Below are 72,089 nucleotides of genomic sequence, written 5' to 3' on the forward strand. Positions count from 1 at the left end.
ACTGCTTGCAAATATTGTTTATTTGTATTGTATGTGATAACAATTTACATAAATTTTAAAAAACCTAATTCATGTTTCTAAACAATCAGTTCCTAGAATGTAATAGCAAAAATATTTGCATTCACTAAATTATTCCAAAAGCTTTTTTAAAATTACCACACGGTTAATTTTAAAGTTTTAAACTGTATTCTAAAAATCAGATGATAGTATATGAGAGGTCTAAAAATGTCATTTGCTGCAAGAGCTTAAATATATTTGCCAATGTAAAACTATTTACCAAATATTTATTAAATATCTGCTATGTATAGTATTTTCCTACACCAATAAGTGTTCATTTCATTTGATTTCACTTTTGAGTCAGAAGGGAATATCTTTAAAAGTCTTTCACTGTGCACCTCCTAATTTTGCTGTTTTCTTTCTTTTTTTCTTTTTCTTTTTAATCAGAAAGACTATGTTGGCTAAAGTTAAAAATATGGGGTTCCAACCTAACTCTTTCTTCCCATCTTCTTGACCTCAGACCATAAATGAATTTATTCTTTATAATGTGGGGCTTCACAGATTCATACATAATAGTGAACACAATGAACTTCAAATGCTTCAATTTTGATATAATTAAAGCAAGCAGGCATAAAGTGGATAATTTCTTTTCATGAATTAATGCCCTTTGGAACTTTAGTAGACCCTTACCTTTGTTAAACCTGAGATAATTCTCCATGGATTACAATGAGTCTTAGTGAACTTCATTGAAATTTTCCATCTCTTGACATCTACTTAGAGAGCAGTATGTACCTAACACCTAGTCCCCAAACTGAGCTTCTCATTCTAAATAACCCACAGGTAAACTAGAGTGTAAGAAAGGACAAAATGTCCTATACCAAGAAAGTCACTTCTTCTTGCCTTCCAACTAGCCAAGTCAATCCCAGCATGTACACTTAAGCTTTTCCAGATTCCAAATTAAGGGATCTTGGTTTCTTGGTGATTTCCTAGGTAAATATAGTCATTCTGTTCTTGGTAGAATAGAAACTATCCAAGATTTGGAGCTAAGGAGGCCTGTTTTTAAATCCACACAGTGACATTTAATAGCAGATTACATGACCTCATTTTAGTTTTGATAACATCATCTATAAAATATGAATGAATAAAATGTCTGTTTTACAAGGTTGTCCTGAGTAAAGAGCTTAGCACCACAACTGGCTCGCAGTAGAGGTTTCATGAATCAGTAGCATCAGTAGCAGAGGCAGTAGTAGTAGTAGATGGCTATAGTGGTGGCAGTAAAAGTAATAGTAGTAGAAGTAGTCATAGTAGGTGGTGGAAAGACAGCAGTAGTAGCAGCTGGTACCAGTGTTCGTACCAGTAGCAGTGGAAGAGAAAAAACACAGGTGGCCATTTTCTTGTGCTAGAACACTGTAAGAGTCTCATAGACAAGACTATCTTAAAAGGGGGACTCAGAAATTTCGACAGAGTTATGATGGTCCGTGTCTTGGGAAGACATTATAATTGGGAAAATGAGATTGAATATGGATTGAAGTTGTCAGGGATTTGAGAAAGAAATGTGGAAGAATTATTGGTTATAGAAAAATAAAAGAGTCATTGGTTAGAAAAATGTCATCTGGGCACGTTGTACTGTAAGTGAGATGTTTGCTTAGAGTTATCTTAGATTGTGGACATCAGCAATAAGTCCTAGGTGTTGGTAGATCTGATCTGCTGGGACTCATGCCTGTCTTGGTGACATTTGATATCTCTAAGGTAGATGAGTAGAAGGACACAGTAGACCTGTATCAAGCAGTAATAAATATTCAAAGAACACTTCAGGTGAGACAAAATGAGGAACTCTGACCAGCCTTGACTGACACTGAGAATCACATATTTATAACTGAAGTACAACATCTAGAAGTATACCTACCTCCATCCTTAAAAGATTCCATCAGATAAAAATGCCTGATCCAGCCACTCTGCCTTGGCTCATTAAGAAAGATAGGACGGGGCTTCCCTGGTGGCGCAGTGGTTGAGAGTCCGCCTGCCGATTCAGGGGACACGGGTTCATGCCCTGGTCCGGGAGGATCCCACATGCCGTGGAGCAGCTGGGCCCGTGAGCCATGGCCGCTGAGCCTGCGCGTCCGGAGCCTGTGCTCCGTGACGGGAGAGGCCGCAACAGTGAGAGACCCGCGTACCACCAAAAAAAAAAAAGGATAGGACGTTAGAAAACTTAATTGAATATGATTGAGTTTAATGACATGCTTAAAGACATGCTTGTATAAAACGTATTCCTATAAACTGATTGCAATTGTTGTCCATGATTTCAAGGAGTTTGGTTGGAAAATTCAGAAGGACTTGATTGTTGGTTGGTTTAACTTACTACAAATAAGTATCTCTCTTTAGATATAACATCTCACTCCCTTTTCTTATTACAAAATTATCTGTTTGAACATCAAGTAATCAATTAAATTGGAAGCTTTGCATCTTAATCATATCTGCATATAGTATTGGATAATTCATTTTCAAGCTGTTTTACTATGTTTTTTAATTACTATTCTCTTTGTTCTAATTTGAGAAGGAAACAGGAAGGATATAGTTTTGTAAATTTGTGGTCCTTACTTTTTCAGTTACCCCATCCCACTTACGCGTTTTCAATCTTTCCTCTACTCTCATTGTTTCCATTAACACATGTAAACACACATACATGCAGACCCCTCTACATTTACCTCTCCTCATCTCTGCCTCTACCTGTTCCTGATATCCTCACTTTCCATTTCTTCTTATGCTCTCGTATGTTGAAATTACAACCATGTCTTCACTTCCATTTTGTTTATAAATCCACCTCAGTCTTATCTTGACTTTAGTGTTTCTCTGTATCTACTTTTATTGCAGCTACCATAGATCATTTAATCATTCATTCCATACATTGATGATAATTTGTGGTAGGTACAATGGATGTAAAAATGAACTGATATTGTCTTTGATCTCAGTGAATTTGTAGTGCAGTAAGTAAAATTATTCAATACTTTCTCTTAGGGTTGATCTTGTCCACCACCCATACCAAAAGTCAAGTTCTGTCCTTGACTTTTTAAATTATAATTCCTTGAACAGACATATATTGAGGATGAGGATCTACTATGATTCTAAGCATGTTAAGTAATGAATGGGTGGTATCTGTGTCTCTGTACTATTAATCTTTTAATCCTCATACTCCTTCTCTTAGTCTAGTCTGGCTTCCTACTTGCTGTTCTCTGGCTTCTGTGTTTTTCTGAGCAGATTGCTCAGAGCATGACTGGGCTGCCTGATACTTCTTTTATAATTTCTGTGAAACATATTTCTTAGACTTGTCAAGGGTGCTAGGGCTTCTGTTGACAAGTAAACAAACATTGTGCAACAAATTAAAAAGCAGGTAGAAGGGGTTGTCATGCTATGTATTAGCTTCAGAGCTAATAAACAATCCCAAGCTCAAGCAGACATTTTTGTTATAAATAATGTGTCTAATCCCAACATGCTACCAATTTGGATGCACTAGAAGAGAAGAAACAGAAGAATTAAAAAATATGGCTGGGTTTATAAAATAATTTAAAGCAAATTAGACAGATTGGAGAATGTTTAATAATTGGATTTCCTATTCCTAGAGCATCAGATTTTAAACCTAAGACAGTAAAACTGTTCTTGACTTATAATCATGTTATAAATCCCTTAAAGATTGGTTCCAGTTACTACTCTGTACTTCTTGAAGACTTGCTATGTCCACATTAATCAATTGACTTCAATGGAAATGTAAGGAGATAGTTAATAACAGTAAATTTTTTTCCTCATAGTTTGATATTATTCTGGAACAAATTAACTGCATATTTTTGATAGGTTAGTGTAATTTTTGTGCAAAAATTTTAGACCAAAATTACCTAGCTCAAATCTTTCTATCCCCACCCTAGAATATCAATCCTAGGACCCAGGGCTTCCAGAAGCCATTAGGTTACACCTTTCCACTACAATTGAATTAGTAAATAAAGAATTCCAGTGTGATGAAACTTTTGACAAGCTACCAAGATGCAATGCTTAGATATTGAGGTTACTGGTTAAGATTTTGAGTTTATAGCTTAACATTGTTATTAAGTACTGATGATAGTACGGTAAAATGTGTTTTATGATTATTGAATAGTAATTCTAGGATTATCTCTCAGCCCTATAAACTTTACTTTTCTTGTCTAAAAACTAAAAGGAGAGACTATCTGTCAATATATTTATTTCTATTTATTTTAAAATATCCTATATGTCATAAATTAATAATATGGAAAAAACAATAAAAGTAAATGACTAAAGAAGTGAAAAAAAAGAAAAACAAATTATAAACCATTTTTCAAAATTATTAAAGGATCAGGAATATAATTAATCAATCTAATTTCTACAAAATTGCTATAAAAAACACTTAATTTTTATATATAATTGACAAGAAACAACACTATCATCCAGGAACTGGCACTGATCTTCACCACACTTTGAAAAGCTCACATTATTATGGTCATTTTTAACGTTCTCTCAGAGTTAACATTTCATGATATAATATTAGTGAGCAAACAAATGGAATTAAAAGACCAACAAGCGATTTTTTAAATTTTAAAGCAATGTTTTTTGTTTTAAAATATTTCTCCTGGAGAGTTGATTTTAGATATTAAATGGAGGAAAAGACATGCTTTGTGGAAAGAGGAGGGAAAGAAACTGTGGCAGGGACTACTATCAGTTTACCCAATATCCACGCTTCTTACCTTCTTTTGTAGCACAAACATGTTTTTATTCAAGGTGGTGGTGAGCTCCCTTGAAGTTAGAATAGCAAAGTAAAAGTCACTAGGTAAGGCTTCTGAAATCTTTAAAGAGATTTCAAAGAAGCTTACTCAACTAGAAGTGTCTTTTTTTCCACCCCTCTTCCCCTAATTTATTCCTGAAAAGTGAACAAGATGGCCTGAGTTGCAGCAGCCATCTTGTAATCACAAGGCACCCTCAAAGGTGAAATACATAAAGAATGGCAAGGCAAAAAGAGGAAATCTGGGACATTAATGGTTTCAGAAGAGCCTACTTTTAGATTGTTTTCCCACGAGAGAATGAACCCCTAAATTGTTGAAGCACTGTTGTTGGCTGTTACAAGTAATTAAATGCAATTCTAAATGGCTAAAGGAACTAACATTTATTTCCCAACTTTTACCCTTACTCCAAGAATTGTTCAAACCCATAGAATTTCTATAATCTCTGAACTAATCTCTGAACTGTACATGAAAATAAAATTGAGGCTGGTCATCTTGGAGGGAATTGTTCTGACTGGGGGTGCATTTTAGACATAAAATGACAGTATTTGCTGAAGAATGGAATAATCAAGAATGCTGAGACATTTATATATTTGAGCAATTGGGTGGATGAGGGTACCACTGACTGAGATGGGGAAGTCCGTGAGATCACTTATTTGGGATTGGCTAATAAGAGTTTGATTTTGGCCATGTTATGTTTGAGATACATATTACAACATCCAAGAGGAGATGCCAAGTGAGCAGTTGATACATGAAACTGGAGTTCTGGGGAAGGCCAGGACAATGAGATTTGGGAGATATTGTTACATAGATGATATCAAAGTCATGTGACTGTAAGACATCACACAGAAACAGTGTATAAATACACAAAGAAGAAAACTAAGGAGTGCTCAGTAAGATCAAAGGAAAACTATGAAATGCCATGTCATACATGCCAACAGAAAAAGGAGGAAGAGGTTGGCTAATCAAATGAAATCACTGAAAGATCAAGAAAGGTAAGAGCAAAGAAGTGACCACTAGATGAAGCAATCTAATTGCCATTTCTAACTTTGTTTTGTTTTGTTTTCATAAGGTGGTGGCCAGGTTTCTTTCCTCTTTTTTTTAAATTAATATATAATTGACATATAACACAATAAAAGTTTAAGGTGTTGATTCGATACACATATATTGCAATATGACCACCAGCTAACATTTCCATCACATCACGTAATTATCTTTTCCTTTTGTGGTGAGGACATTTAAGTCTGGTCTCTTAGCAACTTTCGGTATATAATGCAGTATACTGTTAACTATAGTCACAATGCTGTGTATTAGATCCCCAAAACTTATTCATCTTCTAACTACAAGTTTGTACCCTTTGACTAACATCTCCCCATATCTCCCAGCCCCCAGACCCTGATAACCACCATTTCCAAATATAAGTGATAATTTTGTCAGCAAGGTCTTAGAGCAGTGATGACAGAAACCTGAAAGGAGCAGATGAAGGAAATAACATTATGTAAGAAATTTACCCTTTCAAAATTTTGCCAGAAGAGGCATAGACAAAGGAGGCAGTGTCTGGAGTAGAATGTGGACTTCCCATTGCAATTAGAAAAATCCCAAATTTCTCATGTTGTCCTATGAGCCCTGACATGGCCCACTCTCCCTACCTTTTTGAATCATCTCCTAACAACGGCCTCTGCCCCATTCACTACTTTTCAGCCAAAAAAGGCCTTCTCTCTGCCCTTCAAAATCTTCAGAAAGCATTTTTTTTTTTCTATCATAGGGTCCATGCACTTACTTTTCTTCTGTTTCTTTTGCCTGGAATGCTTTCCAACTGATTCCACATGACTGGCTCACTTTGTCATTATTATCTCAACTCAAATATCATCTCCAGGGAGGCACTACATAACCATAACACTTAAAAAGGCACAGACATTATCCCATCACCCCGCCTTTCTTCTCCACAACATACACCACAATATAAAATTCATGTATTGCTACCCACAATGGATCGTGAGCTTCATAAGGTCTGGAGCACTGGCTGTGTTGTTTGCGCAATGTTGTTCACTGTGTGTCTTCAATACCTGGTACATAGCAGGAGCTTAATTAATAATGTTGAGTAAATGGATGAATGGTAGCAAATACTAACCAACTGGTAAATTTAGCTAAGCTTTCTCAACTGTGAAGAAAACAGAAAAACATTCAGAAACTTTCAAGAACTCAGGGAAAGCAGCACGTATGAGTAGTTCTTTGGAACATGGAAGCAAACAAAGGAAACCGACAATGAAAGAAAACCAAATAAAAGATGACTCTAATAAGGAACTCTGAAATGGAGAAGCCATAGTAAAATGGATTCATGGTGTACTTTAGATGAGTGCAAAACTAAACAATTATGGAAATTATGGTTACACAAGAGAATGTAAAATTTAAAACACATCAATGTCAGAAAGAATAGGAGGTGTGGGGAAGGAAAATTGGGAGAAGCTTAAATGGGGTATTTTCTCATCTTTTTAGCAGGGTAGTCAACTGATTCTGTCTTTTGTTGAAATGAGTAGCTTAAAAAGAGCCACCAGGGCTTCCCTGGTGGCGCAGTGGTTGAGAGTCCGCCTGCCGATGCAGGGGACACGGGTTCGTGCCCCGGTCCGGGAAGATCCCACATGCCGCGGAGCGACTGGGCCCGTGAGCCATGGCCGCTGAGCCTGCGCGTCCGGAGCCTGTGCTCCACAACGGGAGAGTCCGCAACAGTGAGAGGCCCGTGTACCGCAAAACAAAAAAGAGCCAACAGCTTTTAAATTTTTCATAATCTTTTAATTAACTTTAGAAGCATCTTCTAAGATTTGTTAACTTTTGTTGGAAGAAAAAAATCATTTGAAGTTTAACAATTCCTTTACTAACTTTTCTTTGGTTAAATTCAAGAATAATTTAATATATTTTGATTAAAACAGAATGTATCTTGTGATTCTATTTTCCTTAAAATATACATTATATTTTATGCAGCCTATTCTTTCTTTTTTTTTTCACAACTCACACACACACTGTATTTTATTTTTACAAGAGATAAATCAACTGACACCAAGCATTGTAAATGGATGACCACAACAAAAGCAACAATGATTGCAATTACCAAACATGAAACACACTCACACTATGTCATAATATTGACATTCAGTCCAGGAATCCTCCACTGTAACAGCTCCTTTACTTTGCAGTGAAAATTAATTTGTATACTTTTTGCCTCTGAGTCCTTGTGAGATTTTATTTTTATTCAAACAGAAATTCACAAAAATTTTAACCATCCTCATCAGTTCACTCAGTCCCATGTAATTAATCTTTTCTCATCTTGATCTTTTGTTAACACTTTTATGAATTCATCATTTTCCATTAGAGTTCTGAAAATGCTTATTCATTCAGTTCAGCAGTATAGTCAGTTACCAGAAACGTGTACTTGTCAGAATCTTTTCCATGAACTCCTTGAAAATGAAACCTTTTTATAGGAACATTTTTGTGAAAGCATCAGAGTACACCCAGAACTGTCTGTAAATGACAAAAGACTTAAAAATGACCGCAGTTAAAGATTTGATGAAAGTTCATAATAATGCAATTGACAAGGAAATTTAGTTATTTCTGAGATATACATTTTAAAATAATAACTAGAATTATGACTTATGACATTATACCAGAACATATAAGATTTTTAGAAATTTCATGTAATGTCTGATACATTTATATTAACATATTTCCATACAAATAACCCAAAGTTTAGTATTAGTTGGTTTTTTTTGTTTGTTTTTTGATACTGCAGGTTCTTATCAGTCATCAATTTTATACACATCAGTGTATACATGTCAATCCCAATTGCCCAATTCAGCACACCACCATCCCCACCCCACCATGGTATTCCCCCCTTGGTGTCCGTACGTTTGTTCTCTACATCTGTGTCTCAACTTCTGCCCTGCAAAAAGGTTCATCTGTACAATTTTTCTAGGTTCCACATACATGTGTTAAAATACAATATTTGTTTTTCTCTTTCTGACTTACTTCACTCTGTATGACAGTCTCTAGATCCATACATGTCTCAACAAATGATTCAATTTCGTCCCTTCTTATGGCTGAGTAATATTCCATTGTATATATGCACCACATTTTCTTTATCCATTCATCTGTCGATGGGCATTTAGGTTGCTTCCATGACCTGGCTATTGTAAATAGTGCTGCAAAGAACATTGGGGTGCATGTGTCTTTTTGAATTATTGTTTTCTCTGGGTGTATGCCCAGTAGTGGGATTGCTGGATCATATGGTAATTCTATTTTAAGTTTTTTAAGGAACTTCCATACTGTTCTCCAAAGTGGCTGTATCAATTTACTTTCCCACCAACAGTGCAAGAGGGTTCCCTTTTCTCCACACCCTCTCCAGCATTTGTTGTTTGTAGATTTTCTGATGATGCCCATTCTAACTGGTGTGAAGTGATACCTCATTGTAGTTGTGATTTGCCTTCCTCTAATAATTAGTGATGTTAAGCAGCTTTTCATGTGCTTCTTGGCCATCTGTATGTCTTCTTTGGAGAAATGTCTATTTAGCTCTTCTGCCCATTATTAGATTGGGTTGTTTGTTTCTTTAATATTGAGCTGCATGAGCAGTTTATATATTTTGGAGATTAATCCTTTGTCCGTTGATTCGGTTGCAAATATTTTCTCCCATTCTGAGGGTTGTCTTTTCGTCTTGTTTAAGGTTTCCTTTGTTGTGTAAAAGCTTTGAAGTTTCATTAGGTCCTATTTGTTTATTTTTGTTTTTATTTCCATTACTCTAGCAGGTGGGTCAAAAAAGATCTTGCTGTGATTTATGTCAAAGAGTGTTCTTCCTATGTTTTCCTAAAGAGTTTTATAGTGTCCGGTCTTACATTTAGGTCTCGAATCCATTTTGAGTTTATTTTTGTGTATGGTGTTAGGGAGTGTTCTAATTTCATTCTTTTACATGTAGCTGTCCAGTTTTCCCAGCACCACTTATTGAAGAGACTGTCTTTTCTCCATTGTATATCTTTGCCTCCTTTGTCATAGAATAGTTGACCATAGGTGCATGGGTTTACCTCTGGGTTTTCTATCTTGTTCCATTGATCTATGTTTCTGTTTTTGTGCCAGTACCATGTTGCCTTGATTACTGTATATTTGTAGTATATTCTGAAGTCAGGGAGTCTGATTCCTCCAGCTCCGTTTTTTTCCCTCAAGACTGCTTTTGCTATTCGGGGTCTTTTGTGTCTCCATACAAATTTTGAGATGATTTGATCTAGTTCCGTAAAAAATGCTATTGGTAATTTGATAGGGATTGCATTGAATCTGTAGATTGCTTTGTGTAGTATAGTCATTTTCACAATATTGATTCTTCCAATCCAAGAACATGGTATATCTCTCCATCTGTTGGTATCAACTTTAATTTCTTTCATCAGTGTCTTATAGTTTTCTGCATACAGGTCATTTGTTTCCTTTGGTAGGTTAATTCCTAGGTATTTTATACTTTTTGTTGCAATGGTAAATGGGAGTGTTTCCATAATTTCACTTTCAGATTTTTCATCATTAGTATATAGGAATGCAATTGATCTTTGTGCATTAATTTTGTATCCTGCAACGTTACCAAATTCATTGATTAGCTCTAGTAGTTTTCTGGTGGCATTTTTAGGATTCTCTATGTATAGTATCATGTCATCTGAAAACAGTGACAGTTTTACTTCTTCTTTTCCAATTTATATTCCTTTTATTCCTTTTTCTTCTCTGATTGCCATGGCTAGGACTTCCAAAACTATGTTGAATAATAGTGGTGAGAGTGGACATCCTTGTCTTGTTCCTGATCTTAGAGGAAATGCTTTCAGTTTTTCACCATTGAGAATGATGTTTGCTGTGGGTTTGTCATATATGGCCTTTATTATGTTGGGGTAGGTTCCCTCTATGCCCACTTTCTGGAGAGTTTTTATCATAAATCGGTGTTGAATTTTGTCAAAAGCCTTTTCTGCATCTATTGAGATGATCATATGGTTTTTATTCTTCAATTTGTTAATATGGTGTATCACATTGATTGATTTGTGTATATTGAAGAATCCTTGCATCTCTGGGATAAATTCCACTTGATCATGGTGTATGATACTTTTAATGTGTTGTTGGATTCTGTTTGCTAGTATTTTGTTGAGGATTTTTGCATCTATATTCATCAGTGATATTGGTCTGTAATTTTTTTCCTTGTAGTATCTTTTCTGATTTTGGTATCAGTGTGATAGTTGCCTCATAGAATGAGTTTGGGAGTGTTCCTCCCTCTGTGATTTTTTGGAAGACTTTGAGAAGTATGGGTGTTAGCTCTTCTCTAAATGTTTGAAAGAAGTCACCTGTGAAGACATCTGGTCCTCGACTTTTGTTTGTTGGAAGAATTTTAATCACAGTTTCAATTTCATTACTTGTGATTGGTCTGTTCATATTTTCTATTTCTTCCAAGTTCAGTCATGGAAGGTTATACCTTTCTAAGAAGTTGTCCATTTCTTCCAGGTTGTCCATTTTATTGGCATAGAGTTGCTTGTAGTAGTCTCTTAGGATGCTTTGTATTTCTGCGGTGTCTGTTGTAACTTCTCCTTTTTCACTTCTAACTTTATTGATTTGAGTCCTCTCCCTCTTTTTCTTGATGAGTCTGGTTAAGGATTTATCAATTTTGTTTATCTTCTCAAAGAACCAGCTTTTAGTTTTATTGATCTTTGCTATTGTTTTCTTTGTTTCTATTTCATTTATGCTGCTCTGATCTTTATCATTTCTTTCCTTCTGCTAACTTTGGGATTTGTTTGTTTTTCTTTCTCTAGTTCCTTTAGGTGTAAGGTTAGATTGTTTACTTGAGATTTTTCTTGTTTCTTGAGATAGGCTTATATAGCTATAAACTTCCGTCTTAGAACTGCTTTTTCTGAATCCCATAGGTTTTGGATTATCGTGTTTACATTGTCATTTGTCTCTAGGTATTTTTTGATTTCCTCTTTGATTTCTTCAGTGATCTCTTGGTTATATAGTAATGTATTGTTTAGCTTCATGTGTTTGTGCTTTTTATGCTTTTTTTCCCTGTAATTGATTTCTAATCTCATAGCGTTGTGGTCAGAAAATATGCTTGATACGATTTCAATTTTCTTAAATTTCCTGAGGCTTGATTTGTGACCCAAGATGTGAGTTATCCTGGAGAATATTCCGTGTGCACTTGAGAAGAAAGTGTAATCTGCTTTTTTTGGATGGAATGTCCTATAAATATCAATTAAATCTTGCTGGTCTATTGTGTCATTTAAAGCTTCTGTTCCTTATTTATTTTCATTTTGGATGATCTGTCCATTGGTGTAAGTGTGGTGTTAAAGTCCCCCACTATTATTGTGTTACTGTCGATTTCCTCTTTTATAGCTGTTAGCAGTTGCCGTATGTATTGAGGTGCTCCTATGTTGGGAGCATATATATTTATAATTGTTATATCTTCTTCTTGGATTGATCCTTTGATCATTATGTAGTGTTCTTCCTTGTCTCTTGTAACGTTCTTTATTTTAAAGCCTATTTTATCTGATATAAGTATAAGTACTCCAGCTTTCTTTTGATTTCCATTTGCATAGAATATCTTTTTCCATCCCCTCACTTTCAGTCTGTATGTGTCCCTAGGTCTGAAGGGGGTCTCTTGTAGACAGCATGTATATGGATCTTGTTTTTGTATCCATTAAGCAAACCTATATCTTTTGGTTGGAGCATTTAGTCCATTCACATTTAAGGTGATTATCGATATGCATGTTCCTATGACCATTTTCTTAATTGTTTTCAGTTTGTTTTTGTAGATCCTTTTATTCTCTTGTGTTTCCCACTTAGAGAAGTTCTTTTAGCATTTGTTGTAGAGCTGGTTTGGTGGGGCTGAAATCTCTTAGCCTTTGCTTGTCTGTAAAGCTTTTGATTTCTTCATCGAATCTGAATGAGATCCTTGCTGGGTAATCTTGGTTGTAGTCTCTTCCCTTTCATCTCTTTAAGTATATCATGCCACTCCTTTCTGGCTTGTAGAGTTTCGGCTGAGAAATCAGCTGCTAACCTTATGGGAGTACCCTTGTATGTTATTTGTTGTTTTTCCCTTGCTGCTTTCAATCATTTTTCTTAGTCTTTAATTTTTGTAAATTTAATTAGTATGTGTCTCGACGTGTTTCTCCTTGTGTTTATCCTATATGGGACTCCCTGCCCTTCCTGGACTTGGGTGACTATTTCTTTTCCCATGTTAGGGAAGTTTTTAACTATAATCTCTTCAAATATTTTCTCTGGTTCTTTCTCTCTCTTCTCCTTCTGGGACCCCTATAAGGTGAATGTTGTTGTGTTTAATGTTGTCCCAGGGGTCTCCTAGGCTGTCTTCATTTCTTTTCATTCTTTTTTCTTTATTCTGTTCTGCAGCAGTGAATTCCATCATTCTGTCTTCCAGGTCACTTATCCGTTCTTCTGCCTCAGTTATTCTACTATTGATTCCTTCTAGTGTAGTTTTCATGTCAGTTATTGTACTGTTCATCTCTGTTTGTTTCTTCTTTAATTCTTCTAGGTCTTTGTTAAACATTTCTTGCATCTTCTCGATCTTTGCCTCTATTGTTTTTCCAAGGTCCTGGATCATCTTCACTACCATTATTCTGAATTCTTTTTCTGGAAGGTTGCCTATCTCCACTTCCTTTAGTTGTTTTTCTGAGGTTTTATCTTGTTCCTTCATCTGGTACATAGCCCTCTACCTTTTCATCTTGTCTGTCTTTCTGTGTGGATGTGTTGTTTGTTCCACAGGCTGCAGGATTGTAGTTCTTCTTGCTTCTGCGTCTGCCCTCTGGTGGATGAGGCTATCTAAGAGGCTTGATGGGAGGGACGAGTGGGAAGTATAGCTGACTGTTGCTCTGGTGGGAAGAGTTTAGTAAAACTTTAATCCACTTGACTGTTGATGGGTGGGGCTGTGTTCCTTACCTATTGGTTGTTTGGCCTGAGGCAACCCAACACTGGAGCCTACCTGGGCTCTTTGGTGGAGCTAATGACAGACTCTGGGAGGGCTCATACCAAGGAGTACTTTCCAGAACTTCTGCTGCCAGTGTCCTTGTCCCCACGGTGAGCCACAGCCACCCCCCGCCTCTGCAGGAGACCCTCCAGCACTAGCAGGTAGGTCTGGTTCAGTCTCCCCTGGGGTCACTGCTCCTTCCCCTGGGTCCCAATGCACACACCACTTTGTGTGTGCCCTCCAAGAGTGGAGTCTCTGTTTCCCCCAGTCCTATTGAAGTCCTGCAATCAATTCCCACTAGGCTTCAAAGTCTGATTCTCTAGGAATTCCTCCTCCCTTTGCCAGACCCCCAGATTGGGAAGCCTGACATGGGGCTCAGAACCTTCACTCCAGTGGGTGGACTTCTGTGGTATAAGTGTTCTTCAGTCTGTTAGTCACCCACCCAGCAGTCATGGGATTTGATTTTACTGTGGTTGTGCCCCTCTTACCATTGTGGCTTCTCCTTTGTCTTTGGATGTGGGGTATCTTTTTTGGTGAGTTCCAGTGTTTTCCTGTCGATGATTGTCCAGCAGCTAGTTGTGATTTTGGTGTTCTCACAAGAGGAAGTGAGAGCACGTCCTTCTACTCCACTATCTTGATTCCCCCCCACCCCGACCTATTATTTCTTATACTGTGTGTGTGTGTGTGTAGATATAGGTATAGATATGCAGGTGCAGAAGTTGATAGATAGATAGATGTTAGATAGATAGATAGATAGATAGATAGATAGATAGATAAATAGATATAGTGAGTGAAAGAGTGTGGGGGAGAGAGTTTCTGGATGAAATCACGTATCTTCCATTTTTATTTCTAGTTGGTTATATATGGAATGGTTTTTTAAAAACCTTCTTCTCATTTTATGTATTTCTTAAATATTTATCCCAAGCATACATAATTTTTATAAAATAATTAAGCCATTAATCTAAAAAAGTCATATTTATGAGCACAATTTTTACGAAAATATTCAAGAGATAGCTGGAGATATTAATTGTTCAGATTTGGTAGACAATGAGATCAAATATGTCTTTTAAAAGCCAAATGCTTTATAGTTAGGTAAAGAATTCCTCAAGCATTTTCATTATTACTAATGGTATTTAACTGATTTGATGACATTCTAAAAATATTACATAATTATTTGGAAATATGCAAAAGTGTTTACATAATAAGTTTTACCATTGATATTTTGGGCTCTATGGAATAGTAACATGACAGTAATAAATAACACTCTAATCTGTTTTATTTCTTCCAAAATGAAGTGAAATGATTGTCTGTCCTATCAATTTTTTCCTTTTGAATCTCTAGCAAAAGAAGAGAATTTATCATCTATTGAAAGATCATCGAAAAAGAAAATTGAAAGAGATAGAAATATAATTTTAGTTTTTTCTCATTTGTTTGACTTTTATTATAAAATACATGACTAACACTTGAGACGTGGCATGTCGTTTTCAACAACGGTACAAATTCTATTGATTAAAAAATATACTAACTAAAAAAAAAAAGAAGAAGAAGAATGTTGTTGTAATGAGACAGAGAGAGTAAAAGAGAGATTGCACTTTTTCTACTCTTTATCCTGTGGATAAGGGAACATTTTGTTCCTGACACACATTTTTAAATCCCCTTGGCAATCATTCTCTCATGGGTAATCTACCAACATTCCAACATTTTATGGTCTTCAATACTCTCCAAAAGAAACAGATTCCTTTAAACCATTATGTTCTTCAAAAGAGGTTGCCTTTCCACAGTCCCCTGCTTGGCTTTGGATGCAGTTAAAACAAGATAAATGGGGAGAGAATTTAGGACGGCTGATCAGATGCACCTGTTAAAGCCAAACCAGAAGGTCCCCTGCCGGCTCTCTAGTCCACGTGGTTCATCATCAGATTATTTTACTGTCCTGCCTAAAATCTTCCTATTGCTTCTCCTGACTTTTAGAATAGAGTCAAATTTTACCAGAGCCCACAGAGCCCTACACCATATTGCCCCTGACTACTTTTCCTACATCGTCTTTACAGCCTGTTTCACTAGAACCCAGCTACTTAATTTTCTTCCACTTCCACAGGTGATCAATCTTGTTCCTGCCCCTAGCTTTTCACACTTGGGGTCCCTCTGCTTGGAGCAGGTTCCCTCAAATTTCCACATGCCTAACTGCTTTGCATATATCAGGTTTTGGAATAGATACGCCTTCTCAAGGATGCCTCTTCTATATCTATACCTAAAATACTGCATTCTCCATTATTCCCATATTCCACTACCCACCTTTATTTTCTTTATAACTCTGAAAAGCATTTGAAATGTTATCATTTTAAACATTTGTCTACATGTTTCCATGCTGCCTTCCTCCAGTAGAAAAGAAGCTCCATGAGAATAGGGACTTTGCTTGTGTTGTTTACTTATCACCTGGTATGTGCCCAGCAAATAAATAAATGAATGAAAAGAAACAGAAAAAGCAAACAACCTCTCTGTCAATCTTAACCTGAACATACTCTCTGAAAGTCTGAGGAGTTGTTATCACCCTGAGGTGTTATGTGTGTGAATTTATATAAAACAGGCTTTTAGTTAATTTTATGAAACATATCTGTGTTAAGATAAGGCTTTTCTATCTACTGTTACTTATATCTAATGCCCTTTGATTACCATAAAAAGTTCTTTATTTACTATATACATGTCACTTGTTTACCGATCATATTTAACTGTATACTCGATGTACCATTTTTACAATTACTTAATATGTCAATGATATTAAAGAAAATATAAATATTGTCCCAAGGTACACTGGCTATTAAGAAAGAATATAATTAAAAGCAAAGGTTGAAATGGAGTGTATAAGAGGAAAGGGACACACATAGTAATATTTCTATTTTGTCTCACTATGCTTATACTTTCAGATAAATAAACATATATGTATATACATACATATATGCAGACCTATGAACATTATATAAAAGCATTAAATGGAGTCAAGTGATTTAAGAAAAACATTAATATTTTTGGTATCTAGTCAGGGTTTTAAAATGTTTTATCTTTATATATCTAGATAATTTTAAATGATGCCAAAAGCAGTTTTGTAGGAGAAAAAAATAAATCAGCTCCTTTTCTGACTTGGAGATGTTCTGTATATTAATTACAGAAATCATCATTAAATATCTTTTAATGTTGAGTTAGTACAATGTGATTGGTGACACTCTATGTTGTCAGTAATTCAGATATGAAATGGAAGAGATAAACATTTAATTTGACCCTATTTGCAGCCATCAACAGAGCACAAGATTGCTCCTTATTTTTTCCCTCCAACCTCTAATACCTTGAGGAACTCAGAAGATTAGACCAAAGAAAGACACTAGGGAGCCAACCTGAGGTCAAAGATAGTCTCTGTAGGAGTGAGCTAAGAATAGCACATGGTGGCCTTTCAAAGTTGGTCTTTTTGGTTTTCTTATCCTTTTTAATAAGAATGAAAGAGTTTAATTTATCATTTATAGTTCTCTGTCTCTCTCTCTGTGGCTATGCTTCTAATGGCACCCTCACCAGCACCCAATCCAGCCAGCCTTTGCAAAAATGGGACATATGGTCCAGATGGAGGCATAGCTCCTTCCTTTCACTCAGAATTTGCTCTCCTCTGGGACTCCTGATTCCTGTCTTGACTTTGCCTCTGCTTCTCCAGGTTGCCACCTAAGAAGGACTGCTCACCTGACTCTTGAGGTCTGCATTGCCCCCAGACACATCTTTGCATCAGGACTGTCTCCATGCCCTGCAGTCTAAGGTCAGGTTCAGCTGACAAGTCCAGCAAGAGTTCACTGCTCTTTAGAGAGGAAATATCAGTCCTAGTCAAACCCTTCACTAAGGTAATGAAATCAGAAAATTTTAAACTAAGCAATTATTGCTACTATTTAGGAAAACAATAGCAGTTAGCCCAATTCATCCTTCAGATCATTGTAGGCTAACTTAGGTAAGTGTCAGTAAAAATGAAGAAGGTGAAATCTGAGCTGAGCTTAAGGAGGAGTAGGCTGAAGTCAAGCATAAAGGAAGAATAATGCATGTCAGATGGAGGCGAATAAATCAGCCAAGTTACAGCATGAGCAAAACACATTCATCGGACAATCTCGGGAGAGCTGCTGCTTTCAAGGTTACACAGGTAGCCTTAGCCAACTTATGAGGCATTTGATGCCAGTTTTTTGATCCTCTTGTGAGTTGGTTTCTGCTTTTTCAAATGATTGTCTGAAGACCACCTGCATCATAATTACCAACTTGCTTCACTGAAAATAGTTGGGACCCGTGTAAGCCTGCTATATAAGAATCCTTCAGCTAAAGCTAGGGAATTTGGCTTTGTATCAAGTTCACCAGGTCATTCTTGTTTGAGAACAAGTACCATAGAGTTATCATTTTTAAACTTTTTGTTGTTAACAGTCAACTATCATATGTTGACAAAAGCCTTGTTTGCATGGTGTGTGTGTGTGTGTGTGTGTGTGTGTGTGTGTGTGTGTGTGTGTCTATATGTGTGTAGCGGGCTCTTGGAATACCTGTGCTCTCAGTGCTCAAGAGAAAATCATTGCTGTAATTAACAGGGCAACTCTCCTCAGAGAGGACAGTTATAATGACAGTGGAGGTTTTAGAAGATTAACCAATCATTAGGGTGTGAAATGAATTTGCTTCATACGAGACACACTTTAGATTCAAAGACATAAATTGGTTGAAAGAAAAGGATGAAAAAGATATGCCATGCATATGGTAATAAAGTTAAAGATATTAAAACAAAATTTATTACTAGAGACAATGATGAGTCAATCAAACAAGAACTGCTATATCTAAATACATCTAATATAGCAATTATCAATATAAAGACATATATGCTCCTAACATCAGAGTCCCAAAACAAATAAAGCAAAATCTGACAGAATTGAAGGGAGAAATAGAAAAATTCAACAATAATAACTGGAGACTTCCATGTAATTTCAATAATGTACAGAACAACTAGGTAGAAAATTAGCAAAGGAACAGAAGACTTGAGCAACACTGTATACTGACTATATTAAACAGACATCTATAGTACACTTCACCCAACAGGAACAGGCTATACATTCTTCTCAAGTGCACATTGAATATTCTGAGTATAGACCATATATCCAGCCATTAAGCAAGGCTAAATAAATTCAAAGGAATTTAAATCATATAAAATATGTTTTGTGATTACGTGGAGTAAAATTAGATGTTAATAAATAGGAATTTTGGAAGATCACAAGTATATGGAAATTAAGCAATGCCCTTCTAAAGATTGGGTAAAATAAGAAATCACAAGAGAAATTTAAAAATAAATCAGCATTTCCCAGGCCGTCCAGTGGTTAAGACTCCATGTTCCCAATGCAGGGGGCATGGGTTCAATCCCTGGTCAGGGAACTAAGATCCTGCATGCTGTAGCCAAAAAAAAAAAAAAAAGACTATGAAATCAATAAAAATTAAGATACAGCATACCCTACAGTTATAGGATAAGGTTCAAGTAATGCTTAGAGATAAATTTATAGCTCTAAACACCTATATTTTTAAAAGAATAAAATTAATAACTAAAATTTCATCCTTAAGGAATTCAAAATAATGCAAACTAAACCAAAGTTGAGGGAAGAAAAAAAATAAAGATTAAAGAAGAAATAAGAAATAGAAAAAAATGAGAAAAATCAATAAAACTAAAATAGGTTCTTTTAAAAGTCGATAAAATTGGCAAGCATTTAGTTTGACTCATAAAGTAAAAAAAAAAAAGAGAGAGAGAGAGAGAAGCTTCAAATTACTACTATGAAGAATGAAAATGGGGACATAAATACCAACGTCACAGAAGAAAAAAAACTAGCAGGCAGGATGGAAGCAAAAGGTTCCATGGTAACCAGGGAATAAAAAAGTAACTATAGACTACTCATTTGAGATATTTATTGGTGAAAGAAATTAGTTAATTAGGCAAGAGCTTAGGGAGTGAAGAGTAAAGAAGGGTTTCTGGGAAGAGGGTATATTTTCAAATGTTGTGATTGTTAATTTTATGTGTCAATTTGGCTAAGGGATGCCCAGATTACTGGCAAAACATTATTTCTAGGTATGTCTGCGAGAGTGTGTCAGGAAGAGATTAGCATTTGAATCAGTAGACTGACTAGAGAAGCGTGCTCCCACCAGTGCTGGTGGACATCATCCAATCTGTTGAGGGCCCGAATGGAACAAAAAGGTGGAAAAGAAATGAAAACTCACTTTCTCTGCTTGAGCTGAGACATACATCTTCTCCTATTCTCGGACACCACTGTTCCTGGTTCTCAGGCCTTTGGACTCACAACAGGACTTATGCCACTGGGCCCTCTTTCTCAGAACTTTGGACTTACACTTAGACCATTGGCTTCCCTGGATCGTCAGGCCCTTGGACTAGGACTGAATTACACCACTGGCTTTTCTGGTTCTTCAGCTTGCAGTGGCAGATTGTGGGACTTCTCAACCCCCATAATCACATGAGCCTATTCCTATAACAAATCTCTTATCTGTATCTATGTCTATAGCTATATCCTATTGGTTCTGTTTCTTTGGAGAATCCTGTTAAATACAAATCTTATATTTGGAAGAGATAAATTAGAACAGTTAAGCAAAATATAAGTGACAATTTACTGGTTCATTAAATTAGAAAGGATAATGGTGGGGTTGAAATCAAGCATCACTGGTTTTAAGAATTTAAAAGTTCCTCTGTCTCTCTTTCTTTTACTCTCACTCTCTCACCCTCTTCCTTCTTTCTATTTTTCCATACTGTACTTTGTGGAAGGAAATCACTACGCTATATCACTTAAGAGGTGAGTGCCCTCCACCTCCTTGAGGGCAGAATATCTACATAAATTATTTGTATATCTACTAACCCATGTATATACACATAGCAATAAACATTTCTATATGTAACCATATTCTTCTATATTAAGCTAAACATGAGTTCATACCAATGTTTATTCTGCTTATGTTTTATAATACTACAGAATACCTTGAGATTCAGTTGGACACAGAGGATGGAGAAAGGAAAATGCAGATTCTCATGCTCCAGAGCAGTACTAACCAATGGAAAGTTAATGTGAGCCACAAATGCAAGCCACATATATAGTTCTGAATTTTGTTTGGAATTGACATGTACACACTGCTATATTTAAGGTAGATAACCAACAAGGACCTACTGTATAACACAGGGAACTCTGCTTAGTACTCTGTAATAACCTAAATGGGAAAAGAATTTGAAAAAAATAGATACATGTGTATGTATAACTGAATCACTTTGCTGTACACCTGAAACAAACACAACATTGTTAATCAACTATACTTCAATATAAAATTTAAAAATTTTTAAATAAATAAAAAAGTAAAAGGAAATAATTGAAATGAATTTTATAATATTTTAATTTAATCCAGTATATCAAAAATACTATCTCTTCTATATGTGATGCTAGACATGGTTCAAGTGCTCAGTAGCTGCCCGCAGGTAGTAGCTACTGTATAGGACAACATGGCTCCAGGGAAAAATAACAATCGAGATCATTTTCCAACAATGCAGAAAGTGAATTGTATCATTGAGAGCATAAAAATGTTTCAGGGCTTTCTTTCACTTTAATTTAAATTTCTTCCCTAGAATCCTACTCTCAGGTCATATGAAATTGTGATCTTAGGATTTGAGATCTTTTATACTGAACTGAAGAGGGGTCCTTTGTTTGTACTTTGTACTCTTAAGGTTAAAGTAATAGGCATTTCATTTGCTTTTTTTGTAGGTTTTTCTTTACTAGTTTATTCTGTTTTACAAGTACTGAAGATGATTGTGAAAAAGATGGTGATGGTGGTATAGTTTTGTAATTGCCTCAAATCTCCCCTCACAAAATGTAAAACAATTAGGATAATAAAACAGAAAATACACAGACAATATCTACAGAAAAACTAAGAATTCCCAGTAACTTCAATATGCAAGTGGGTGAGGACAAAAGAAAGATAACAAGAAGACCATTTCCTATATTAACTATGTAGAAGGAAGTGAAGGAGGACTAGACATTCTGGGGGCTCTAAGTGGTGGAGAACTCCAAAATCAGCAGACCAATTTGAGGCTTGTGGCTGAAACAAATGTGGACTTTTGCAGGCTCAAATTCACAGGTAAGAACAAGGCACCCATGGAAGTTCAGATGGTGTTAAATTTGTTGGTTGGCCCCTTATGAACTCTGAAACGTAACCAATTGAAACTCCATTCTAGAAAAACAATCTTGCATTGGGGAGAAACTGCTAAAGATATAATCCAAACTGAGCAAGAAAAAAACACCAGGAAGCAAGGAAAGAAAAAGCCCAGATAAAGGTGAGAGATATAACAATGGAAAAGGAAGCTCTAAGTCTTGAAACTGTGCTGTCCTCATCCACCATCCCTTCCTAAGAGTTCAGTTTAAAAAACCAATTAAATATAAGTAGTAGGAATGAACTTAGTTGAATCACTTAAAAAGTTATTGTAGAAAAAGAAACTAATGAATCAATAAAATAAGTGTACATTAGAAAGGTATGCCCATGCAACAAATACATAGTTTAACCAAAAATGTCAAATCAAGCTAAAAGAAGTTAAGAAATGCTAGAAGCAATAAAAGATCGACACAAACCAGAATTATAAAAACTCATAAGTGAGAATGTAAGATGAAAAGGAAGAAAATAAAAGAATTAAAAGAAAAAAATAACTATAGATTTGAACACCAAGTTAGAAAGAACACTAAAGCATATTAAAATAACAACTAATGTAAAAGATAAAAAGAATATAGAAATAAAATTTAAAAACAAGTAATGAAAGAGATGGAAAGGATTTGAGAGAAAGTGCTAGATAGAGGACAGGTAAAGAAGATCTAATATAAGTACACCAGGAGTCACTGAAAGCGAAAATCAAACCAATAGTACAGAATAAATACTAAGCATTACAATTTCAGAAAAAAATTCCTAAACTTTATAAAAGAGCTTGAAACTATATTTAAAAGGTTATGCCACCTACTGGGGGGAATTGACCCAGAACAGCCAATGTTGCAATATATTTTAATAAAACTATTGACCTGAAAACTAAAGGAAAGAATATTTGGAGAATCCAGGCACAAAGACCAAGTCACTTATAATGAAAAAATAAATAGATTGCAGGCCTTTCCAGATCAGTGTTTTATACTAGAATGCAATGGAGTAACATGTGTAAGATTTTAAGAAAAACATTATTAATAAAGAATTTTTTCAGATCAAATTGATCTTGTATAAATAGACAAACCATGAGGAAAATGAAATAGCATAGGAAATATTATTGCTGAATCTACTTGAGAATAAGCTTCAAATAATCTATTTGAGAATAATAATCTACTTGAGAATAAGCTTTAAAACACAAAAATGACCAGAAATGCACTGGCATAAAGAACTGGTTATGGCCATAGAATCTACATTTACCTGTAGAACAAAGACTAGATAATGATTTTCAGGGAGATGGAATAGTATATGATAGTTACATTCTCTGACAAGGTAGTAACAGTGCAACTACAACAATGTTGTAATAATTGGGACTGTATATAAAATGTAGAACAAGCTCAGTGATTTCAAGTATGTTGCTTGAGATTAGACCACTGGAGATGGAGAAGAGTAGAAGATAGTACTAGTTCATTTTTCTCCTGCATGGGGGGAAAAGATTAATGGTCTCTAAAAAGAGGGTGGGTATGAAGAGTACTGTATAAAAGAATTAATATACAGGGAGTTATTAAGACAAGAAAACAAACCTTTCTAAATATATGATAAAACAAAAAGTAAGAACAAATATATGAAATTGCATTTAAAAGTATATTTATATAGGGCTTCCCTGGTGGCGCAGTGGTTGAGAGTCCACCTGCCAATGCAGGGGACACCGGTTCATGCCCCAGTCCGGGAAGATCCCACATGCCATGGAGCGGCTAGGCCCGTGAGCCATGGCCGCTGGGCCTGCGCGTCCGGAGCCTGTGCTCCGCAACAGGAGAGTCCATAACAGTGAGAGGCCTGCGTACAGCAAAAAAAAAAAAGTATATTTATATAAACATGTAAATGTATATATATATGAATATATAATCATATAAATATAGTATATTTATATTCATCATATAAAATAATGAAATACAACATTGCAGAACTAAAGCCAAACACATTAATTTTGTCAGCAAACATAAATTGGCAAAGCATAGCTATCAAAAGAAAAGGATGTTCAAATTTGTCAACAAAGCAAAATCCAAAAATATGCTATTTACTAGAGATATACCTACAACCAAGAAATTCATAATGATTAAAATGACAGGATGAACAGATATATACCACCATAAAAATATAAAGAAAGCAAAGTTGGAAATTTTTAAATCTGGTGAGATAGCAATCAGAACATTAAAAAAGGCAAAGAAGGATATTTTCTAGTGCTAGTAGCTACGATTTACAACAGAGATTTAATTACTGATATTTATGCATCCAATAGTAAAGAAATTTCATAAGGAAAAAAACCACATGAGTTTGCTGGATAGACAAAAACACAGCTATAATAGGAGATTTTAATATACACCTTTAGGATTGTCATGCCTTCTTTGAGAATTGATCCCTGTATCATAATGTATCCTACTTATCCTTGATAATCTTTATTGTTCTAAAGTCTACTTTGTATGAAATTAATACAACTACTCAAACTTTCCTTTTGTTAGTGCTCTCACATTAGCCTAAACTCAGTTTTCAGCAGTTCATTAAAAAATTCTACCTTAATCTTTCTACCAAATTAGATGGCATTCTATCTGAGGCAAGCAAATGCATGGATCTTGTTTCTCGTTACAGGTGTCTCTACAAATTTCAGGTAAGCTGTCTAACCTGCAACTTTATTTCTCTGGTGGGTGCAAGAAAAGTCATTAATTTGTAGTTTGCCTAGGTTTTCATTTTGTTAGGATAGAAGCGATGCTCTTTCCAGCTCTGTATATCTCTGAGGTGAAAGTGGAAGCACTCTACTAGGTTTTTTATTTGACTTTAGTGAGATTAGACATCTGATTCGTATGTCTGACAATATACACGCAACTCTACTTACTCAACAAAGGAGACTTTGGAAGGAGTTGATAAATAATATCCCTTCATCAGGCAAAACCAGGATGCTGAGAGGCTCACCTGGATGCTTATCAAGCACCCCTGTGCCTTAACCTATGTTTGGACTATTTTAAAAGCTGAAAAATCCATTCTTGGTGTTTTCTGGCACAGTATCTTTCCCCCCAACTGGAAATGTGGTTGTCTCTATTATCTGCTCCTTCGTGACCTGGATGGTACATGAGTTGTTAGAAAGGAAGCTACTTGGTCTTTTTTGTATTTTCCCATCTCCCTTTCTCTGTCATTTGCACATTGAAATTCTGGAAACTTTCTTTCTGTTCACAGATTTTCATGGAAACTGAACATTTGAAGGGACTCAGAGATAATGTATTTCAACTCTTCATTTAGGGATAGGAAAAGGAAGCCTAGGGAATCAAAATGACTCTAGTTTTACAGAAAGAAGGATTGTTGTCATATTACCAGTGATCCAGTTCTCTTTAAAGAGTTCAAATAATCAGATAGCAGACAGCCCACAAACTGCTATTTAGTATTTATATTTTAAAACATGGTCAGTGAATAAGCATGAAGAAGAAGAAAAAGTATGAAGCATAAGACATGTTAACACCTAGTCTAGCCTGTTGGTTACATGGTTAAAGTACTTCCAAAAATTATCTAAGAGTTTATAAATTTCATCCAATTTTAACATAACTTTTCTTCTATTCGAAAAATATTCTCTTATATTTAAGCATCCTTTCTATTCACAAGCATTTAAAATAGATTTTTATGTGTTGTTTTCACAGTATAACATGCTGCGACATCCATAGCTTATTTTTTAAAAATCTAAAAATACTCCTTTTTGAATTTGTCAATATGCTCTCGAGGTGGTTACAACCATGATTTTATAAGTTAATGGCTATGTGAGCATTTCTATAATTTTGCCTGGCTTCTCCAGATATCTTTATTTTCTCTTCAATATATTATCTCCTGGGCTTTACATACAGTGTGGCAATTAACATTTTTTAATAAAATAAGTAAAAATGATTCAGCCTCCCAGCATTCCTACTTCTATTTTTGGTTGTATCAGAGTACATATTTCATAAAGTTTTTTTTGTGTGTGTTCATTTTTTTGTTTTTGCGGCACGTGGGCCTCTCACCGCTGTGGCCTCTCTCTGCGGAGCACAGGCTCCGGACGCGCAGGCTCAGCGGCCATGGCTCACGGGCCTAGCCGCTCCACGGCATGTGGGATCTTCCCGGACCGGGGCACGAACCCGCGTCCCCTGCACCGGCAGACAGACCCTCAACAACTGCGCCACCAGGGAAGCCCCTTCATAAAGTTTTTACAGAGCTAACCCCAAAATAAAGAAAATATGAAGTTTACTACGTAAGTAATCATTTTCAGTCACTTTCATAGCTACTTTATGAATAGTTAATATGGATTTCCTTTGTTTTATTGCTAGATTTTGTAACACCTCGGCTGGAAACTATCAAAGTAATAAAAAAGGAAAATAAGCATTAGATAATTAGGTTTACATGGGATTAAATTTTGGTGGCACAATTTAATGAGGGACCTCAAATTCATGATGAACGTTTAGTTGGCCCCTCTTCTTTCAGCCAAGCATCTTACGTGATTAGTTTAATAACACTCAGTGTTTAAATGTTACAGGATGTGAATAAATTTGATGATTTGAGAGTGTAAGACATAAAATAGATTTTGATTTACTTGCAGCCCATTATTTTGATTAAATTTTCCATGAAACTACACAGTTTTAAGTTCTGGGGAGCTTGGGTAAATTTTTGCATGAGTAACATACAAAAATATTTAGATAAATATTGCAAAATTCAGCTAGCTCTGTGGTTCCTTGACTACACTGTGTCAAAAATTTAGATCTTTTGAAATTGTTAGCTGGTTCAGTGAAATTTCCATTCCAATATTTGGCATCCTGTGAATTCAAGTTTGACTGGCTTTGTCTTATTTTATATTTTGTCACTGGTTAGTTTCCATAGATCAAAAGGAGACTGAATTAGGAATAATTTAAAGTGTAAGGACAGTCAGCAGAAAACACATGAAAAATCATGATTCTATTATTTCAGATAACTGGGGCAAAGTATGAAAAAACAAAATTCCTGAATTTTGCTTTAGCCGTTAATTTTACTTTCTTGTTTTGCACTTGGCTTTGCCAAACTATCTTAACCCAAATTACTATCAGAGTGAACAATTAACTTCAGATGACTTGCATGTTGTTTTTAAATTATTTTTTTATCAGGTCAAAAACACAAAGACATATAAAGAAAAAGTAACAACCATGTGACCACCAGTCAACTTTATCAGATCTGAGTCTTTTGTCATGTTTGCTTTAGAGTTTGCAAGCAATTAAACATTAGAGATAATACAAAGTTATCATTCCAGAAACCAGTGGACCCCAGACAGTACACATCTAAGGACTAGCTCAAAGACAAGAGACCACTACCATCTCCCTCTCTACCACTAAGGTTCCCTTGTTCACTTATACCCAAAACTATCTAAAGGAAGTTGTAGAGGAATGACGATGATGTTAAGAGACAAAATATTACCAAAGTGACTATTGAAAATATCAGCTCAGATTAGGTTTAAAAACCAGAATGTATGAGTTCCTTCTTTCTCCAGCTAAAAAATTTGTATTTGTGAAGCAGAGATCAGCTTTATCCAAATAATGTAACACATTTTCCTCTACATGTCTGAATTGCAGTAAAAAACCATGCACATACATATAAAATCTATATATATATACACATATATTTATATATACACATATATATGCATAGATATAAATTAAGTCAACTACTTTGCATTAAGTAACAGAATATTTAACTTGTCAGAGTCACACAATTTTCCATTTATGGAATAGGTATGTTTTTAATTATTAATGTGAATATACCACAATAAAGCAATTTTTTAATAATATGAAATTGCAATGCACTAAACACCTAACCAAATAATAATGGAAGAGGGTAATGTCCATTTGAAATGGAATACTACTCAAGTAGTAAAATGATTATGAAATAAAAGTCTTATTATGTCTTTGAAGAATTCCCATTTTAAAATATAGCCTAAGGGTGTTTCTTTTCTTTGTTCGATTTTCACTGACTGAAATAATTTAACAGGAAGACAGGCATGCATGACTGTTATTCTGCTTCTTTGGAAATTCAGTGACTAATATGCTCCGGAAGAGTTAATGCTTTGCAATGGAAAATGGCATTGAGGAAACAAATTAATTACATTCTTGAATGGATGTGGATTTTTGCACCAAAAAATTTAGATAAATGTGGATTACATTCACTTACTTATATAAACTATTATCAATAGTATAGTATTAATGCACAAACTGATTTTCCAGCAAATTGTCATGAATATGTGTTTGAATTCAGTTTTGTGTCATATTTATTCCCTAAAATAATTTCTATATCTCATCACCTTGATCTGCTGCTTAGTGCTACAAAAACCTAAGCTGTGGCCTCCAACAATATGTGTACAAGGATACTTAATATAACATTACTTGCAAGGGCAAAAAACTGGAAACAATGTGAATACCCTTCAGTATGGAAATAGTTGAATAAATTATTATATATCTCTACTAAGTATGAAACTAGACATTAGAAGAATAATTTAGAACTCATACACTCTAACTCATGGAATATCCAAAAATATTGTTAAATCAAAAGCATAAGTTGCAACAAAATGTGCATAATATATATGAGTTATCTCAGGATTTTTTTAAAACATGATTTGAATGTTTTCCTTCCTTTACTTGATTTGAAATCATTCAAACAGTATTGAAAGTATCTGATCATTAACAAGCTGATAGAATTTCCCTACAGAACCACCTCGACCTAGTATGTGTTGAACGTTCATTGGGTGGGTGAGCTTTTCTTTCTCTATATTTTCTGCAGTAATTAATCTGTTTAGATTTTCTGTCTTTCCCAAGGCCAATTTTGATAAGTTGTACTTTTCTGGGAATTTCTCCATTTCATCTAGAGTTTCAAATTTACTTGCAAAGTTGTGCAAATTAGTCTCATCATTTTAAAAATTTTCTTTTTTTTGATAGTTATTTTCCACTTGTCATTTCTAATTTTGTGTATTTGTGTCTTAGTTTTATGTTGGTAGGATAGCTAGTGGTTTGTTTCTTTCATTGGTAGCCTCCAAAATGAATTTTCTTTCAGCAAAGTATTTCCATAAACAAAATGGATGTTTTTCAAATAATTTCCATTTAGATTTATTTATTAGATCTACTATTTTTCTATTTCCAAATTCATTAATTTCTATGTTTATACTTACTAATTTCTTCTCGTTTTTAATTGTTCTCTTCCTACTTTAATTTGTAAGTCATTAATTTTATTATAGTATATAATAGTTACTTGAATATATTGCTGATTCTAGAACTGAGGCAGTGAAGCTATGAGATGAGCCTGGAATATCTCATAGTGCCACAAAGGAATGAAGTATTCAAAAGAAAAAATGATGGGGTGGTGTCAAATAGATACAAGAGCCAATCTGAATGAGATTCTAGTGGCCAAAGAATTTGAGCAATAAAATAAATAACAATAGCATTGTTTTATAACCCAAAGTATAAAATAAATATATATGAGTACATACTGGTATAAATAAATAATTTTAATAAATGAGGAGAAAGGGATAGTTTTTTTTTACAAAAGAATTCCAAATACTGTATATAGATATTACTCTCTCTAGGAGTGGAGCTTAATAACGACCCCCTGGAATGTGAAATGGACCTAGTCATGCACTTCCACAGGATACAGGCAGGAAAAAATAGTAGCCATGCAGTGGAGAAATCTGACAAACACAACCTTAACCGAGTGGTCAAGGTTAATATTATCAATATCATGTTGATACCATATACTCCTAAATATATATATGTGATGAGATGGGTGCTTCTTTTCTGTGGTATTCTTCCAAAATCCACAAACCCAGTCCTCATGAGAAGAACATTAGACAAACCCTAATGAGAAACATTATATAAAATACCTGACTAGTACTGTTCAAAAATGTCAGATCATAAAAAATAAAGGAAGACTGAGAAGTTGTCACAGACTGAAGGAGACTAAGGAGACATCACAGCTAAAGGAAATGTATTATCCTGGATTGGATTCTGGAAATTACTGGAAAAATGATTAACTAATTGGTTAATAGTAATGTACCAATGTTGATTCCTTAATTTGGACCAAAAGTACTATGATACATAAGATGAATACGATAGACTCAGTGGCTTATAAACAATAGAAATTTAGTTCTCTCAGTTCTGGAGACTAGGAAGTTCAAGATCGAGGTGTCAGCAGATTCTGTGCCTGGTGAGAGCTCCCTTCCTGGCTCACAGACTGTAGTCTTCTCACTGTGTGCTCGCATGGCAAAAGGGTGAAGGAGTTCTCTGGGTTTTTTTAATAAGGGCACTAACCCCATTCATGAGGGTTCCACCCTCATGACCTAATAACCTCCCAAAGACCTGCCTCCTAATTCCATCATATTAGGAGTTAGGATTTCAACATAATGAATTATGAGGGGATACATTCAGTCTATCACCGATATTAACACTAGGGGAAACAAAGTAAAAAGTATATGAAAACTGTCTATGTTATCTCTGTAACTTTTCTTTATATCTAAAATTATTTCTAAGTAAAAATTTTATATCTAGAATGGGTTGCAATGGCTTAAGTAAAATATAGCTTTGTGAATTCAGCCAATGGAAATTCAGATATTAATCCATAGTTTCTTCATTAAGTTATTTATTCATAAATATGTATTGATAATTTAGTGTATGAATAGCATTGTGCTAGGTTATGGATTGTAAAATGACCAAGTTAAAATCCTCAAGGCAACTCATCATCCTTAATAGATATGCTCAGATTCTGTCAAATAAACTTTTGAGGTTTAATTAGGGACAGGGGATTATTTTTGAAAATGTAAGGGAAAAACTGACTCTAAGAGACAGATGCAATACCTGAGTCTTCAGAGAAATCCAACTATTTTTATGTCTTTTAATATGATCTTTTTATTGATGAATTCAAACTACTCTAGCCTTTTAAAATTATTTGATCAGGCAAATATTACTGTCAGAAACTAGCTCAAATCAAAATTATCATGTAACCAGTTAAACTCATTGCATTTGAATATTAATTTCTGCCAATCCATAATCTAATCGTTTCAAAATAATCTGTTTTTTACCAAGTCTAATGATTTCTCAAGGAATGAAACACTTGGGAAAACATTACAACGTGTTTTGCTGGGTACAAACTAGCCCTTTAAATCTGTATTTTTCAAAACATTTATAGTGGCCTATGGGTGAGCCATGATATTTTTAAGTATTTCATAATGAAATAGATAGAATATAATAGAGTACAATACAATATAATACAAAATGGGAATAACCAAATGGCATTTAATACAATAAAGATTGTTTTGTAAAATTTGTTTTAACTTAGATGTATGTGTGGGGTGTGTGTGTGTGTGTGTGTGTGTGTGTGTGTGTTATGTCCGGATGTAAAATATATTTCTTATATATGGATCAAGAAAAAACAGTTCAAATCTTCTGCTCTTATGCTTTTTTCAGTGTTGTTCCAGGACCAGAGACATAGCATATAGGTCTTATAAGAGGAGTCTTAACAATAAGCAACATGAAGGTAAAGAAAATAAAAAACATCTTCCTTGGGGAATCGGAAAAGGCTTTTTGAAGGAGGTGAGATTTGAACAGAATTCTGAAGAACTCATAATTACATACAAGAATCCCAATAGGTCGACATACTAGGAAAATGATACTTACTATAGGGTGGCTGGAAAGATGAAGACAAATGCTTCATGTGAATCAGAATCATCTAGACGCTTGTCAAAATGCAGATTTGGGGGCCTTGCACCCAGATATTCTGATTCAATAGATCTGGAGTGTGACCAAGAAATCTGCATTTTTAATAAGCACCTGCTCCATAAAAACACTCCCTGGGATTCTGATTCATGGGCTCCAAACACCCTGCTAGCTTAGCGAAACGAAATTTACAAGAGGTCATTTAGGACAGTTTGACTGAAATAAAGTGAGGGTCCATAAAGGAAAATTTTAGAAGAACAAGCTAGAAAGCCAGATTGAGCCGTGTTGTAAAGGGCTGGGTATTTCGATTTAAAGAGTGTGCACCTTACCTGAAAGCCATAGAGAATAATTTTTATGGAACTGAGAGACACCACCTACAATGATTAATTTGATGTTGGTATTAAAAGAAAGACAAATTGAAAGTGGAAAATTGGTCATAAGCATGTTGAATATCTAAGTATGAGTTAAAAGACCTGGCTTATTGCAGAGGAAGAGCAAATTTTGCACACTGAGAGTGTCTTGATTTTTACATAAACTATCAAGTTAAGTAAAGTAATAAATTTTCAGATGATAGACTTAATCAGAATGTTTAACCACATATATCAGGTACATCCATGACCGCTAAAAGAACGGCTAATATTTTGTTCCGATCGGAATTCAGCATATTATGCTGTCCCTGAGATTTAATAACAATGTTGTCCCCTGCGAAACCTCATTCTGTCCCTTAAAAATAATAATCCATTTTATTCCTAACAAAGTAGGAAAACATTCGGCAATTTTTGATGCATTAAGTTTCAGCAGAATTGACATTAATTTTCAAAATAAACCACCTTTGTATTAGAGAATAATCATTCATTCATTATATCCATAATGTTTTCATTTAGCCTTAAGTGTGTATAAATACAATCTCCAATTTCTGCTTATTTTATCTAAACTATGTGTTTCTGGTAACAAATCTTGCTTGTTCAAAAATGAAAATAAATTAGCATTAATTTTCATATCCTTGAATCCTGATATCTATCTATAAAGTCACTGTAATAATCTATTTACTATGGTCTCTGCTCATTTGGAAGAATATAAACGTGTTTCTTCTGCAATGTGAACAACTCAAAAAAAAAAAAACAACAATGGAAATGAAGCCCAGGTGAACTTCAGAATGTGCTAGATTTTTTTTTTTAATTTTACTTTTTCACAAAGAAAACTGCATGGGGATGCCTGGAGGCCAGGGTTGTCTTTATAAGGAAATTGAACTTTAAGGAAAAACAGATTTGACCTCAAGCTACACATGCATAGATGGAACTTGGCAAACTTTCCCGTGGTCTAATGATTCTGGGAGTAAACAGGGTGCATGCATCCCCACCAAATGGCATCGTGCAGTCAGAATACAATAGGACTCCTTCCTCTACAAGCCTCAAGCTGAGTAAAACAACACATTTTCAGATTATAGACTTAATCAAAACACTTAACCACAGATGGCAGGCACATCTATGACCACTAACACAATTGCTAATATTTTGTTCTAAGAGCCTACACTGGGTTCTGTTTCTCTAAAGCACACTTATTTTAATCATTAGAACTAAATTTGATTGTTAGAATTTCAAAGCCACAATTCAGATTAGAGTTTACAAAAGCAGCTCTCTAATTATTCAGGCACAATAACCACTGATGTCTCGTGTTGGAAGTGACTTTACAGCTAAATTGAGAGTCTTAATATTAGGAGTGTTTTCTAAAATCAACTTATATACCATACAGTCTTTGCTTTTGAATTTTTAAATGCTTATAGGATATACACTATACTAAGGGCCAAATTTACTTCTATTAATAAACTGTGTCTATGGGGTTGCTTAAGCTAAATGTCTATGGCAGCATTTATTAAATTTATGTTTATTAAATGCCTGGCATTGTACTAAGTGCTCTCTGTATGATCACACAAACATACCTAGAAGAGGAGTGCTATTGTTACATATGAATGAAAGCAAACTTAACCTGCCCATGGTAACACAGCTAGTAAACTGCAGATTTGAGATTGAAAACCAAGCAGTCTGGCTCCAAAGCCCATGATCTTAACTGAAATAAATATTATAAATATTTATTGATGAATATCTAAAGAAATCATAGCTTTAAAGGATCCATCCCTATGTGTTCTGATTACCTTTCGCTACTGAGCCAAAATAGAAGGTAGAAATGAGAAGCTATTTTCCTCTGCAAGTTCCCATTTGAAAGTAATAAAGGAAATGTTTTTCGGATGACTTCTGCTCTATTATTGCACATTATCAACTGGATCACATTTCCTATTGCTTTGCAATTTATTTGCTATATTTAGCTGCAATTGGTCATTAGTCTACTTTGCTGGGTAAGTTGAATTCTCTAAGTAGGGTTTCAAAAAGTACTAAAGAGGGCTTCCCTGGTGGCGCAGTGGTTGAGAGTCCGCCTGCCGAGGCAGGGCAGGGGACGCGGGTTCGTGCCCCAGTGCGGCTGCGCCCGTGAGCCATGGCCACTGAGCCTGCACGTCCGGAGCCTGTGCTCCGCAACGGGAGAGGCCACGACGGTGAGAGACCCACGTACCGAGAAAAAAGAAAAAAAAAACATTCAGCAGTATATTTCCTAAATTGGTGTCTGCAGCTGTGCTTCTGATTTGCTATAGGTTTTAATGCAGGGTACCTATACCCTTCTCTTTTAAATTCATTTTCTTATAAAATAGTTTATAGTTTTTGGAGTAAAAAGCATCTCCTTTTACTTGAGTAATTACTATTTTGGGCGGTTCATCATCCCTTCCTTTATCTTTGCCTTTGCATTCATTTCTGCCATTTTCTGCTTGGCTCACCAATGTTTTCGTGAAAAAATGGTGAAGAAACTGGTTTACTTTGTGGAATATTTTTGCCAAAAAAGCTGGTTTGCCAAGGGAAAATAAAAATCCAGTCAGGGGGCCAAAGCTTAACAAGCCTAAAACAGAGGCATCAATCTTCTTGCAAAAGCATCTATTGCTCCTAGCAATGGGTCCATTTTCTTTTCAGACACAGACTTCACTTTCTTTTCAGATGTAGCTTTAGTTTTGCTGTCATGAAACAAAAATGATGGTTCTTGCTGTAATTTGTTTGAACCAAATAGGGAAAGAGACTGTGTTTCAACCAACATTTTGTTAGTTCCATTTTGATCATTATTACTGCCCCTGTTCCCATGTTTAATGTCTGCTAAATATTTCTTACAGTCTTTAAGGATAGGTGCTAGATCAGAGTGGGTTTGTGTCACATGCTTCACTATCCAATCATGAAGAAAAAGTTTAACACAGCCGACTTCTTGTTACTAGCATTCCATTGGTATGCTTTATCCCAATAAAGACAGGAAAAGGGCCATTAGTTTTGGGATTTGAACTCTTTTTCTCACCTTTTGAAGTAATAGAATCAAAGGCTACCTTGGTCCATGTCCCAGTCTTTGGACTATTGAGGGAAGGGGCACTAATTACTGCTCTTTCCATTTGACAGTCCTTGTGAAGGTTGAACTCCAGTGCCTTTACCAAATCCAGAAAACTGTCCTCCTCCAGAAAGTACAACCAAACCGTTGAAACATTTAAAAGCCCCTTCACTATCAGATTGAAATTTAACCTTCCTACACTTTGCTTTTTTTTCATGACTCTATTCCTCAAGACTTCCTCACTGACCACAGAGGATGCTGCCACATCTTCTGCTTTGTCATCTTGATCCCAATTTCTGTTTATTCCTTCTCTGTGATTCTTTTGGCACGTCCAAGGTCACAATAGAGGAGCTTGTGTCTGAGGTAGATGCTGGTCTCCTGGAAGAGCGCTTCGTTGCTCCCAGTGAATTTCTAGGGCTCATGCTAATCCGAAAACTTCATGGTTATTAAGCCCAGAGTCTCAAACACTGCTTTTCCCAGGGGCCTCATCACTATGTTCCAGAGTGAAGAGGAGACCATCTCCCACTTCACTAAAGACCACTGTAGTAACAGTGCCAAGCTCTGGGCTGCCATCTTGTAACTACAAGGGCATTTTATATTTTTTAGTTACTAAATCTGGCAACCCTATACTGAGCTGTGAGATATTTCAGGGAAAGGATGAAAGACATAGTCAAGACTTAGCAGATCGACATTACTAGAAGGAGCTAAGAGGAGGGTCTTGTTTGTAGGGAGATATAATCAAGATCCCTGCACGCTAGTGGTACCCAGGGTTCGGTTCCCCTTGAAACCCCTAGATAAGGGAAAATCACCTGGAAAAAAAGGTACTTTTGTACACTGAACTACGTATCCTGAAAGCAACTATTTTGAAACAGTGTTCCTGGAAGTGGCAATGTTAAGTGTTTTCCCCTGAACAGAAATAAACACTCTTGGGAAAGTTTAAGTTACATTTCAAAAAATATGAGTTTGTGACTATAAATTTTAACTGTGACAGTTGCCTCTTTGAGATGTGTTGCCAGTGCCAAGATATATTATCAGGGTTGCATATAGCAAGAGAATGAGAGCAGGGGCACCCCTCACACAGTAAAGGATAGTGCCTTTGTTTCTGTGACAGTGACCACTGCAGTTCCCTGGATACTAACCAACCTCTTCCCCAGAAGAGCCAGGGATAGCAAGACTTGTGTTCATAATTTTTTTCTTTAAAAAAAAAAGAATTATCTTATCAAAATAATATCCCTATTTTTAACGAGAAAAAGTAAATAGTCCTAAAATCTTATTTAAAAGAAAAAATAGCAATACCTTGCTTTACAGTTCCTCATCCAGACCCCCACTACCTAAAATTTAACTGAGACCTTTTCTTTGCCATTTGCTCCTATTCTGACTACAAGTTTCTACCTTTTCTGTTCTTCTACACTCGTTCAAGTGGGGTTTGTGGAAGATCTTCAGATAAATATGTGTGTCTTCAATACGAAGTCTGGAAGTCTGATTTTCTTTATAATTCTTCACGGTGGCTAACACAGTGATCTATCCAAAAGGACAAATCAGTAAACAAAACTGAATGTTACTGAGCACATAGAAGGAAACAGCTGCTCTGAAAAACAGAAACTGGCAAATTCCCATTGGTAAATCTGTTTTTAGTGATGACCAAATACCTGTGGTCTGGATCTGCTGCACATCAGTGTTCTTGTAGTTCTTCAACCATGTGTAAATAGTCTCCAAAATTATTGGGAGATCCACAAGAGCATCAGAGCACATGCATGAAATCGGTGGCCACTGCCAATTTTTCAATGCCATGTCTCTCTCTTTTACTAAGCAATAGAGTCACAAGGTCTTTCCTCTGTGTGCTCATGGAGAGAGCGATTTCTGATGTTTTTTCCTCTTCTTATGAAAACTTCTTATGAGGACACAATTCCTGTGGAATTAGGGCCACATTTAACCTCATTTAAATGACCTCATTTAATCGTAAATACCTCCATATAAAGCCCTATCTCAAATTGAGGGTTAAAGACTTCAACATATGAATGGGGGTGGGCACAATTCAGTTCATAACAAACAAAAATCATCTAAATAAATATTCAGTGGTTACATGTTATGTATATTATAAAGTATATTTAACACTCAAGGGGAAAGTCTGGGAAAGTTGAAAGCGGGAGTTAAACAAAGACACAAATTTTCAGTTTTCCCTCAATTTCACTTGAAAATAAAAGCATGACTTTAAATATGTCATTGCAAGGCAGGAGAACCAGCTCTATAAATCTGGATATTACATTTCAGTTAGTAAATACCTCTTCTAAAAGGAGGTATCCTTATCAGTTGCTATCTAGTTTATAGAAATTTACTAAAAATAGGTCAGACAATTATTTGAACCTGGAGATTATATAATCTCAGCACCCTCTCCCCACAGATTAATTGCAACTCTGAATGTACAAAACTTGAATAAAATGTTAACAGTAAGCCTACTTCCCTTAGGAATTTATTATATTACTGGAAATTATGCAAATAGCTTTCCCCAAATTTTTTTCAGAAAATATTTATTGACAAACCTCGTGGAATTATCTCAACTATTTCCATGGCTGTTAATTTCTCTTAAAGTCTGCGTCAGTTTATTACTGTACTTCCTATTTGTGCAGGTTGTCATACTGATGAAAAGAATAAAAATAGCTATTGCACTTATTTGTTTGGTTTTTGTTGCTGTTGTTGTTTTTGTCTGCAGCATGTGGGATCTTAGTTCCCTGACCAGGGATCAAACCTGTGTCCTCTACAGTGGGAGCACAGAGTCTTAACCACTAGACCACCAGGGAAGTCCTTTTCTGCACTTATCTGTAACGGTGGAAGTTTTGTTGCATGGAAAGGACCAGATTTATCATTAAGTTTCAGGATACTTTTAAACAGAATTCAGTCTAGAAATAATATGGGGGAAAAGTGTTTCTTTTGAAATTATGACAAAAAGCTCATAAAATAATTATATCATCGTATTACGTAAGTATGAAACATGTGACCATATGGAATCATTCATAAGCAGAGAAAGTGGGTCCAGAGGGTGGCTGAGGGATTTGAAGGGTGTATGGCAGGAACAGGGTCCAGTGGGGCCTGCTGCTGATTTGCTAAGCAGAGAAGGGATCAGTCTCCAGTAACAGACTCATGTTATTCAAATTGCCCAGGAGAGATCCAAGGAGAGGACTGGGGTTGGCTGCATGAACACAGCCTGAAGGGGGCTAATGCACCACAGCTAGCTGGGAGGGAGTCCGGGAAAATGTCTGGAACTGCCTAAGAGGCAAGAGACCATTGTTTCAGGGTGCACGAGGAGAGGGGATTCAGAGCACTGCCTAAATGAGCTCCAGAGAAGGGCGCGAGCCGCGACTATCAGCACGGACCTCAGAGACGGGCATGAAACGCTAAGGCTGCTGCTGCAGCCACCAAGAAGCCTGTGTGCAAGCACAGGTCACTATCCACACCTCCCCTCCTGGGACCCTGTGCAGCCCGCCACTGACAGGGTCCCGTGATCCAGGGACAACGTCCCCGGGAGAACGCACGGCATGCCTCAGGCTGATGCAATGTCACACTGGTCTCTGCTGCCGCAGGCTGGCCCGACATTCCATACCCCTCCCTCCCCCCGGCTGGAGTGAACCAGAGCCTCCTAATCAGCTGCTACCTTAACCGCCTCCTGTCCGAGCAAAGAACAGATGCCCTCAGGCGACCTACATGCAGAGGCGGGGCCAAATCCAAAGCTGAACCCCAGCAGCTGTGCGAACAAAGAAGAGAAAGGGAAATCTCTCCATGTAGCTCCAGGAGCAGCAGATTAAATCCCCACAATCAACTTCATGTACGCTGCATCTCTGGAATACCTGAACAGACGATGAATCATCCCAAAATTGACGCGGTGGACTTTGGAAGCAACTGTAGACTTGGGGTTTGCTTTCTGCATCTAATTTGTTTCTGGTTTTATGTTTATCTTAGTTTAGTATTTAGAGCTTATTATCATTGGTAGATTTGTTTATTGATTTGGTTGCTCTCTTCCCTTTTTGTTTTTTTAGTGTATATATATATATATATTTTTTCCTTTTTCTCCTTTCGTGTGTATGTGTATGCTCCTTTGTGTGATTTTGTCTGTATAGCTTTGCTTTTACCATTTGTCCTAGGGTTCTGTCTGTCCATTTTTTGTTTTTGTTTGTTTGTTTTAGTATAATTTTTAGCGCTTGTTATCATTGGTGGATTTGTTTTTTGGGTGGTTGCTCTCTCTTTCTTTTTATTTTTTTAATTTTTAATAATTCTTTTATTTTTTATTTTAATAACTTTATTTTATTTCATTTTTTTTCTTTCTTTTTTCCCCCTTTTCTTCTGAGCCGGGTGGCTGACAAAGTCTTGGTACTCCAGCAGGTGTCTGGCCTGAGCCTCTTAGGTGGGAGAGCTGAGTTCAGGAAATTGGACCATCAGAGACCTCCTGGCCCCACGTAATATCAAACGGCAAAAGCTCACCCAGAGATCGCCATCACACGCTAAGACCCAGCTCCACTCAACAACCAGCAAACTACAGTGCTGGACACCCTAGACAAAAAAACTAGCAAGACAAGAACACAACCCCACCCATTAGCAGAGAGGCTGCCTAAAATCATAATAAGTTCACAGACACCAGAAAACACACCACTGGACACAGTGCTGCCCACCAGAAAGACAAGATCCAGCCTCATCCACCAGAACACTGGCACCAGTCCCCTCCAACAGGAAGCCTACGCAACCCACTGAACCAAACTTAGACACTGGGGGAAGACACCAAAAACAATGGGAACTACCAACCTGCACCCTGCAGAAAGAAGACCCCAAACACAGTAAGTTAAGCAAAATGAGAAGATAGAGAAATACACAACAGATAAAGGAGCAAGGTAAAAACCCACCAGACCAAACAAATGAAGAGGAAAAAGGCAGTCTACCTGAAAAAGAATTCAGAATAATCATAGTAAAGATGATCCAAAATCTTGGAAAGAGAATGGAGAAAATACAAGAAACGTTGAACAAGGACCTAGAAGAACTAAAAAGCAAACAAACAATGATGAACAACACAATAAATGAAATTAAAAATTCTCTAGAAGTAATCAGTAGCAGAATAAATGACGCAGAAGAACAGATAAGTGACCTGGAAGATAAAAGAGTGGAAATAACTACTGCAGAGTGGAACAAAGAAAAAAGGATGAAAAGAATTGAAGAGTCTCAGAGACCTCTGGGACAACATTAAATGCACCAACATTCAAATTATAGGGGTCCCAGAAGAAGAAGAGAAAAAGAAAGGGACTGAGAAAATATTTGAAGAGCTTATAGTTGAAAACTTCCCTAATATGGGAAAGGAAATAGTCAATCAAGTCCAGGAAGCACAGAGTCCCCTATAGGATAAATCCAATGAGAAACACGCCAAGACACATATTAATCAAACTATCAAAAGTTAAATACAAAGAAAAAATATTAAAAGCAGCAAGGGAAAAACAACAAATAACATACAAGGGAATCCCCATAAGTTTAACAGCTGATCTTTCAGCAGAAACTCTGCAAGCCAGAAGGGAGTGACAGGACATAATTAAAGTGATGAAAGAGAAACACCTACAACCAAGATTACTCTACCCAGCAAGGAGCTCATTCAGATTCAATGGAGAAATTAAAACCTTTACAGAGAAGCAAAAGCTAAGAGGATTCAGCACAACCAAACCAGCTTTACAACAAATCCTAAAGAAACTTCTCTAGGCAGGAAACACAATAGAAGGAAAACACTTACAATAACAAACCCAAAATAATTTTTAATATGGTAATAGGAACACACATATTGATAACTACCTTAAATGTGAATGGATTAAATGCTCCCACCAAAAGACATAGACTGGCTGAATGGATACAAAAACAAGAAGCATATATATGCTGTCTACAAAAGACCCACTTCAGACCTAGGGACACATACAGACTGAAAGTGAGGGGATGGAAAAGATATTCTATGCAAATGGAAATCAAAAGAAAGCTGGAGTAGCAATTCTCATATCAGACAAAATGGACTTTAAAATAAAGACTATTGCAAGAGACAAAGAAGGACACTACGTAATGATCAAGGATTCAATCCAAGAATAAGATATAACAATTGTAAATATTTATGCACCAACATAAGAGAACCTCAATACATAAGGCAAATGCTAACAGCCATAAAAGGGGAAATCAACAGTAATACAATCATAGTAGGGGACTTTAACACCCCGCTTTCACCAGTGGACAGATCATCCAAAATGAAAATAAATAAGGAAACACAAGCTTTAAATGATACATTAAACACGATGGACTTAACTGATATTTATAGGACATTCCATCCAAAAACAACAGAATACACTTTCTTCTCAAGTGCTCATGGAACATTTTCCAGGATAGAGAATACTGGGCATATACCCTGAGAAAACCATAATTCAAAAATAGACATGTACCACAATGTTCATTGCCTCACTATTTACAATAGCCAGGACATGGAAGCAACCTAAGTGTCCATCGACAGATGAATGGATAAAGAAGATGTGGCACATATACACAATGGACTATTACTCAGCCTTAAAATGAAACAAAATTGAGTTATTTGTAGTGAGGTGGATGGAATGTCATACAGAGTGAAGTAAGTCAGAAAGAGAAAAACAAATATCGCATGCTAATACATATATATGGAATCTAAAAAAAAAAATAAAGAAAATGGTTCTGAAGAACCTAGGGGCAGGACAGGAATAAAGATGCAGACGTAGAGAATGGACTTGAGGATATGGGGAGGGGGAAGGGTAAGCTATGACAAAGCGAGAGAGTGGCATGGACATATATACACTACCAAACGTAAAATAGCAGCTAGTGGGAAGCAGCCACATAGAACAGTGAGATCAGCTCGGTGCTTTGTGACCACCTAGAGGGGTGGGATAGGGAGGGTGGGAGGGAGACACAAGAGGGAGGGGATATGGGAATATATATATATGTATAGCTGATTCATTTTGTTATACAGCAGAAGCTAACACACCATTGTAAAGCAATTATACTCCAATACAGATGTTAAAAAAACAAAAAACTGCCCAGGAGAGAGATCCAGTTTATTCACAGTTTTGCAAGAGTCTGAACCTCAGCGTGTGATTTTTAACATAAGATAACGTTTTGATGAATATAGTAATTTGTGAAAGTTTGAACTATTTACTTTGAAAAATAAGAGACTGAACATAAGCATGGTCTATGAATCATTTTTCACAGATTTCACAGAGCAGGAAGAAGCTGACATTTATTATCTTTGCCCCCAGGTATCCCAGTCTATGGATACTTCAGAGTGAGAGTTGATTGTCCACTGAGACACATGCAAACGGGCTGTTTATGATCAACTTCCATTCTGATTGGCCAGTGTTCTATTTTGATGCGCTACTGTCTGTGCCATAAAAGGTGCCTAAATATTCTGAATATCTCCCTGATGATAATTTTATAGCAAGTATTCAGCTTAAATTTTCAAATGATATTATTTCATTGATACATGTGTGTGTGCATACACTTGATTTCACTTTATAGTAAAATATAAAAATTCTGAATATCATTTGACAGATTTTACAACTCCAAAGTAGACAAAATAAGCCAATAGGAAGCCAACTGACCCTGTTCTTGGATGTCGTATGCCCTACAAAGAGCGCCATCTCTTCATGCCACTAAACAGCCCTGCCTAATCCGAGCAGCATCATTATATACGAAGCAGGGACTGCAATAATGAAGGAGAGACTTAACCCAAGTCTCAGTTCTGAGAACTTGCACACATCACCTCTGTAAGTGAAAGCCTCCTTACCTCTAAAATAGAATCAAACAGTATGACCTCATCTTTTCCAAAAGGCTGCTGTGAGAGGCAGGTGAGAAGGTAACACAAATGTGAGGTCTTATTTTTCATTTTGTTTCCACTAGCTTTTAAAATCCAATCCATGAAATTTTCTTACTTTTAGGGACAACAGTGCTTAAACAAATTATCTTTGGTTCACTTGGATTCACTGTTTACACTAAAGAGAAAGTACCTACAGCAGAATTCTTAAGAAGTTGGCCCTGATAACTGGCTGTTTCCTCATTTCTCTCCTGTTAAGCTGAACTTCTTGGACCATCTTCTATACTGAAGAAACCTAGCGTCATTATCCCACCTCCACGTGTTCAATTCTCTTTCAAATACACTTTCCCCAGTATATGACATGAAGTGACTGGAGGCATATCGCATTTTTATTTCATACAACAAAGCAAACATTGGATTTTTTAAACTGTCACATTGGCTACACATGGGAGGTAAACATAAAGTGAATTTTGTTATAGCCCCTCTGTCAGAGAATTATTTTTACACTTAATAGAAAGGGGAATTTTATGAGAGGTTTAAAATCTGTTGTACAGTGTGAGCTAGAAACACAAAGGCCACATAGCTAACTGCAAATGTGAGACATGGCTGAGGGTGGAAGAGTGAGTAGTGGGGACAAAGGGTAAGCGTTCTGTGTGGGAAGCAACCTCTTCTCCTGTATTTAACCTAAGTTGTAACTCTGATTTTTTAAATTTACAAACAGTTTGCCAATCTTATAAAGACCCAAAGGCATACTCAGTCATGATAAAAATAGAAAATCATATCTGGCCACCTCCGTTGTAAAGTGGGCATGGTCGCCAAGAAAGGGGAATCCATGCCAGCACCTGTGGGTCAGGTGACTTCAGAGAGCCTGACCATATGGATGAGTAGCTCTTGTGTCTGCTAGACGACTGAGGAAGACAAAGTATTCAGGACTAGCATTATTTTTGCTTAAAGATTCCAAGAGGGAGAGAGAGACTATACTGAAAATAATGGCATTCTAAAAGTCACAGGTGGTTTCAGAAATTCATGGCAGTCCCTCTATCCAGAGCCTTTACCAAAATGTCAAGGCCGTGAGGACTTGGGGAATTTGGTTGCTGGTTGAGCAGCTGTTTCCCAGAGACAATTCTATACCAAGAAAGGAGAAGTACATGTTTGAGGAGCGCTAGTCATCTCTGCCACAGCTAAACCTTTGGCTTTAAAACGTTTGGGTAAATAATTTGCATACAATTTTCAAACTGAGCTGTGTATGAGATCTTGAACATTATTATTTCCTTGAGTGATTTTTATGATAAATCTAAAGTTGAGATTTCATTTTAAATGGATGAAGGGTAGATCCCAGCTTCCAATATAATCTTTGATTACATTGTTAATCAAAGTGAAATTATTAATTTAGGGAGTATTGCATTACGAACGGTTTTTGAGGAAGAGCTGTCTTTGTAAGCCAGCTGAGATTGCTTGGTCTTTGGTCTCGGCCGTGTCCCAAGTTCTGACTCTCCTTTTGTGGTCAATGAGTTCTTATGACAATCACCAATCTCACTTGTCCAATAATTTTCCTCTGTTGAAAGACTTTCCTTTTGCTACCTAGTGAGCAAGATTACTACTGCCTAAGAAAACAAGACTCCCCGTAGATTAAAAATCATAAAATGTATACAAATTGGGGGGATTTGAGGTGGGGCAGAATCCAGATGTTTTAGAATGGTATGACGGATTTTGCATGGTTGGTTTTAGTTACTATTACCACTAATAGCCCTATCATCAAACCACTTAAGCCTAAAAACATCATACAGTAAAATCACTCAGCTTTCACTTAAATGACAAATGGAAGAGTTTATATATACACTGAAAACCCATAAGTGACAAGGAAAGAATAAGTCAAAGAAGGACATATACTCATTTTCCTATGTGTCCCTTTTTTGGCTAAATAGAATTCTAAACATGAAGATAATTTATATATGGATTAGGAAAATAAAGCTTGTAACTTACTCTCATGTTCGGTGAAGTTTTGAATTTTAAAAAGGGGATGAGATGTTAGTAATCCAGGTAACAGAGGCCAGAGGATGAACATCTGAATGAGAGCAGGGGCTGGCACGTCTATGTAAAGAAACACATATAGAATATCTCTTATGTTCATGAGTCTATGATTATTACTGTTATGAAAGAAAAAGACACAACATTTTGCTTACAATGTGAATTCAGCTTGTGTGTCCTACTCTGAATGCAGAGGCATAAGCTATCAAACAGCAATAGATTTGCTGAGCCAAAAAATGAGTTAAAAAGTTATTTTAAAATATTTAACCTCGGTTCAGGATTTCAGATTATACTTTGGTAAAAACGATTATTTTAATAAGAACCTTTTGCTTCTACTATCAATAAGTATTTTGTAATACATCGATATATATAAAGGTTAACTTTAAATTTATTGTATATTTTTTAATTCAGTCTAGGAATATATTTTGGCATCTATAAAAAAGTTTTGAATTCAAATTTAAATATTTTTATTGTCAGAAAGGTCAGTAAATTCACTGAATAAAAAAGCCTACTATAACTTTATTAAACCTTCAGTGTTTGGTAAATTCCACATAAATCAGACTAAAAGCAGTGATCGCATTTCAGCATTCTACCTAATGACAGTACAAAATACACCACAGATCAAGATCTTTAGGTAAAGGATGTTTTCTGATGAGAAAAAAAGTGGAAATTCAAAAGGATAAGCAAATTAGCTTGAAAAATATTTTTACACACAATTGTAATAAAACTTTAGAATAAAAATCAAGTTTTTTTTTAGAAAATACCGTTATGAAAATAAAATTTTCTTACATATTCCCTATGGATATTTTTAAATTATTTTAAATGTAAGAATTTGTGTCTGGTTAACAGCTTAGAAGTATATGTTTGTTTACAACTGTATAGTCATATTCAGCAGAAAATGGCAACTAAATATGAAGAGTCATAAAAAGAAAGCTATATTTTTCCATCAGCTTCTTTTAGTTTTTGGATTTATTCTGGTGCATGGTCAAATGTCCTAAATCATTGCTGGGGTATTAGGTCCCCAGAGCTGCTATAACAAAATACCACAAACTGGGTGGATTAAACAGACATTTACAGCCACAAAGCCTGGAGGCTAGAAGTCCAAGATGAAGGTGTAGGCAGGGTTGGTTTCTTCTGAGGGCTGTGAGGGAAGGACCTATTCCATGCCTCTCTCCTTGGCTTGTAGATGGCCATTTTCATGTTCCTATGGCTTTTCCCCTGTATGTGAGTCCATCTCCAAATTTCTCTTTATAAGGAAAACAGTTATATTGGATTAGGGCCCATAATCACCTCATTTTAACTTGGTAAAAACCCTATCTCTAAATAAGGTCACATTCTGAGGTACTAGGGTTAGGACTTCAGCATATGAATGGGGGAGCACAATTCAGCCCATCACAACTGTAAATCTCAGTAATCATGAGTGCAGGTATCGGAGGATATATGATTGAGGCAGGTATATATATATATATATATATATATATATATATATATATATATCATCTTTCCAACTCTTGTGGTAGCAGAGGGTCTTTCCATCCAGGGGAGAGCGCTGGCAGCCTTCTCAGTTTTCACTAGCACAAAGTAGTCACAACTCCTGCTTTGCTGGCTTCCCAAAGTGAACGTGTTGTTTGACAATAAGTGATATATGATGTCTGCAATCCAGAATGAGTGCTTTGTGAACATTCATTTAAGGATTCTAATGCTACTCTTGAATCAAATGAGTCATTAAAGGTCTACCTGAGAGCTCTCCATACCAAATAAATACCTTAACATTTGTTACACTAACTCCTTGCAGGGGGTTGATCACAGACTTACAATGTAGTTTTAGCCCTTGGAGTTTATCAAGGTGAATGTTGGAAATAAACTTTTGAATTCTGATTCTACATTTACTGTAAAACTACTGTTGTCCATTTTTTTTGTTTGTTAATTAGGAACAGAATTGTCTTTCTCAATAGCCAGCCTGTTCTCCCTTCTCTGATTATGAAAATATGTAATTTAAAATGCTATCATTTTGGCCTTTGTGACTGTTATCAGAATTGGTGCTGTCAGAGGAATTATGGAGCATAATTGTTTTTCTCCTCTTAGATGCATTATTATCTTTTAAAAATATTCCACATTTAATCTGTCTCTGTGTGTGTGTGTGTGTGTGTGTGTGTGTGTGCACATTTACCCATGCATGTGTGAGTGTGTCTCTTCTTTGGCAAGTTTTTCCTTAAAAATTTTGTAAATACATGAGGGGAAAGTGAGTCAATAACTTAAAATTTAATATCACAAGAAAAAACCAAACTACCTTCTTGTTTCTTATACTGTCTATTAATCTACATGACCACCTGTGATGACACAGTTACTCTCAGTAACTAAGGAGAATTAAGCCAATTTTATCTGTCCGAAAGCAGAATGGTTCTTAGAGTCTATAAATGTCAGTTATTCCAACTGCATCACGTGATTAATATGCAAACACTGAATGGTTTAAGCAGATGTCACAACTGAAATATTTCAGGAATCTTAGCTCCTGCTACTGAACCATTAAATATCACCTGTTGCCTTAGTACCATATGATTCATCAAGGACTTAAATAAAATTAAGTCTCTAATAGTACTTTCAGTAGATTTAAAGTTGAGGTTACACTTCTCCAATGCCTGGACATTTGTGTTAATTTATAAATTATTCATAGCTATAAGAGCATTCTATATCAATTCTACAAACAAATTCAGGGGCAGCAAATTTAAATCATATTTCTTCTTTAATATGTTTTATAAAGTTAATTTTGTTTGCTTTGACCTGTGATATCACCAAAATCTGGTGAACAATTGAGACTAAACAACATCCTAGGCGTGTACATTTATAAGTTGGGTAACACTTGAACAAATTCTTTAATTTCTCTATCAAGATCTCTCATATCAGATCATTACACGTTCGCATCAGGGTTGTTTCATTATTGAGTTGTATATCCCATCTCAATAATTGTTACATGACTCTTAGAGATATTAAATTGCCAATTGGATAATGACCATGGGATTCTTATTTCTCCACTTCTAAGAAACTGTTTGGTATCTAGGGTATTTTTTTATTATATAGCTGGTAGGATCAATCAAAGTATTATTTTAATTCACAGATTTTCTAGATCAAGTGCCGCTTTCTATCTTGTCTGTAAGAGTTTTGTGTAACAGACTATTAATTCAGAGTCCTTGCTTACCTGAAAAGTTCCTTCATTTCACAAGAAAACCCCATTATCCAACAACTCCTCCCACTAATTGGTCTTAATACCATTCTATCTTCTGGGCCTGTGTTTCGATAATTCAGCAGCATTTTTTGCTCATGATGAGGAGTATGTTTTTATTTTTCATTATAATGTGGTTCCAGACCACTGCCTGTCTTGTCCTCAGAATCGCCTGTTCACTTTCCAGGGGGCAGCCTATGAGTATTTAATCCAAGTAGAGGGATCAGATGGGATTGTGATGCCTAGAAATGAGGCAGACAAATGTATGCAGGGAGGAGACACCCATACTTTCAACAAAATATATTAATGAATTCTTTGTGGATTCCGCAATGTTCTTTTCTAAAAATAGATGGAATATTCTAAGTTTCAATACAAAGTCTGAAAGTCTAAATTAGAGTGTGAAACTTTCCACTCTTCAAGTTATAGAATAACGTATTTTCCCAAGCCATTCATAACAGTTTGTACCAAAATGAAATGTGTTGCTTACATCAGAGCCTTCTAGAACAAAATATCTATTCCAAATTGTAGAGGAAAAAGTAACCAAGATCCATGAACTAAATATCTGAATTTTTAGAAGTTAATATATCATCTTATCTGCAGTTCAGAAGTTTCAATTTGTCAAAATTGGAGGAAGCTTATTGGGTTGCTGAATGGCAATACCACACCTTATTCCATACACACAATAGTTTCTTTATATGCATATATTATCATATTTTCATATACTTACTATAAATAATGTCATAAATTATGTATACCATTTTATATGTATACATTTCCATAGAACAAATACCTTTACACTTGTAATCAAAGGGATAAAATTATCCATGTTTATTTTTAAAGTATGTTTCAGTATTTGTGGGACTTAATACTAGAGATTTTGTCTAAATAGATAGCTGGATGATAATTCAATGTTACTTTTCAACTACGGTTTTTAACTAAATTGCAAAGTTCATCTTCTCTATATCTATAGTAGCTATGAAAAACCTCTCATTTCTCTTCTCTTATTCCAGGAGAAACCTGGTACTAATGTGTTAAGAAAAAGAAGTAAACAACCTTAAGATATTATAAGTGGTAGTAACCAGAGAACATTGTCAGAGCTTTAGAAATTCAACTTCATAATCCCATAACATACATTGTAGATATATTTGGTGATGAGACCATCTGCAGCTCTTGGTGCTAACAGGAAACGTCTTTACATGACAGATTTAGGGTATTTTTTAAAGTACTTTAATCTTATTTTATCCACCCAGAATGTCAGTTCTGCTCTCCAAAGAAATTTAACAGTTACTCTATGTAATGTTTGCATTAAAAGGTGCTAAAAAACAATCATAAGTAGATGTTGAATAGTTTCCAGGCAGCTAAACACAGAGTGTGAAGATGTACAGAAAATATTAAGTTGTTAATTTACCTCATGAATATTATTATTAAAATACAAATTTTTTATTCTTCAAGTAACATAAATTTATAGGATTGATAACATGCTATAGTAATTTGCAGTCAAGTTTCCATTTGTCAAATAGCCTACATTTATAAAATTTTTAAACTTATTACCTGTTAGAAATTATACTAAGATGCCATCATGGGTCCTATAACTCAATAAGTTAGAATGGCTATCATGAGATGATATCTCAGTGTGGTTTTGATTTGCAGTTCCCTAATGATTAGTGATTTTGAGTACTTTTTGTACCTGTTGGCTATCTGGATGTCTTCTTTGGAAAAATGTCTATTTAGATCTTCTGTCCTTTTTAAAATTAGATTGTTTTCTTGTTATTGTGTTTTGTGAATTCATTATATGTTTTGGATATTAATCCCTTATTAGATATATGATTTGCAACTATTATCTCCCATTTGGTAGGTTGCTTTTTCATTTTGTTAATGTTTTCCTTTGCTGTTCAGAAGCTTTTTAGTTTGACGCAGTCCTACTTATTTTTGCTTTTGTTGTTTTGCAAAAAATCGTAACTAAGATTTATATCAAAAAGCCTACCACCTGTTTTCTTCCAGGAGTTTTATGTTTCAGGTCTTACATTCAAGTCTTTAATCCATTTTGAGTTGATTTTTGTGTATAGTGTAAGATAGTGATCCAGTTTCATTCTTTTACACGTGACTTTCTAGTTTGCCCAACACCATTCGTTGTACAGTTTTGACTTCTTTATCATAAATTAATTGACCATATATGTGTGGGTTTACTGCTGTCCTCTTTTTTTGGTTCCAATGATATATGTGTCTGTTTTATGCCAATACCATACTCCTTGGACTGCGATAGCTTTGTTGTATAGTTTGAAATCAGGAAGCATGATACCTCCAACTTTGTCCTTCTTCCTCAAGATTGTTTTGGCTATTCAGGGTCTTTTGTGGTTCCATAAAAATTTTAGGATTATTTGTTCTATTTCTATGAAAAATGCCATTGGAATTTTGATAACAATTGTATTGAATCTTAAGATTATTTTGGGCAGTATGGACATTTTAACAATGTTAATTCTTCCAATCCATGAGCATGGGACATGTTTCCATTCATTTGTATCATCTTTAATTTCTTTCATCAATGTCATATAGTTTTCAGTGTACAGGTCATTATTAGTGTATAGAAATGCAAAGAAAACTTAATATGTTGATTTTGTATCCTGCAACCTTACCAAATTCATGTATTAGTTCTAACAGTTTTTGGTGGATTCTTTAGGGTTTTCTATAATATAGTATCATGTTATCTGCAAATAGTGATGGTTTTACTACTTTTCTTATTTTGATGCTCTTCATTTCTTTTTCTTTCCTAATTTCTCTGAGTAGTACTTCCAGTACTACGTCAAATAAAATTGGCAAGACTGGGTATCCTTGTCTTGTTTCTGATCTTAGAGGAAAATTATCAGCTTTTCACAATTGACTATGATGTTAGCTGTGGACTCCAATCAATTTCTTTTGCATAGAAATTAAACACTACTGATTTTACTAGATACCTACCATGTTTTTTTGAAGGGTGACTTGTTATGCTGTATAGTTTATGCCCAGCCAAAAAGTTTGAGTGACAACCAAAATCCTTATTGCTCCACTCACCAAACATTGCTCTTTGGCTTTAGTTCTTATCAACTCAGAGGGTGAGTCTTTTTTCTAGCTTGTCAATTCAGACTGTACCTTTTCTAAATAACTGTATGTGATGATGGGGTAGCCCCATCTTTGGGGTCATTTTATTTTCAGTTAAAACTATCCAAAGTTTCCTTTAAGGCTAGGAAGTTCATATAATATCAATCTGAGAGGTTTGTCATTTAAAAGCCTTCTAGTGGGGACTTCCCTGGTGGCACAGTGGTTAAGGATCCTGCCCACTAGCTAACTGTTTTGCATTTCATAGTGTATATATGTTGATGCAGCAGCATAGCACAGGGAGATCAGCTCGGTGCTTTGCGACAACCTAGAGGGGTGGGATAGGGAGGATGGGAGGGAGGCCCAAGAGGGAGGAGGTATGGGGATATACATATGCATATGGCTGATTCACTTTTTTGTACAACAGAAGCTAACACATTATTGTGAAGCAATTATACCCCAGTAAAGACCTATTTTAAAAAAAAAATAGAATCTGCCTATCAATGCAGGGGACACAGGTTCAAGCCCTGGCCCGGGAAGATCCCATATGTCACGGAGCAGCTAAGTCCTTGTGCCACAACTACTGAGCCCACGTGCCACAACTACTGAAGCCCACGTGCACAAGCACTGGAGATTATACAGACAAGAAAAGATGGGGAATCTCTAAGTTGGAGCACATTTCCCCACTTCCACAGATCATCAGTGGGGGTGGGGCTGGAGGACAGACTAGGAGCCAATGCATTACCAGTACTTTTCCTCTAACCTCACTTCTTAGCTGTCAGGTGTTAGGTGTGGAGGTAAGAGTGGGTTGTGTGACATGGAAAAGAATATCCCCAAAGCCAACTCTGCAGTTTCAGAACAAAGGTAACTTAGGGGGAAAAAATATACTTAAGAAGTCAGTACATTTTCTAAACTATATTCTCACCAAAGTGTTGGCACACCCAGAAGCAAAAGTTGTGTCACAATTTGCCAACACAATAGTCTCAAGCAATTAAAGAAAAATCACGCAAACAAAGAAACAAAACGGAGAAAAACAAAAACTCAGATTGTAGCTGCAAATAACAAAGTCAAGGAAGTTACAACTACACTATTCTGGAACAAATAATAGGTGGAGAAATAACCATTTATTCCAAGATGTGTAGATAGAAAAATATTGCAACTTGAAACTTTGTCAAACAGACTTCAGGTATATATTACAAAAGGTATAGAGGATGTCAGAAATGAGAAACAATTTTAGGAAATTGAAATATATCACAAAGAATTAAATAACATGTGTCTGTACTTTCAAGGAATGTTGAGAACACTAACTCTATGAAACATGCTGAAACATGAGTTAATAAGGCATTAGGGTGATATTTTATTTTTAAAATCAAATAGGCACAAAAAAAACTACAGAGAAAAATAATACAAATGAAGGATTTGTAATGTAGTTAAAACCATTAATACACAGAAGACTCTAATGATGGTATGGAAAAGTAACTTCAGAAAAATTACACAAAATGAAGAAATGGACAAAGAGATAAAAATAATTATAGATAGATATGAAGATAGATATTGGGGACCCAAAATATGGTGTTTTTTGAAAAATGACTAGGATAAATGGAACAGGGAAAAAACCCTCACAGATATAATAGAGGGCTTCCACATAAATATGACAAGCTAGCCACATGTTTCTATCCTCCCTTACATAAATCTGCACTCAAAACACCTTACAGTAATGAAAAGTGGTAATGAAAGTCCATACAGACAAAAGAATTTGAAAGGGGACACCAGTGAGATAAGACTCCAACCAGGTTTGCGAAGAAGGAAAGCCGATGAATTACAATGTTTTGGCCATGGAAAGCAATATCGAAGAGACGTTCAGAACTGGGGCAAACCGTGAAGTTGGAAAGTGAGGTCCTTGTTTCAGGCATCCCAAGACCACCCACAATTTTGATGATTCACTAGAAGGAATCACAGGATTCAGTATATAGTTGTACTCACAGCGAATATTTATTACAGTGATACAAGAAGGATCAGTAGGAAAGACATAGGTGGAGCCTAGAGGAATCAATGCGAGGACTTCCTACACTCCATCCTCTGTCATACAGAGCACACATTCCTGCCATTGAGGAAAATGCAGCAACATGTGTGGTGTTGCTGCCCAGGGAAGCCTGTTTGAGACTAAAAGTTTAGGGTTTTTACTGGTGGCTGATCATGTAAGCACCTTTTGCCTAGCACCTACCAAAATCTACACTCCCAGCAGGAAAGCAGGTATTCACCATAAATCACAGTGTTGTATAAACAGACGAGGCACAGCAACTAACCTTACCACTTAGGGACAAAGGGAACGTTTTGAAAAGCCAAGGTACCAGAAGCCAGCCAACGGCCAACCTTGCAAGCAGGCCCTTCTAAAGACAGGAGCTTCAGCCTGCTGTGCAATGTCTCCCCAGGCCCATCTCAACTTTTACAAAATGACTTCCTCTTCCTCCACTCCTTTGCCAGAGAAGAGAGACTTATTCCCTGGAGAAATTGAACCAGGCTGTTTTAAACTGGGGATGCAGACCTCATGTAGCACAAAAAATGAGGCACAGGATGAAATGCAAGGAGAGAGTAGGTAAAAGTCTGTGCATTGAGCTATGGAGTTCTTGGGCCACCACTGCTAGAAGGTTGGAAGATTCTAGTCTAGAGAATGATTCCCCAAGAAAATTATCCTGTACTTCAGGTAAAGATTTTCCAATGAAAGAATTTTAGAGATATTTAAATGCATTTCTCTCAATTAACTGACTAAGTTACTTTAGTAGACACCTGAGCTGGTTTGCTAAGGATCTCCTGTCTACAAACTGCCTCTTCCCCCATCATTATGTTTAGAAGGAAATGCTTCTTTCAGTACAGTGTGACCTTGTCCCTTGGACCAATTTGATTTATGTTTTGTGCTCCACTCAAGTTGAATCCTTTTCTAGGATATTTTAATTCAGCCCTAGGGTGATATCTTGAGGTCATTCTCTTCCTGGTGTCTTAAAGGATGAAGTATAAAGATGGAAAGCCATTGGCAACCACATGTTCTGCCATGTGGAGAAGTGTGTTCTTCAATGGAAGAGAATAAAGTTCAACAACAGACAGGAATGGTGGCATCTGAGTACCTGGCATGGAATGTGCCTCACGCCCAACTGCATCCTTGCCCTTCCCAGGGTTTGGTAGTCAACATTTTCCTGAATTCTATAAGCCAACCCATTTGTCTTTTTTCATATGCCATTTGGGGTTGGCTTTCAGTCGTTTGCCAATAAGTGTTATTACTAAATATATTACGGTAATAAATCATTCCTGTTAGGTGAATTTTTAAGTTTATTTTTAGTTTTATGCATTCTTCTGGAACCCAAATGACATTTTATCAATATTTCCTCTGATTCAATTATTTCATCTGTAAGATAAAATGTTGGACACTGGTTTTTCAACCCTGGCTGGGCATTGAGAGTCACCTGGAGGGTTTGTGTGTGTATGTGTTTAATGTCCAGACCCCACTCTGCAACTTTCCTTTTCTTCTTCAAATACTAAAATTTATTAGTCTATGATTCAACTTGAACATTTATACAATACATTAGGCTAACCTGAGAGATATTTTTGGTGTTGAAAGGTTTAAGAAAAAATTGACATTATATAATAGAATATAAATCTAATCTAATTTTTCAGTATTCCAAAAGAAGCTAGTCAGTTAAATGTCAGATTCACTGTGGTTGTTATCTTTTACTATAATAGCAGGAAAGGAACAAAAATATCTGAGGAAAGAGAAAAATTACATAGTATGTAAATAATACCAGTGCAGAATATTTTTTCTAAAGAAGTAGTATTTAAGGAAAATCTCACTGTACAAAGGGAAGAATCTCTTAAAGAAAATAATATTAAATCTGGTCATCTGCAAAGAATTCAAGAATTGCTTTCAAATGTCTATTTCATCATAGAAAACAGCTATAAAACAAAGATGAACAGCTCTTGTAGTGGAGCCTTGCAGACCTCCAGCCTCGTATAAATACCCTGCAAAGTCCCACACACCCGAGGTCACAGCCTCTTTCCTCCTTCCCACAGAAAGAAACAGAAGAAACACGTCTCTTTCTCATTTTCATTCAAGTCTTAATCATAATCCAAAGCTCTTATCTGCCATTAGTTTTTTCATTATTTTTCACTAATTGAGTCAACTAAATATTAAAGCATCTATTCTAGACAAAATACAAGGCCAACTCAAAGGAAAAAATAAAATTAAAATACAAATTCTACTATACTCTGAATTTGTGGGGATAAAGCAGGTCTACATATAAAATATATGGGCACCACAAATATATAAATACCAGATGAGCTCTAAAGAGAATAAGATCAAACACGAGAGCCATTGTACCGTAAAGGGTGAAAGTCTAGATTTTGAATCCAGCATTTTCATTTTCCTGCTTTGTAACTTTAATAGGTATTTAGTCTCAGCTTCCTTATCTTCAAAATGGGGATGACGATATCCCCATTTTGAATTTTTGAAATTCAAAAAGTAGTTGTAAGAATTAAATTGATTAACATATGCACCATGACTATCACAGTACCTAGAATAGGGTAGTCATAAACCAAAAGAATTGTCTTAGTCAAGGCTCTTTTGAGGGCAAGTTTCAGAGGAAAAAAAAAGGGTACTACCTTAAATGGGATTATCTCAAGGAAATCAAAAGAAGAAATTTCTTAGGAAGGAAGAAAGGACAAAAATCAAGACCTAGCCTCTGGAAGTCTCAGTAGCCATTCTCCCAGCTGTCTCTCTCCTCCTCTTTTCTTTTCTCCTCACATAGCCATAACACATACAAACCCACACTTTACAACCTGGAAAAATCTCCTAACCAACTGTCAGGCACCAGTTTAAATTTGATTTGTTCTACAAATTGTTCACAAATGCCCCAGAGCAGAATTAACTACTCTCCTTTCTATATTCCCATACACATTGTATTCTCATACATACATACATACATACATATGTAATACTCTGTGCAGGTCTGATCTCTTTAAAGGTGATCAGAGTGAAAACCTCAGAACACATGACTACAGAAACCACTCAGAACCAGTTTGATCTTTCCTAAAAATGGTTTCACCTAGCTGCCTCTTCCATTTCTTAAGTTCATAGCTCTTCCTTTTTGGCTTCTTGGATCAGGAATTCTGGAAGAGCATGGATGGGATGTTCTGAGTCAGTCTCTCTCTGAGTTGGTCAAATGTTGGCTGCAGCTGGAGCAGGTGACTGGCTGGGATCTATTTTTCTAAATGCAGTCTAAGAGCTTCTCCGTAAGGTCTCTCCGTGTGGGGTAGCTTGGGCTTCCCTGATGAATGGCTTCCCTGGGGCAACTGAGCGGCTTACAAGGCAGTTTAAGCCTCCAGTACTATTGTTGCATAACAAACTACCCCAAAACTTAGTGACAACAAAAAAATCATTAATTTATTCATGAATGGCTTCAAATCTCATGAATCTGAAATGTGAGCAGGACTAAGCACAGTATCACCTAAAGTCATTCAACTGGGGACTAGATAGTTAACTCTCAAGATGGCTTATTCACATGACTGACACACTGGTCTAGACTATTGGTGGATAACTCACCTACGAGTACGGAACGAAGCCCCATGTTGGCTTTTTCATAGGTTTCTTGGGCTTCCTCAGAGTGTGGTGTCTGGACTCCAAGAGCAAGTGTCCCACAAGAACAAGGGCATTTGTGGCATTTTTAAATCCAGCCTTAGAAACACATAATGTTAATAATGCCACATTCTACTAATTATAAGCAAGTCCCAAACATGCCAAAATTCAAAAGAAAGGAATTAGGTTCTACCTCTTGATGAGATCATGTTAAGGTTCGAAAAGAACATGTGGAATAAGGAATTTTGTTGAGGACATTTTTGGGAAACAATCTTCCACAGCATATCCCTAAGAATATGGAAAATCTTATCTGAAAGCTTTGGGGCTGTGTGTGTTTAAAAATTCAGAATTTTCTACCTTTTAGAAAGGTAACATGGTATCTGAATGCTTCCTATATAAAATCCCCAGCGTTAGGGAATCAAATGTAATCAAGAAGAGTAATATTTTCCCACTGCAACAGTCATTCTAAGTAAAGTAAATAAACCTTGGAATGACATTATGTCAGCTCAGATCCTGTTTTGCCACCAAATATTTGCCACATATTTACAAAAAAAGAAAAACTTATTTTCAGAGCTTTTTGGGGTTTTTGACTTGTAAATAAATGATTATACAACAAAAGTTATAATTTTTAAGAAAAGATTAATGTCTCAGTGATACCTCATGGATACATATCTTTAAACACTGTATTTCTCTTTTTTTAATTATTTATTTTTTTAAGTCATACATCCTTCAAGTAGTACTAGTTTGTAATTTTTATATCTTGCTGTGATACATGGAAAGCAGAATATTAATTTAACATCTCAAGATTTCAAGATTTGGGGGAAAAAGGTTTCCAAAATCATGTTGACAACATCCAGCTATGAAAACTGTCTTCTATCCAGAAGTAATAAAGAATATGAAGAAAAAACAATGGTGTTAGAGAAAGGTGGGGCTTTTCAACCACCAGCTGAATGTTTATTTGGCAACACAAATGTGGTTTGGAGGAAGCTCAGAGCCATTTGTTGTCCGCAGTGCTGAGAGACTATTGCTCCTGAGTTATTTAACACATTTAAATGTTTACTATGAACAGTTATCAAGGACAATCTAATAATAAATAATTATTGGATAACATTTCAGCTTTCCTCCATTGCCCCAGAGGCTCGTTCTACGATGGTGATCTTCAGCCTTGACTTAAACTAGGCATTGATTTTAATGCCCAAACTTCCAGCATCTGGCCAAAATGTGTATTGTGTTACCTCTTTGAACAGTTTAATCTGTAAAACCATTACTCCTTCATTAAAAAAAAAATTATCTTGACTACAAAAGCAAAATAAGAATGAATGAAATATTACTTGATCTTTAATAATTTTTATTTTTCAAAAGCAAGATGTATAGTACTCACTTTATAGTGTTGTATGTTTTTTAAATCAACTGTCCTTTAGATAATTAAGAAGGTAGCAGAATCATTGAATTTTAAAGCCTGGAACATTTTTATATAGTTAATCCAAACTGACTTTATACATGAGGCAACCAAAGCATAAAGCAGCTAGCAGATTTGCCCAAGGAAGTTTCTTTCATTGTTATAGAAATTTTCTCCACTTTCTTTTTCTCAATAAACCCATTTAAAGTAAACCAAATGAATCTTTTCACAATAAAAGATAGCCGAAGCTTTGTTCCTGACTTCCACATATTTCCAGAAACCAAAAAAAGGGGGATTCCTTCCAAAACTTTTCTTCAGTAAAACCTTTCTTAACATCTCTTTTTAATAAAATAATTATTAATGATATGCATAGTTTTCCTGAAAAAGTAAGTGATTTCTCAAGTGATACTTTCACTCTGTTTAGTAACAAAGTATAATTAAGAAAAAAGCACCTGGGGACTTCCCTGGTGGTCCAGTGGTTAAGAATCCGCCTGCCAATGCAGGGGACACAGGTTCGAGCCCTGGTCAGGGAAGATCCCACATGCCACAGGGCAACTAAGCCCGTGAGCCACAATTACTGAGGCTGCGCTCTAGAGCCCACGAGCCACAACTACTGAGCCTGTGAGCCACAGCTACTGAAGCCCGTGCGCCTATAGCCCGTGCTCCTCAACAAGAGAAGCACCGCAATGAGAAGTCCGCCCACTGCAGCGAAGAGTAGACCCTGCTCGCTGCAACTAGAGAAAGGCTGCTCACAGCAACAAAGACCCAGCACAGTCAAAAAAGAAAGAAAGAAAAAGGCAGCTGAATAAACTGTGTGATGTTTGAAGGTTAAACGGTATCAACAAAAATGCACATAAAAGATTTTTAGTTTCTTTTTTTCCAAAATTAACCTAAAGGTTTTGTGCAGTTTGGATCTGACATAATTCAGTAGAGTACGAATAACAAGCCAAACTACATTTACTCTTTCTTTTCTTGAAATCTAACTGAGAAAGTTTATAACCATCATCACACTTAACACCCCTGAGGAATGCTTTCTGGGTGAACACAGCTTGACTTTCATTTTGATAAAATAGCTGATGTACCTGAATTCAAAATTTATAATAATCCAATCCAGTTTCAGCATTTTTTCCAGAAAGGTTTTTACATGCTATATTTTTCTGGAAAATATGAACTATAAGTCATGTGTTCACCTTCCTCAACTTCATTTCGTCCTTTTCCCGCTGCTTCATTCCTCAGAAAGAGAAAATAAAATAAAACTGATGTGACACTTTTAATATTAACCTCAGCTATGTCTGCAAGAATACAGTGATGTGATTTTTGTTTTGAGGTTTCTTTTTTTTCCTTTTGGAATGTGGAACGTTAGGTCATGCCTCAACTTTGTCCAGACTTAACCACCCCTCCTCTACTTTATATGTCTTGCTGGACCCACAGAGTCTGAGAATGGGACAGAGGACGCTTCCACATCTGGAAATGGGACGGGGAACCGATTATATCTATTTTTAAATCTTCAACATTTTTGTAGTAGCTGAAACCTGGAAACTGGACTTGAATTATCTCATTGTTGGCCCTCATCTAATACCCACTTATCCTTTCCCGCATGTGGTCACTTGGAGATTTCTCCTGCCATTTCTGCAATGTTGTCAGAGGCCACCATCACTTCCTCATTCATTCCCCAACCACTCGCCACCTCAATACTCTAACTAAATGATAACCTACTGGCTGGAAAGAGTTAAGATAGCTTTCTAAAGGCCAAACTAAATTCCATTCAGTAAAGCAATTGGATGGTATCTTTGTGAGTTTGAATAGTTAAATAACGTCCACAGGAATGGAGACTAACAAAATCCAATAGAGCAGACTAACAAAGAGACTGGAGCCTCACACTCTGGGGAGGGGAGTTGAGTTTTTGTCCCTTTAAATAACATTGATACATGAGAAATAAGCTGAATATGCTACAGCCACTCCATTTCCAAATGTACTCCCAATGGGTTCTTCATCCGAGATTCAGTTTAACTGAGTACATGCTAACTGAGTACTTCCTGCAGGAGAGGCTCTGTGTTTACTACTCCTCTCTGTCAGACTCTGTAATAAGAAATGGGTCTCATGCAACCTCCTTCCTTGACGGGCTCATAGTTTAATAGGGAAGAGAGGCACTGACAACTCTATTAGAAAAGGGTTGACCTGGAAATATAGCCAGAATGAGTTGGGACCCCAGCAAAGGGACATCAATCCAGCCTGAAGATAGAAGTGAATAGTTTCCGGAGAGAGATACCTGGTAGATGACAGTGGGTGGATAACAAGAAGGGTGGGAGATGAGAGGAGGTGCTTTTAGGCAAGGGGAACAACACAGATGAAAGCATGTAACAAAGCACAGTACGTTAAGGAACAACAAATTGTTTGGTGTGCTGGGAGCACATAAGAAGGTGTGAGCTGATACGGGCTGGGGAGATAATAGCATGAGATAGTATCATGAAGGGTCTTCTATTCCCAGTCTACAGAATGTGGATTTTATCTACAGGCAATGAGGAGCCATTGAATCAGTGCATGATTTAACCAGGGGAAAGAAGAGATTTTTCATTAAAAGAATTCTCGAAGTAGGATGCTGAGTTAGAGTTGTAAACTAAAGCAGTGGTCCTGGAAATGAGAAAGAAATTTGGAAGCTGTTTGGAAGTGCTCTATCACTCTTGATTACAGGGTATTTGGGAAAAAAAGCAAGTTAGGGAGGGAAATAATGTGAGAGGAATAATAGAAGCAAGTTAGGGAGTGTTTTGATGTAGGTAAGTTTGAGGTGCCTGAGAGACATCCAGGAAAAAATGGAAATAATTATACATGTATACACCAATAATGCAGCTCAGGAAAGAGTTTTGGGCTAGAAAGTGATATCATGAGCTCCTGAACAAAGCTCACATGTCACAAAAATATTCAAAAGATAAACAAAGCACAGGTAAGTGAGAAGTTAACCCAGGGATGCTCCTTCCCTGAAACTTTCACTCATGAAGGCATTTGTTCAACCCCATCTCTTGGAGGCTGCTGAGGGATAGACTCTCTGCTGGGGCTTTTAAAGATGAGTGGAATCCAGCTTCTGCCCTCAAGTGCTCACAGTGGGGGGAAGGTTCTTAAATGGGAACAAACAGTAGAGTGTGAAGAATAAGTAACAGAGGCACACTACAGTGGTTGTTTAGGACATAATTTGTTTTTCCTAGGAGACAGAGTCATAAGGAGACAGTGTCACAGAAAGCTTCACATAGTAAGAGTGACATATAAGAAAAGTCTTGAATATCTTTAAATGTAAATTAAATGAAGAAGAAGAGAGTATTATAGCACAGAGTTTAAAGTTCCACATAGTAAGACTCTCTAGAGTTCAATAGTGCTAGACACAGACCAGAGTTTCCAAAAAAAAAAAAAAAAAGGAAGAATGGCTAAAGATGATTTAAGGCTTAGTTTTTTATGTTTGTTTGCTTATTTTGAGTTTTCATTTTCAAATAATGATGGATTAGATTAAGCCATGGTTTCTCAAAATCAGCATTATTGAAATGTTGGACCAGATAATTCTTACTGTGAGGGCTGCCCTGTGTGCTATAGGATGTTCATCAGTAGCCCTAGCCTTTACCCACTACATACCAGTAGCACCCTTACTCTCATTTATGACAACCAGAAATGTCTCCAGACAGTGCAAACATCCCCTGGGGGAAAAAAAAACCCTTGAGAACCACTGGGTTAAGTTATTTGTACTTTCAATTTCCCACATCACACAAAAAAGACAATAGTTAAAAGGTCCATGTGCCTTTTCTTCATTCTTAGTACCTAAGTGTTTACCCATGCAACAAAATTATATTCATATTTGAATCAGGGATCACCGGAATTGTAATTTCCTAGCCTCTGAACAGGATTCAACTTATACTTCTGCTCTCCTCTGATTATCACTAAGTGATTAAATTGAGCAATACCTATGCCTTCTGGTCTCCTGTTTATTTCTATTATGTTTTCCTTTTTATTTCCATAGCAAATGTTACTTAACATTACTACAGTACCTTATAGTGTTCAGAGTTCTTCCACAAAGAGAAACGATTAGGCATGTTCCGTGGTTGTGAAGACAGGGAGTTTGGAAGTCTGCTATTGGCAAATCTCGGAAATGAGAAAAAATAAAGAAGTAGACATAGTAACTAAGGAAATAAGCTCTACTGGGAAACAGGAGGGAGAAAGAGCAGGAAGGAGGGAAGGAAAGGGGACTCCTTAATAGACACAATCTCTTTTCTCTCCCTTCTGAGAAGCCCATTAAGCCTTCAGAAACAGAATGATTCATTTTTATATACACTTGATATTCTGTAAAAGTCCATAATTACATTAACAATGAAAACATCATGGATGCATTGGAATAGTGCTAAGGCCTCCCAGGTTCAATACCCTACAAATCATTTGACAGAAAACAAACACAGGGCAGTCATGCAACCAGGTCACCACGTAAATAGGTTCCATCCCCATCTGCTCAAACTTTTGACACATTTAAGCCTCAATATCCTTTCATCCAAGAAATTTTCAGAAATGTTTTATTTTAAGAAGAGCCAAAGGAAAACCTCTTTGCATTTCAAATACCTTATTTAGACACTGAGTAGCTAATGTTTTATTTAGAAAAATGAGTAATCATCCTGCAAGACTTATAAAATGCTTATGAGAGGAAAAAAAGACCTTTAAGTTGGAAAATTCCTCTCGAAGGAATTCTAAATATTGCAAAGAACATACTGGACCAATTTTTTTTTTAATTCTCTTTGCATCAGCGTGTATAATTCACATCTGGGTTGCAACACAGAGGCTGAGACTGTTTACAGATCATCATTATCAGAGACAGAAAAATGTAACTCTAGTGAAGCCGGGTCCGGGGTGACTGAAATCACCAGCAGATCTCCCCGAAGGAAGCCCTTGAATCTGGCCTCCCCTGCAAGCCAGAGAAGTGGAGCCAGACCATGAAAACATTTTTGTGTAGATACATGCTACCCCCCGCAGAGGACTCCCTGGAAGGACCAAGACTTCTTGGTGGTTAGCGCTTTCCCATCATTTCTGTCCCCTTCAACCAGTCTGCTTCTGGACCAACTTTACAAGGTTGGATAAGATAAATGTTTTCTGTTAGCCTCCATGTGAGCTGGAGAAAGTGTACTCCAATCCTTCCACTGAAATGAAGAATTTACAGCTTCCTACCAGTAGTTTGGGTTTACGTACTGGGCCTCAAGGCAAGATTTCTGTGACAGCTTCAACTGCCCCACAGACTGTTCGCTCTACAGATCCTCTGACTGGTCCTCCTTGAAACCCGGTCTTGCTTAACAGAGAGTCCTTCCAAATCCAGTGCCTGAGCAAAACAGGGCCAGACTGGGAGGCCCAGGGGTACCCTGGGTGGATTAGAAGCAACAGAAGAAAACAGGGAGTAAGGGGAGGATGTAAGAGAATCCAAACAGCTAAACATCCTTTTCAGTTGCTTTAAATGCCCTTCTTCCTCCCTCCAGACCCCCAGGAGGAAGGATTGTATTAATTTGTTGCCTTTCCTTTTGATCAAATGCTCTAGAGCTCAGCTGCCACAGATAGTAAAATAAATCAATGTCTAGAATCCTGCCAGAAGGGAGGTGCTGCTGCAGAGAGTGTGAGGAACCAGAAGTGAGTATAGCAGCCGAGAAGCTGCCCTCCCTGGGTGGGTCCCCAGCCCTGGATGAGGCAGCTTATTTGCTTTTATATCCGTGGTTTCCACAAAGGTATGATCCTGATCATTGTTATATCTGTGAAGAACAAACTAAAAAGGTTTTTCTCTCAGTAAATGAGCTCCCCAGTAAGGAATAGAAGAAGGTCTTCTCAATGAACCTTCTACATAGCATCAAGAATCCAAGGACAACTCTCCATGGACTAAGTTGCCAATCCTATGATCAACTTCAGGCATGAGAATGGACACCATCATTTGTTGTCCAAATGAAATGCAAACCTCAGAATATTTTAAAGGATATCAGTATTTCTTGGGAAAATAAAGTATTAACAGAAAATACTTAATAAATTCATGATGAAGTTTTATTTGCTTATAAAGCTTATGTTCGATTTTTTAAAATCTGGTATTTATCCTTTCTTCTACAGTTATAACTTGACCCTATTTGTCAAACACCAGATGTTTAAAAAATTATTTCTGCTAATATTGTGCTTTTAAAAATTGTATCTCATTAAAGTTCTCATTTGCTTTTTTTCTCAGTATTAGCACTGAGATCATGATTTTTCTTTTCATATGTTTGAGTCATTTCTATTTCTTTTTCTTTCTGGTCACATTCTTTGTGCATTTTATTGTGGTTTCTCTGACCTTCTTTTTAAAATCAATTTGTAAAAACTGTTCATATAGCAAGGAAATTAACCAGTTAGCTGTCTTATGAACATGAAATTACTTTTTTTCTGTCATGTTATCTGTTTTGACTTTTTATAGTATATATGCCATATACAATCTTTTTTTTTCTGACACCACTTTTCTTTCTAGAGGTATAATGGTATATACTATTTCTGGGTTGTGATTATATGTTCTTATCTGTTTCTTTAAAAAGTATTTGAAGGCGGGAACTATATTCATCTTTACAGCCTCAACACAGTGTCTGGTACATATTGGATGCTCAATGAATGTTTCAGTTCCCTCATGGTAGAGGTTTTGTCTATTTTGTTCACTAGCTTGTACCTAGGACCTAACCAGAGACTGCTTCTAGGTCTCAAAAAGTATTTGCCAAATGAATGCATGAATGAATAACTCAAATAATGTTCTGGGAGAAACATTAATTCAGGCATCATTATTTTTTGTCTTTAGAGAAGAAATTCAGATTTTTAAATATAATACAGTGTTATCAACTGTAGTCACCATGTTTTTACATTAGATCCTCAGAAGTTATTCACCTTATAGCTGAAAGTTTTTACCCATTTCCAACCTCTCCCTATTTGTCCCTTCCCCCAGCCCCTGGCAACCACTTTCAACTCTCTATTTCTAAGGGTTTGACTTTTTAGTTAGATTCCATATATAAGTAATACTGTGCAGTATCTGTCTTTCTCTGTCCGGCTTATTTCACTTAGTATAATGCCCTCAAGTGCCATCCATGTTGTCACAAAAGGCAGAATTTCCTTCTTCTTAATGGTTGAGTAATATTCCACATCTTTTTTATCCATTCATCTGTTAACAGACACTGAGGTTATTTCCATATCTAGGCAGTTGTGAATAATGCTGCAACCAACGTGAAAGTGCAGTCATCACTTCGATATCCTGCTTTCATTTCCTTTGGATATACACCCAGAAGTTGGATTTTTGGATCATATAGTAGTACTATTTTTAACTTTTTGAGGAACCTCCATACTGTTTTCCACAGTGGCTGCACCCATTAACAATCCCACCAACAGTGTACTAGGGTTCCCTTTTCTCCACATCTTTACCAATATTTGTTATTTACTGACATGAAATGCCACCTTCACCATATACAAAATTCCCACGTGAATATTCAGTTTGGTTCCATGGATCTATTTGTGTTTTCACGGATCAATGTTGTTTTATTCATTCAGATGCTCAAACTTTCCTGAGCATCTACTAAGTGCCAGGCATTGTTCTGTTTCAGGCACTAAAGATACAGCCTTTGGAGGGTTTTGAGCAAGGGAATTATATGATATGCTTTTTGCATTAAAAAATTATGATGAGAAATGTATTGAGAATAATTACAGGTTGAAGGTGTAGAAAAAGGGCAACCAGTTTAGGAGGTGAACAACAATGGTAGCTTAGAGCTAAATGGTAGAGGTGAAGTTGGAAAGAAGTGGTAATAGTATGGATGTATTTTGAAGGTAAAACCAATCAGATTGACTATCAGATTGGAGGCTGAGTGTGAAAGAAAGAGAAACATGGAAGATAAGATTTTTTAACAAAAAAACAGAGCAAATGGAATTGCTATTAAGTAAATTGGGAAGAGTATGAAAGAAACAGGCTTGGGGGAAGTATCAGGATTGTTAAGAATTCTTGTGCATTCCACATCTGCACCACAGATGGGCAAGTTAAAATAGCAAAAGCTAGAACCAATGACTATTTTGCTCCAAAGATTATAAAATTCGTTAGAGCTGTTCACAAACATTCCAGTTTTCTTTCCAGGCATCTGGTAGTCTAACAATTCCCCATCCAATTTGAAGTTAGGTGTAGCCAAGTAACTAGCTGTAGTCAATGAATGCTAGTTACACGGAGCCTTCATCAACTAGAGGCTCCATCAGTCTGAGTCCCTGAACATCCACAAGGAAAAAAGTTCTTCTATTATCCTGTGTTGGACATGTAGCTGGAGGAGGAAATAAACTTTGTTGGGTTAAGCCACTGAAGTTTTAGGGATGTTTGTTACTACAGCATATTCTAGCTAGCACTACGTAGCATATTCTTACTGATACAGAAGTTAGCACGTAGTGTGACGTGCAGTCATGATATATAACATAAAACCACAAATACATAGCATTGCTTAGTAATCAGGTGATGGGCAGCTAGGAAACTGTTACTGGAAGCTGAAAAGATGAGGATTAATGCTGCATACCAATGATATTTTTGGTAAAACTGTTGCCTGAAATAACTTGGAGGGAAGATAATATGTAGAGAGAATCTGTAGCTTTAGTGAAAGACATAAGAAAATAATGTTACTGTTGTGTGCTGGTTGCTGTTAGCTTCGTTTGATAAAGTATTATGAGGAATAGATGAGTTCAGAAAAGAATTGGCTAGCTTCATGCAGAAGTAAAAGCAAATAAACTGGAATAGATAAAATCCACAAATCAAAAAGCTGCAAGAGGCTACTACTTCTCCTTTCTCAATTTGTACAAGAAAGAATTAAGGATGCCTTAGAATGATAGAGACCAGTTAGAACGCATGGAGGATAAAATCAAGGCTGTGGCTTTCAAACTCATTGTTAAAACCTCTGAATTGATTAAGGAGACAGAACAGCAAGGTACAGCTAAAGGTTTAATGCTTATTTCTTCCAACTGGAAACAGGGTTTAGGGAAAGAAGATAAAAGCTTCATACACTCTTAATTAAGTCAAGTGGAGACAGGAGAACTTCAGCAAAATGAATTAGTATGTCTAAAACGAACTGGTTACTGGCAAATATAACTGAATGGAATCTAAAAGATATGGTGCTTGCTATTTTCAACAGTTATATTACCACAGAAACCATATATGGGAACTGAAAAAGGGTGGTGACTGTTCAAGACTTAAAATGATCTCAGGTGTCCACAGGTATGAAGCAGATTGATAAAACTGCTCAGTACTCAATGACAGACAAACTTCCCAGTATCTGTTTTGATTATCTCAAAGAATAATGGAAAAGAAAGAACACTCTAGAGTGACAGATTCAAAAGCCATGGGGAACAGTGGACCAGGAAGCTCTCCCAGTGAGCAGAGTTGGGGTCTAAATCAAGGAATGTTCCTCACTGTCTGGATTTCAGAATCACTATGGACCTGAAGCTGCTTTGTGTCTCCAGTTCTTCCCTCTTTCTAAATGGGAATGTTGATTTTTCTTGTCCTATTTCTCTCCCACCACTTTGTAATGGGTGTGTGGGAGGTAGGTAATTTGTCTATCACATTCACAGGTCTTCAGAATAACAGCGGCCATGTCTAGACCTGGTAAAAACACTCTGCAGCATCACTCAGAGATTTTGGACTTGGGGCTGAATGCAATACCTGGATGGAACTTTTGGGTAAGAGGTAGCCAACTATTTGAGGATCAGAAAGGTAGACTACGGTGGTCATTGGCTGATAAAAACTGACTAGAAGTGAGATAAGCCACTTCCAGACGGAAACTTTAAGAATGTAGGATTCCCTCACATTCCCTTTTTCCTCCATCTGTCAGTATAAAAGTACATAAGGGAGTGGGTAAGTGCAACTCCTCCAAGTGTCAGGAAGGAGAACAGAAACCCCGATGAGCAGCCCTAACGACCACCAGAGTCTGCCTGTTCTCAGAGAAGAACAGTTATCCCTGAGGTATTCTAGTCTCAGCCTCCTTTCTGCAAGTAAAAGGGAAGTAAAGGAGCAGACCCTGCCCACTCCCATTCCAAATCTACTGGCAGAGAGGACGAGCTAAGTTTTCAGTCAGAAAGGAGACTAGAGTTTTAAAATCGACTCACTTTAAATCATCCAAAGTGACCCCAATTCTAATCTGCCCAAGATGTTGTCCAAGATACAACAAAGAGAAATTCATCTGAGCTTGGTCCCAGTCAGTGACTACAGGAAAACTGGATGGTTTCGTGTTCATTCCCCACTGAGTTCAGACTGCTTGAGAAACCAGTTACAGCTGTGACCCCGTCGGAGCCCTGTTGTGCAAAGATAAACGTGGACTCTCAAAACGACGGATGTGGGAAATACCAGTGAATGTGACAGAACTGAGTTTGAAAGCATGTACAGAATGCTTTAAATCTCCTAAGAAAGTGTAGAGTAATACTCAAAAAGTTTAGAAAGGAAAAATAGCTGAGAACAATCTTAAGAGTTTGCCTAAGAGGTGGATTTCTCTGTCATTACTAGAGAAACACCAAAAATAGAGGAGTATAGAAATTGATTTGTGAAGTCTCTGTCTCAGATCCTGAATTTCCAAACAGGAAACATCTTCATAAATAAGAAGTGCCCACGATGACCTGGATGCCAGAGTCCTGGGGTATGAAAACACTCCCATGGTCCCTCACTTAAACATACCACCCAAGACAGCAGCTAACACACTGAAACAGGCAGTGGGGAGAAGCTGTATTTCCTCTGATGCAAAAAGTAAGTTATCAATAACTGAGTTTATTTTCCAGGAAAAGAATTCCCACCCTTTAGGGCTGTAGTGAATTTGAATGACTGTCTCACTAATGAAAACAGATGCCCCGATGTGTTGAATACCAGAGATCAGAGCATGTCAGTTGTTTGAATGAATGCCAGGAGGCCAGTTGAACAGGTGTGTGTGTAGATACACACTACAATGTGGACGGATTGGAGGGGTTCTAGCCACGGTCCCTTTAGACTCAGGAAATGTGGATGGTCTCTTAAAAACAAGTACAGCAGGACAATTTTCAGCCACTTGCTTTGCTCTGAGATCAATTTGACTAAACCCTGACACATCTCTCATTTTTTTCAACTACCGATGCCATTATAGAAAAAAGCAGAGGAAGGCCGCGATGGCCCACATCCAATATTTGAGAAACAGGCGTCAAATGGATGATTTCAGGGGAACTGGCCTAAGCTGTAACCAGCTAAAGTGGACAAGACATTATCAGAGCAGCTGAAAGCTCAGTCAGCTGCTTCGTCAGCTGTTGGGAAACCTGGGGTCAGCACCTTTCCTGAGGCCCCTTCCAAAACACACTGGCAGATAAGATAGCTCATACCTACCAGCGGGCAGACCTGTCAGTCCGCTTGCTTGTGACTAGTCAGTGTGACTAGTCGGGCAACAGGCAAAGGTCCAGGGTTTGCAGGAGAAGGACTGACCCCACAGTGAGGCTAAGGACCACACCGCACAACCACAACAAGGGGGTTGAGAAGTGCAACTGCCCGTTGGTTAGCTTTACGTGTGGGCAGGGTGAGTGGACTGGAACGAGCTGCACCCACCAATCTGAAAACAAGGGCATAGGCATCCCGTGAAAGCAAAAGCAGGCTTGGTGGAGCTTGAAAACCACAAACCAGGTGGGGAGGGAGAATGTCCTGGTCCCCCAAGAAACCAGTCTCTGACCCAGGTAGGCAAGAGAAAAAAACCTGACATTACACCTGGTGATGGACATGCAGTAGAAAAGGGATGGGCTGCGAAGTGGCAATGCCAGCCTCTCCTGGGCCCAGGAAGGACCTGCAAAGTCCACAGCCTGGATCCTTCTCTCTCAGGGACCTCCGTAGAAATAGAAACATGAAATTTTTGAGATTCTCAGTTAGAGATTCTGGTTGGAAGATCAGCCCAACTTTCAGCTCAAAATTAAATCCTACATGGCTTCCTTTAAGGCAAAGGCAGCTTCTCACTGGCTGATGAAGCTGTCTATAACCATGGGAAAGTGAGGGGCTCAGAGGGTCCTGGCCCAAGTTTTCTGACCAGTTAAGACCCTGGAACTTTTGCCAAAGCCTCTGGCAGAATAGAATCTTCTCATAAAAGCAGAACTACAGTTACATTTCCCACCAATAAAGCACGGAGCCTGGAAGCCAGGTTATATTTGAGTAACAAAATATATTAAAATGTGACTTTTTTCCACCTGAGTTTCATGGAGCAAATTCAAATCTAAATACATATATTAGATAGATAGGACTCCAATCAAGAGCTACTCTTTTATACAAAAATATTTTTTGTATTATTGGAAAACATGGATAAAAAAGAGAAGGAATATCTGCATGATTTTGCCACTAAAACTTCAGGTCATTAGTGACTAGTGGGTATATGACTTCAACCAAAAGAGTCATTCTAATGAGTCAGACAGCATTATGTACCTCTTGGAACAAACAGCCTTGGAGTTGTTCGAGGTTTGATATAGTTGCTGTTATTACTCCCAGTCTCATAATTTTTTTATTGAAGTATAGTTGATGTACAATATCGTGTTAGTTTCAGGTGTACAGCACAGCGATTCAGTTATACATACATAAATGTATACTCTTTTTCAGATTCTTTTCCCTTATAGGTTATTACAAGGTATTGAGTGTAGTTCCCTGGGCTATACAGCAGGTCCTTGTTGGTTATCTATTTTATATATAGTAGTGTGAATATATTATCTCTCCCCCCACCTTCCTTTTCCCTTTGGTAACCATAAGTTTGTTTTCTGTGTCTGTGAGTCTCTTTCTGTCTTTGGAATAAGTTCATTTGTATCTTTTTTTAAGATTCCACACATAAGTGATATCATATGATATTTGTCTTTCTCTATCTGGCTTACTTCACTTAGTATGATAAGCACTAGGTCCACCCATTTTGCTACAAATGACATCATTTCATTCTTTTTTATGGCTGAGTAATATTCCATTGTGTGTGTGTGTGTGTGTGTGTGTGTGTGTGTGTGTGTGTGTACCACAGTCCCATAATTTAAATACCATCTATATATTCTAATGATTTCAAAGTTTATATTTTCATCCTACACTCACTTCTAAGCTCCATGCATTCAACTGCCTGCTTTATACCTCCGCCTGATGCTTGCAAATCACACTTGGTTTGCACATCTCCTCCTCCAGTCGTGCTCTCCACCTTAACTGGTGCCGCTTCCATCACCCAGTCTCTCAAGCAGGGATTCTGAGAATCACTCTTGATAGTGCCTCATCACTCAGTCTTCATTTTTTTAAAAAAATCCATCCCAATTACTGTCAGTTCTACACACAAAATAGATTTCGAACTCAGCCACTTTTCACGAGTTCCACTGCCTCACGCTAATCCCTAGTCCCAGCCTCCATCATCCCTCCTCTGGGCCACCACTGCCCAGCCTCCTCTTTTGCCTCCTTTTCTTCTCCTGCTGCTCTCAATGTTATGTCTCTATCATCCAGTTTTCTCCTGCCACATGAGGTCTTCTTTCAGTTCTTCTTGCAGCACTGACACTGTGGAAAATGAAAATGCCCATGGAAATCCAACCTCAATCTAGGATCACAAGATCCCTTCCTTCCCAATGTTTCTTTCAAGTTTGCTTAAAAATGTAAAACATGAAAAAAATTGTACATGATTTTGAAGACCTCAAACATTGCAGTTCAACAGAGCAGACTTCTTTTTCCTACCAACCAAGACTTTCCTTCCTTCTAATGCCAATTTATGCTCAAATACCGTTTTTCCCCTAACAACCTGAAGTGTGAAAACATACGCTTTCCTCTGTTCACACCGTGT

At 36.6% G+C, this 72,089-nt stretch overlaps 1 long non-coding RNA gene and 1 pseudogene across 1 annotated transcript; both read right to left on the bottom strand.

Moving 5' to 3' along the window:
• Positions 1-23,672: 23,672 nt before the first annotated feature.
• On the bottom strand, positions 23,673-46,320 carry LOC141275979 (uncharacterized). Its single transcript, XR_012324698.1, has 3 exons — positions 44,929-46,320; positions 36,755-37,014; positions 23,673-23,799 (listed from the first exon to the last, which is right to left on the bottom strand). It is a non-coding gene; the product is annotated as an uncharacterized lncRNA (long non-coding RNA).
• Positions 34,276-36,290, bottom strand: LOC101328223 (nuclear pore complex protein Nup50 pseudogene; annotated as a pseudogene).
• Positions 46,321-72,089: the final 25,769 nt, after the last annotated feature.

The sequence above is a fragment of the Tursiops truncatus genome, chromosome 12 (genome assembly GCF_011762595.2).
Source record: "Tursiops truncatus isolate mTurTru1 chromosome 12, mTurTru1.mat.Y, whole genome shotgun sequence".
Classification (NCBI taxonomy): Eukaryota; Metazoa; Chordata; class Mammalia; order Artiodactyla; family Delphinidae; genus Tursiops; species Tursiops truncatus.